Here is a 72089-nt window from a genome sequence, read left to right as displayed (position 1 = left end):
GTCGTGAAAGACGGATCTGTCCAGGATGTGATGAAACGTGATCTATCTCCTCCATTTTAAGGAGAGACGGAAGAAGTTTTGGGTGGTGTACCCAGAGGGCAGATTGGTTACTTGTTAACTGAGTCAATACGGCGACCATCGGGAAGATGTATCTACTGCCTCCAACTTATTAAAGCATCATCGCCATCCTAAGTATTTACCTCAGGGGTTCAGGAAAGAGTGCGATTGACTCCTACTGTTCTCCCCCGCTCTTAAAGGTCCCATTAAACATTAAGAAGTGACGCGCGAAAGCAGCTTAATTGACACGCTTTAAGCATTTGCTCCTTCTCGTTCTATTACAGAATAAAGCGTAAAGGGTTGTTTGTCTTGTTTATTTGTTCGTGTGTTGTTGTTGTTGTTTTCTCTTTGGTTTTATAAACGTGAAATAATTCGAAAAGGGGACATCATCTAGAAGTTGAAATCGTTAGGTTCCGGTTCCAATCATTCTCTATTTCCTTCCCCAATATCTTTACATGTATTTTGAGGCTAAATAAAAATTATATTAGATTATTTGACAATGTAATGATTAATCGATCAAAATAGAACGCACATAGCACTTAGCAGTACAACCTTGGAAATAGTTGAAGATTGGTCCACAAGAACCTACCATCTGTCATTTTCAAACGACAAAAAATTTGTTTCAACCTCAAGTTAGTAAGTTGAGGGTGCTTTTTAATGAACTTCTTATACTTTGTTTCCTAGTTATAGTTTCACCTAAATTGCATGTACACAATTTTGTATAAATAACTGTATGGTTTATATTATCCGGGATCAGATTTTAAACTGTATACCGACCCCAACAAGACTTTGATTTTAATAAAATACAGAAAATCAAACATAGCAATGAAAACATGAACAAAATAAAATTTCAAATACGGAAGTTATGAAATTTTCTTATTTTTGCTTGAGTTCACAAAACATTTTAGTCGCTGATGAAACATTCGGGTTTTTTGGGGGGGTATTTGATTATATGAAATATAAAACATTCTGATTTATGTAGAACTAATGATAAATCAAATAATAGTAGGTAACATTAGTGGTGATGCTATTTTTTTTTTCTTATTGTGTAAACTCATATGAGAAAGAAATGGTGAGTGTGTTATATCATCGGTTCTCTCACTATATAATAATAATAACGCAAATCTTGTATAGTGCATATCACATTATCATATAGAGCGTTTTAGTCATACATTAAAAACGCGTATATTGGTCTGCATCAATTGCCTGTGCAGTATCAGAGCGCATCCCTACAATAACCGAAATCCAAAGATCATCCCGTAGGCTCCTGTACAAAATTTGCTATTGAATATGAAAGCATATTCAACAGTATTGTGCGCATGCGCGAATGCGTGAAATATATAACGCGTACAACAATGAAAGCAATGTGATGCGCAGCATAAGAGCACAACGACACTCAATTACGTCATAATGAACTACACGCAAGCCGCATTTGATCTTATGAAGTGATGATGCCATTATGTGATAAGTGGATATGACTTGTTCAATCAAATTTCTCTCTCTTTTTTATTGCTAGGGGTGGGATAGATGATAATAATTATATTGGATGGCTTTATTTCATTGAATACCAGAAATAGTCCACTCGTTAGGGCCAATATTCCACTCATCTGCGATTCGTGGAATATTTGCCCAAACTCTTGGAATATTTCTGGTATTCCATTCAGAGCCATCCAATATAATATGATTATGTCATAACGTCCCTATACGCTTCCAAAGGACTTGGATATTATTACCCTGGCTTTAACCCCACAGCCTTTTACATGCAGCGCGGTGGCATTTCAAGGAATAAATTCCTGCCAGGTACCCATTCATCTCACCTGGGTTGAGTGCAGCACAATGTGGATGAATTTCTTGCTGAAGGAAATTACACCATAGCTCCTCACTTTGTATACCGTCTGTGTTATTGATATCACTGTTTTGCGATCTTAAATTTCTTAATTTCCATAAATTTTCTGTATAAATGTTATTTATTTTTCACAAATTTATAAAATTCCTCGTGTTGTTTGCTTAAGATTTGCCTTTAATGACAGGTGAGTGGGGGTTTTTTTTTGGGGGGGGTAGGAGAGGGTATGCGTGGGTGGATGTGTATTACGAGCGTCTGTGGCCTTTACTGATTGTGAACATCTTCACCATCTCTTTCTCATTCCTGTCCCCTCTTCTGTCTTTCTCTATCTCTGTGTATGTCCCTCGCCCTCTATTCAAATATTTGTCACATTCCCTCTCATTATTTGCATCTCTTTCTTTTTAATTTCATTATCCTACTCCTATTCAACCAATGATTTATTACATTCCGGACAGATACTCCATGAACAATGATCAAGGACTTCTACCTCTATCGCGTTTCCTCTTGGGAGTCAAGGATGACAGTGGATGGTAGGTACTCGGTATTGAATAAGCCAGTCAGCTCTTCAAATGCTAAGGCGAAGGGAATATTTCTAATAAATTAGACACTTTTTAAAGAAAGAATCTCAATTTACTAAAGTTGTCCCATGGGGTATGCCTTTTCATGTGCATTCGATATCTGAGTGATTTTGATATACTCAGCAAAATTGGCCTGGACGTTGTTTCTGTTGCCTTGGTGTTCAGTAAAGGACAAAAATACCTGTGGGAATTATGAAAATGAAACAGAAGGCGTAACGGGTCAACTGCTATTGGTGTTAATTTGTTAGTGATTTCGTAATTATAACAATCTATGTCGGTGGTAACTAGAAAACACATCAACAGACCTGAAGGTCTGCCTTGAATATACTAGAAGGGAATGTGATCATATAGTGACTGAAGTACACAAAGCTGTTCATGAATCAAGTTTTACATCAAAAAGTCATTAATCATAATACTGGAACAATAATTAATCAAAGATTATTTATGAGAACAAACTCGTATCAGAATGTAAAGCTTAGTTTTGTATTTTTTACCCATTAATTCCATCAAAATGGGAAAATGCGACATGTCTCAGCATCATGCACATTGTGACGGGAACCATTCTTATTGTGAGAAAATGAAACATAAAGCGTACGTATCATAATTATTCAGTTCAGAGTAATTCAAATTGTCTCTGGAGCCACTGAATTTCCTTTTGATAGCCAGCATCCTATATGATTAGTCAATAACACCGTTTTGAATCTATCAAAACCTGTAATGTTATTGTTCTGACAAATTGCAAAGGTTGTTCCATAATATTGTTTTCAGTTTCTTTTTCAAACAGCTCTATCAGTAAACGAAAAGGGAAAATTACTTAATTCCGAACGAAGACTTTGGCAAAGATGAAATTTTCTAATAGGATAGATGCAATAAGCAAGGGCATGGTCCACAATGACTCATGGAGAAACAACAGAGGATTTAAAAAGAATATGGACCTTTATCGGCAGTCATAGGAGCCTCCGTAGGATGATAAACATGCTATAATGTCCAGGAGAGTGAAAATATAATGGAAAGAACATGAAAGAGATTGTCAAACTTTCCTTGTTTGGGATTGATTATGATTTATCGAATAGACAGAGAACTCAAAGTATAAAAACAACTCCACGGGCGATGATTTGCATTTCGTCTGTGAATCATATCATTCAGAATAATGGATGCAAAGAAATAAATAATAGACAGCAAGTGATCAATCATAGTGCATGGTAAGAGCACAGATGGTCTCTTCAATCTTAAATACGGTACAAATTAAATACGATTGGAAGTGTGGACGCCGAGAAAACATTATTTGAAGACTTTGTGAGCTCTCACGGTGCTCATGATCGTGTTGGAATTAGGACTTCATGAAATCATACGTCATCATTACGTCTTATAGAATCGCAGAAAGTGATCTGAGATGGAACGGTAGAAGACCAGTGCCCCCACCCCAGTTGTGCCAGAGCGGCATCTGCCTGGAAGCGTTTAATGATTGTAAGTAGAGAATCGATCAGAGCTAAAAAAACAATCATTCCACGAGCGTGCTGAGAGCTTCACGAAAGCATCCCAAGGCAAGACGGCGACATCTTTCAATAGTCTTGCCGCTTCTACAAACTATCCAGTTATTGTTTGAATACCATCTAAACTAATAAGTTTATGGGCGCCACCAGATTGCGAACTCATAACGCGCACCTGATCCACATTCCACTTTCACTAAATACAACCAGAAAATTAACATTCTACCTTTCTCTTCCCCTCATTGATTATGAATGAGACCAATTGCTTTTTTCAATTACCAGTATTTTTTTTATCGTAAAGGTTTAAGCGACATGCGCTTTTTTAGGATCAGTTTGTATGTGGCTAAACTAATTCCATTTTGAAGAGATCTTTAACTTCGCTTTCCTTGTCAATTCCTTCGTCTGCGATTCAACAAGCTAAAAACAAATCGACAATTATATATCTATGGATCTCAAAGATAGGACTGTCGTGGAATAAAGAAATACCGGGATCAACCGAGAAAATGTATGAGATGAAAAGAGACGATAATACTCATTTTGTAATCCCCTTCCAAATCACGGCGTCATCGTCAGTTCCACCCACATGACAATGTTCCCTCAACATGGTCATGCTTTTACAATGTCACCCCTTAAAAAATGATGGTTGTCTCTCAAAAATCATGTGGCTTTTGATAAATTCTGACTGCGCTTTCAATTTGAAAAGAGAATGACTACCATACCAAGACTACAATTTAAAAGAGAACATCGCAACTTATTTAGCATCATAAAGCTGCCGGTTACGAGTATTTATACTGAACTCAATTACTTACACCATGATTGTGTTTGCACTATTAATTTTCACGCGACTGAAATATGCAGTACTAGTATTTTGAAGTCTCATTAATCGTTTCGACTTCGTGAGGTAAATTAATATTAGATCCATAATTGTGGTTTCATTTTAGTCAGGAGTAGTCTGGCTGCATGTGAATAATAGAACGTTGATTTCAAGACCTTGGTTATTGTGTTATTTGAAAACGCCCAAGTACTTATATTTGAGGCAAGTTAACCTTGGCTTGATATAAGATGAAAATTCACCTTTTCCTTTTAAACCTTTCATCATATCAAATTTTATCGAGGTGTATTTTGGATTGACGTTGTCATTGCTATAGGGATAGAGGTGATAGTAAAAAAATAATTAAATTTTGAGCAACTGATTATTATAATTTGCCAAGATAACATAAACAATGTTTGTCTTTATTATGAGTTGTACGAGAAATAGCAAGAAAAAAAACAAATAATCAAGTTATTGATCGTAAAACAATAAAAAAACAGACTCTATATTCACCAACTTACAAACGACCAAAGCCGGTTAAAATTTGACATTATTGGTTGATAATTTGATGTACGGTTGCAGAAGTCAATGATAAGTCTTTTAAGCCTGATGAACAAAATAATGTACCAAAATATATTTCGCAATATATAATTTCTGAAATTGGGTAAAATAACCATTCACCATAAAAGATGATTGGGTGTTGCCCTGTCGACTTTAATTTTTCATTCGGCCAAATTATTTCCCTGATATTTCTTTATGTTTTCTTTTTTAATCCAAGATAAAAAAAAAAATTAAAAATGGCAATGAAAGAAGACAAAACGTAACAAAATTAGATTACAAAATGTGATAACGATTAAAAAATGATTACTCATCGCACAAACCGTTTTTATTTAATACTTATATGCATACAATGGTTTTCATTCCAAACTCTTACAGACACAACATGTAACTGTGAATGATCATTAAAACATAATTTCAATTAATTTGATACCATTCATCATAATGATCATTATTATTGTCTGCTTTCACATCTGGTGAGAACTGAAACGAATTTAACATTACGCACAACATGGAAGTTCGTATACAAAACTATCCATGCCTTACCATTTCATTAGAAACAGGTTTGCAGTTGATTGTGTTCAAGGTAAAGAGGTAAGAAAAGTCCTTTTGAAGAGTATTAGTATGAGTAACTATCTAAACCTTTTTTTATTTGTGGGGGTAGATTTACTATGGTAAGACTTATACAGGTGACGATAATATAGAAGCCGGATATAAATAATTACTATTCCATTTTTTGATAAGTCAAATTTTTTCTGTTTAATGAAAAAATGATAATTTAAGAAACGCAGTACATCCTGATCTGCTTTTATAATAACACACCTGAATAACATATTCTTATTCACACTATTGTTTTTAGCAGATATGTTTTCCAACTGAATATGTCTGAAACCTCAAATTCATTCATGCTCTCATGAAGTATATTTTTCGTTTCATTAGTAGACTTAGTGGCCCGTATTCTGATAGCGGGTTTAACTTAAACTCAGATTTAAAGTTGCGGTTTAAGTATGGATAGCCAATTGTTACATAAATCACTAACAGTAGAGATATCATATTTCAGCTCATTTGGCTCTCAAATCTTTCATAATTGTGTAGGAAGTATAAATAGATGATTGTCTTCACCATCGATGAATCAGGAAAGAGCACAGTAAACATAAGAAACATGCAACTTAATAAAAAATTTGATACTTTTGTCTTCCCATACTTAAACCACAAATTTAAACCCGACTTCAGAATACGGACCACCGAGTTTGTAATATATACCTGTTGAATATAAGTTCACGACGTTTCTTTTCTATTTCTGAGTAGTATTTCAAAAGGAACCATCTATATCAAGATAAGTAAGATGACAAGAACTTTCGTAGATTGGCATATCAAGCACTTGAACAACTAGAAGACAATATAGATATTCTGTTCGTGATGTATCTGTTTGTGACGTCATAAAAGGTAAAACATGATGCGGAGTTGCTATTATATCTCCCTATGAATAAAAAATTAGATATTTAATGAAATTGATAGATTCGGTTATACTTCAAACAACCCACTTCATAATATTCAATCGCGTTCTTCCAAACGATACCAATTATGATTTCAGAAAGGAATATAATACTACCACATTTAACAAGGAGACTATAATCATGATAATGCAACATGAGCATAGAAATAGTGGCAAAGGTATTGAATTGAAGTATATGATGACCGAAATGTGAAGGGTCTGTTTCTTGTGTGGGCGTTCGTTTTGACTCAGTATTAAACTTTAAACACTTTTTTTAATCAAATGTATACATTTCGATAAAATCTTGATACAGGAAATTTACATTATTGCACACAACCTTTCATGCCCATAGTACGTATTGACTTCGGCATTTCATTTTATTTTTGAACATGTTCTTCCAATATTGGCAATCTTCATCCATTTCCGTCAATGTCAAATCGAGTTCTTTACATTTACGACAACTCACGTCCAATTATGTCATGAATGAAAATCTGACATTGTAATCAAGTTCGAGCAATATAAAGAATGGCAAAATCCAAGTAGCGTTAACGTTTGCACTGTTCCATATTCCCACGACAAAATTAATGTAAACAAAGCGGATTGTTTGTATCCATGACATGAATTTAGACAAACAATAAAGAATATATATTATGTTTTCCAGTATGATTATAGCAGGATATAAGAAATGCAACACATTCTTGCCGTTACACACTTAAAATGTTGGGCAACATACTGTCCATTGCGTTGGGTAACGTATATTGGTTTAAAAAATATGTATATTCTGGGCAATTATTATCCAATTTAGAACATTTATTACCCAATTTGTACATATTTTAACAAATAGTTGTGTGGACAGTATGTTCCCCAGTGATGGTTAAAAATTGGGCCTTTTTTGCTCAACCTTTTTAAGGGGGTATTATGAAAGTATGGTGACAAATTGGATGGTAATAATTACGTGTACTCTCCAGTGCAAAATAAATCACAAAATCATATTGATCATACTCATTTTAATTCCATTACATTAATTTTTTGTTCATTAACACTGTTCACGCATGACGATTTCCTACGCATAATAATAACCTATAAACAGCGTGTTGTTTAAATGATATGATTCTCTTTAGAAATTGAAATCTTAGCTTTGCACAAATATTTTCAATTTTGTTATTATAATATAATTCAATTTTTAAAAGTAGGCCCTATGTTAAAGAGTGCCATATGACTATTTTTGAAAACCTCGGGAAATAACAACGGGTTTTCGCCCCTTATTTGCATGAGTATTTCTGATAAAGAAAATAAAGTATTTTGTTGCAGCTTAATCATTGTGTAGCAGTCCTACACGACAAGTTGTAAATGCTTTTGAAAAGTATGGAAATCAAGTTAAATACTCCGTGAAAATGTCCTGCATTTCTGGTCGGTCGTTTGTTCGCTGTAATGGATTCGATAAAGAAATTGGTACAATGACGTCCATGCAATATTTGTTCGCATAATTTTTCGTCAGTTTCAAGTGAATCAAACACGAAATTAATAGGGAGATCCTGTACTTTCGTGATGTAATGTCTGAAATCCCGAACAAGGCGTTCACAAAATAAAACGTTCCTTTAAAATGGCGCTTGGTGGCGAAGCGTTCAAAATATTCCGCGAGCTTCATCGTTATAAGCATGCGTTTATATTTTTCTTTGGTATTGACTAACAAAATTGTGATATACAAGAAACATAAAAACTCCTGTGTGGCCAAGGTGGCGTGGTGGGATATGTTTCTTAAATATCTAGACTCTGGTATCAAGGGAGACCCGAAGGTACTCATTAGTCGTGCTTCCAACGAACTTGGTTGCTGTTGATGTGCACACCGGACTTGCTGCAGCACCTAGGTGAAACGCTTGCTTGAAGGCCAGTCTATAACGATGGCTCATCACTGTGTATATGATGGGATTGATAACACAATTGATATAGGCTAGAGAACGACTAAAGTAGAGAAGTCCGGCCTGGGCATCGCTGGACAGTGGGTACCCATCACCTCTTACACTCGATATCATATCTGCGAAGGAGATGATTTCAAAAGGTGCGAGACACACGAAGAACGCGACACCGTTGATGACAAGCATTCGTGCTATTCGATCACGCATATGGGTATCGACCTCAGCCTCCCCTTCAGAGTGTGACTGCAAACGCTCTATGGATTGATTTAGACCTCGAACAATCAATACGAACATGGTGACATTGACAATGAGCGTGGAGAAAAACGGAATCGTCTGCATGCCGTTCGCATACGCTTTCATCCATGGCTTTGTAGGTGTGCATATGCCCCACCGTGTTGGCCAGTCCACAAAGACGCCACTATCTGAATGCACCAAACATACTTGAGTTAAATTCGTATTGGATGGGATGAGTGCTGAGGAAAGGCACATAGATGTCAACCATGATCCAACGGTCAACATAGTAGTCTTCGGTTTGCATTGAACGTACCGTTGACGAGGTCTGCAGACGGCACAGTATCGATCAATCGACACCAAACTTACGAAACAAAGTGAAGCGAAGTAAGCTGTATCCATGACAAGATAAACCCACACGCATCCCCCTTGTCCGAGCGGGTTATCATCACCAAGGATCGGGGAACCGCGAAACCGCCAGATCTTCTCTCCGATACCTGATAGCAGAAAGACGATATCCGCCACTGCTAGGTTTAGAAGGTAGCAGTTGATGGAGGTCTGCATTCGAGGTACGCGGAACACTACATAAATAAAGGCTGAGTTATCAAGAACTCCTAAGGTCAGAACCAGTGGGAGAAAGGCAGTTACGTAGAACGTCTCTCCTCGACTATAGCCGTACGACTCGGCATCATCTTCCTTGGTTAGATTGAGCACCTCTGTACATTGCATCTCACCATTCGATAGATCATCAGTTGATATGCTGATTTCAAGAGGTGGAAAACTCATCTTGATAACAATAACAATGATTGTCTTTTCACCACATTCACATCAAACTGTTAAAAAGGTCACGGAAGGTGTTATCTAATCAGTGAGTAATACGTTTACCCTCCTTTTCATGTATCGATTCTAGAATTTTCACACTGAAATAGTTTCAGTGACGGACACTTTTCTTGTCTACCTTAAAATTTGATAACCGTTTGATTGTCAAGATGAAAGCTCAAATTCCATGAAATTTTCATCATCAAATCATTGACAAAGGAACGTCTATCGTCAAAAGTGGTCTTCGCAAATTTTACAATCAAATCAAAGCAGTGGAACTGATACTGCCCTTTCACGTGGACGAATGTCATTTGGCTTCTCAAAATAAAATGAAAGTTAAGGTAAGGTACATTTAGAAAATTTCTGACCTCTAATAAGATGTTTTGCACTTCAACTTCGTTGTTTCATGAGCAGCTTTGGAATGATGAATGAAAAGTCACCTCTAATGTCTAAAGTCCCGAAAGAAGAGCAGTCAGAACTCAGAGGTCATATCCAACACACATCAGATAAAAAAATGAAATCCCATTACCAAAAGCTGTCAAAAGTGGCGAGCAAAAGCAATATTCTCCACAAAGCAAACCGAGAACTCCATCCGTCTGACGGCACCCGCCACTCAATCAAACCTTAATAACTGCAAACTCAGTTCTTATGAAATACCGAGGAATACTTTCACTGCAGCTTAGATTCAATATTCCATCGCATTTAATATGCAGCACCTGCCACCATCATAGATCCCTCTGCTAGCTCAGGTTATTCGACAGTTCACCTGTCAAATGATAACATTGAAGTGAAGTCGTCTTATTTTTCACTCTTGCTTTAGTTGTCATTAACAAGGCAAATGAAATTTACGAACCTGCGAATATCTTGATATCGAATCCTGCAATTGCGATATAAAAAGTTATTCTGCTGTCGCCTGCTCGCTGTTGTTTTAGACGAAACTTAATGTTGTTCTCTCACCAATCCTTGCTAGATGCAGCGTTTATCGAAACAGCGTGCTACATTCATCTCTCGTTGGTGTCAATCCTAAACTCTACCTCGATTGACTGATGAGTCCGATGTTTCGCGCGCAGATTTATACACATTTTGTTGAGTGCTCGCGAGTGATTCTGCGCATCTCCGAGACCCTCACCGGCTGAGGGACAAATATATTCCACAGTTAATATATTGATGACAGTGATTGAATAATATACGACCTACTTAAATTCTTATCAACTCACTTCATCTGAAGTAACCTGAATTTACAGAATGTCGCTGTTCTATTTTTATAACAACTAGTAACCAGCGTATCCGCAGGGCGTTTCATAGACATTGTTTACAATCCTCTATTAGAATAGATCATATTTCATTAATACAAGGATAATGGAGATTCTTACCCAGAATTTTTTTTTTAATTGTTCTTGCTCTATCACCTATCCTTGAATTAAATATGGATTTGTGACAGTTTGCTATCATAATAAAATACAAATAATGCTATCAATCTTGATTAGTACTTGCAATCAATTCTAGACCGCTGGCTCCGAATATGCACAACAAAATAGTGATATCCGTGCAAGATAGATATTTGACGCTTCGCTTCCGTTTTGGCACTCACTGACCAGGGGCGGCGGAGCGAAGTTGAAAGTGGGGGGGGGACAGGGAAAACAGAGCACCTTTTCTTTCGAAAAGAGCACTTTCTTAAAACAAAGAAAAAATGACTCTACAAAAAAAATCTACAGTGGTGTACTGAGCCAAAAATTTTGAGGGGGCTGAGTATGTCGCATCACGTAAAATTCATAAGCTGCGAGTGACCGAAGCGAGCGAGCAAACAATTTTTACATTTTCCAAACGAAAAACCAATTTTGTGATAGATTTCCACAAAATATTAAGAAAAATGATATTACATTTTACCATTCTCTCTTTCTTTTTCCCTTTTTTCCCTTTTTTCTTGGTCGTGACAAAAAAAAATGAGAGGAAGAGCCCCTAAGCCCCCCCCCCATCTGTACGCCACTCTGCTAACTGCCCCCCACTCACATGACTCATGAATAAGGCACGTAGGATTATTCTTACAACTTTTTCCTTCATAAGTACAGTAGTAACATCTAAAAATGAGAATATTGATTTATTGTTTCAAAGGGCACTCGTTTACACATAAAACGGGTCCTTCTCACAGGTGAAAGGGACACAGAACACGTTCATGAGGGGCACTTTTCTCTGCTTAAAAGGGACACTGATTCGAGAAAGGGCACTTGCAAGACGGCAAGGGGGCACTTGCTCACACATAAAACAGTGGCACAGTAGAAGTTCGTGAGGGGCATTTTTCTTGCGTAAAAAATGATACTTCTCAGCGCTTCTAAAAGTGGGGGGCACTGTGCCCCTGTCCCTGACCACTTGTTTGTCAGCAAATTAATCTTCGTCAATTTATGGGTTTCGTAAAAGCATTGTCAGTCTATATCACAAAAAGTCACAGAGGAATATGACAGGGAAGCTTTTTACTTCAATTGATTTGTCTGAGCGTCCATTAGCTGTTACACTTGAATCATGGTAAAATGTCACAATTAAACATCAAATTGAAGGATGGCGAATATGGCAAATAATCTTATTACAAAATTTCAAAATCGGTTTAACAGTAAATGGGTTTCAAGAAAAATATTGATTGATATGTTACCTAGGCATAAAAAGAAATCTTGATTAAAATCAAATACATGATAATGGAACACATAACAATGAAATCTTATATTGCCTTTTAGATCGGTTAATTCGGTATTGAAAATAGATCTAATTATTGTTAATATTAAGCTTGTATTAACTATGTCAAAGGCAATTATAATGTACATATTATGAAATTTTGATAATTTAAAGACAAGTCTTTGTAGTTGCAACCTACTGATGATGGTTCTCATCAAAGTTTGTCTAGTAACTGGATTAGGATAATGATCGGTTTTGATACAGAGTCTACCGAGAAATCAAAAAAAATCTAATGGAGATATGAAGTTCGTTTGATTAATACCATAATATGTTTGAAAGGAGTTTGGTCAAATAAGGTGTCAAAAAAATATAATATTAAATATTGTTAATATGGTTATTGATGATTGATCAATAAGTACTTTATGGTTATATAGAACCATCTCAAAGTCGGATATGGTGGGAGCGGAACCCCAGCCCCTGAGATCTCTACCGTGCATTCGCAACGTCACATATGGCGTAATCTACGAAGCTGTACAGTTAACCAATCAAGGGTATGGTCTTATAAAGCATCAAAAAGGCTCTTCTTCTTTGTTTCGAGACTACGTGTTGGATTCTTATACAACTGTCTTCATTTTCATTTTCATTTATTTTTCGTGTATACTTCTTTGATATTCGACCATTTTTTCGTGAAATCGTCGCGACGCGTCACGTTGGTGACACTATTTCAATCAACATGAACTTGATTAACTTTAATCAGGAAAGGTGAAAGTAATTATGCGGTTATGAAATTATGGTTAGAAACACAATCTGGGGATCGTTTCATCAATATTTTCATCCGACAAGTTGTCAGATCTGACATCTTTCCATGATTTTGATTGGCAGAGAGGCACTGTTCCTATGGTAACTGTCGGATAAAATGGGACTTGTCGGATAAAACGTCCGACAAGTCCTTTCATGAAACGCCACCCTGGAATTGCTATTTGGGGTCTGACATGCACTAACGAAATATTGCATAACTCGGGGAGCGTTTAATGAAAGGACTTGTCGGACGTTATCGACGAGACTCATTTTATCCGACAGTTTCCGTAGTAACAGCTCTTGCCAGCCAATCAAATCCAAGGAAAGTTGTAACATCTGACAACTTGACGGATGAAAATGATAACGAAACGTCTAATATTTGTGCAGTCTTGCTAAAAAAGAAGTTATGAAACGAGGTACGTTTTTCGAATTGCGAATTTATTGAAACGTTAAGGAGGCGTGGAATCTTCCCCACGCCAGGTCCTTTTAAGGATCAATTTCGATATGATGAGTAGAAAACTCTTGTGTAAATTTCGTAAACACTTATATCTATCGATTGATTATGAAGCACAATATTGATTGATTTTTTTTGCATTAAATTGTGTAAAAGAGGTGACGTTTGATTTATTTACATAGCTGATTAAAAGGCATCAATAAGAAATCAAATGTTAATATGAATTTTCTCAGTGTGAAGTAAAAATTAAAATCTTTTAATAATTATTGAAATGACCAGGTATATCAATTGCTTCTCTTTCTCTCAGAAACTCTCTCTCCCTCTCTCTCTTACCATCATAACTGCTTTCTTGAATTAAGAATTTATATTACATCATGTTCAGTAATTTAAATTTTGTTATGTATTTGAAATTTAGAATATTAGGTTGATATTTCCATCACAAAGAAATAAAATTGTAGGCATTTCGGTGAAATAAGGTAAACTATACAAATACAGATATACACAACATAAGCAAAGTCACATCTCTATTGTGTTTTCACTCAATAGCATCAATGTTTAATATATCTAGACAATGTCAATTTACCAAGGTATACAAAAAATATGTGAATAATACAGGACTGTTCGAATTAAGTACTAAACATCAAAGTCATCCATAATAAACATCAATAAACATATTTAGACATGTTGTGAAGACAAAATGGACGGATGTTGTCAAGAGTTATAGAATGCTGTCAGTGGGTAGTGAGGTGAGGTATTATAAAATATCCAATATATACAAGGGCAATACCATTCACAGGAGACTATTACATAAATAATGATTACATAGATGTGTCCATATATTTATAATTCAATTTGACAAACATTAAGATTATGTTTGCATGGATAACAGTTTCCACATTCATTTCACATTACTTCATTTAATTCAGACATGCTTATTGTGTACAGACAAAACATTAAAGAATGTGCACTATTCATCTTAAGTTTGTCTTTGTTCAATTATATTTGAAACACTGTTATTCAATTTTTGTGACATATCAGAATTTACTCCTACAGTATTTCATTCAAGTTCATCAATCAATGATAATTTGCAAAAGAAAGCAAATCATGCACTTTATTATCATCACTGACTCAATAAGGATAACCGAACTCTAAACCCAGTTGGAAATCGATGATATTGAATGAAAAGGTGACAAAGATTGGTGGGAAAAGGATCAAATGAAATAACACAAGATACTCTCTATAATATTACTAAAATGGAGAAACATACAAGACAAAAACACCCTGCATGAGAAAGCAACATACATGTATCAATACAATGATAAATATTTTCCTAAATCCTTTGCCCTTTTCAATATTTGGTGAATTCTATTTTAATCAAAATGCAAGTTATAAGAAAATATTTATTTAAAAAATGGTGCAGGCTATAACCCCCCCAAAAAAAAAAAAAATAATAATAATAATAAAAGAAAGCTTTGTACTCTACAAAAGTACTAATTGCGCCACAACCAATGTTTGCAATATGAATCATATTACAGATTAAATTTAATTCAATGTAAAATGAATTCTGAACATTTCTATGAATTTTAAGTGTGTGGCACAAAAATTAGGCATTAAAAATATACACTTTCCTTGTTCATTAATCTAGTAAACAAATTGCGCAGGTTGAGCTTAGATATAAATGTCATGATCTATAATAAACTTTTATTCTCATTTCTCATAACCTATTTTTTTAGAGTCAGACTCCACGCTAAATGGTTATTTGTAAAAAATATTCATTCCATGTTTATAAATGAAGCAAATTGTATTTTCTTTGCTACACCATTGCTTGGCAATAATGCTTTCTGTATTCATCCACCCATAACCTGAAATTATTATCATTTCTGGGCAATTTAGATGAGAAGTGATGGCACATATTGAAAATATTTGGGAACGTAAGTGAAAATATAGAACACACCTACTCAGAATTTTAATATTCTGTGTCATCAAAATAATAATTCCCCAGACGGAAATACAGAAATGATGATAAGGTCATGATAAATACATGAACTTTCAGATTAATGCCTCCACCCACTCTATACTAGAGCTCCAAAAAAAAATCTTGAACTCTTAATAAAATACGTCGAGGAAATGGATAGTCTGATGTACATCAAAACTAATTATAAAAACTTATCATTTGGATATGAACATTGAGAGAGATAGATATCTTATGAATATTGTGATAGTATGGCTAGATCTGTTTGATTTCTTACAATGTCTAAAATTCCACATACATTATAATATATTATTCTTACTGCATAAATCAATATCACAACTGCTAACCTTTAAAAGTAAAAAGTAGTAATCCAGAAGTTAAAAAGTTATGGTTTTGAGATAAAAGTAGTAATTTCATATGCGCAGTGCAGTAATTACACTTTCTTTTTAAGAGGTAATATGACAGCATCCAATGTGCAGAGATGTCAACTCTACATGATGATTGTCAGGAACATTTACCCAGGATGCTAAATTACTTTTTAAAGCACTTGCCAGGTCGGGCAAGTAAATTTTCAAATAATTGAAAAATATACTTCAAGAAAATATTGTGCATGTCATGATAACTTGCCAAGAGATGAAAGCAAAGAGGCATGATTGTGCGTGAAATGAACATTATCACCAACCCTTCGAATGAGCTTGCCACTGTGCAATGTATTTAACTGTGTGTAGCAAATATGTTCAAAGACATGATAACCAAGGTCAAAAGCGTTATTTGACATAAAAATCGTAGTAATTATGACCTTTTTTTTAATAGTTGGCAGCTCTGCAATATTCTTATAAATTGGTACCACAAGAACACCTTCACTTATCCTATCAGTCTATGTAAATTAAAATCAGTCAATTCTTGATATTGTGTCCAGTTTGCCAATTTCTTCAACTGAGGAGAGGCTTCCGTTTTACAGCCAAAAGTATCAAGTGCAAGGAGTCTGATCCTGAATGTATTTGGTTGCTCAAATTAGGGACTAATGGGTTGACGTCACTTTCGTTTCTTCGATTTACGATTTAAACAGGAGAGGCAAGCTGGGTAAATGAGAAGAGGCCATGAAGATTGCAATTATCTCAATTGCAGATGGAGAAAAACACTTATTGTTGTTCAGTTGTCATGCAGAGTTCAAGTTCACAGGGATGAGTGACACATCATTTCCTTTACTACTTTTGATTATTTTCTCTCTCTTTCTTTAGCTCTTTGTTCTTTTACCTCTTCTATTTGTTCTTTACTATTCTTCTATTTGTTCTTTTCTATCTTCTATCAAACTTAAATGACATCAGTTACCAATTCAAGAAAGTGCTAAAACATCCTTGTGAGTGAAAATGTAGACATACACACAATTTTTGGAATGCATTCAAGAAATTATGAATTGATTTAAACATTGACTCAAGCATATATTATATAAATACCTAAAGCAACACTAATTGCCATGAGAAGTCAAATGCTGCCACATTTCCATTATGAACATCCATGGATGTGGTAAAGGTCTTAACGATTGAGCCTAAAGCCAAATCCATTTTTTGCCAAGCTCTCAATAACCTTCACACCCGCTTGGTGAATACCATTGACAGCTTCCCAAACAAATGATATCTCTAATTTCAAACAGCAGAATCCCTTGTTGAAAATGATTTTCAACACCTGACAGCCCTTTATACATGGGTACGCTTGGAAATATGAAGACACAACTTGCTCTGGTGACTACTGCATATACTGCGTATCCATTTTTACACCGAATGTGACTTGTCATGACATCCTTCAAACCTTTACAGCTTTGATTTGAAGATTATCATATTTCAATTTTTATCTGGCCAATGTATGTCATGTTTCATGTCTCTCATCCTGTCTTGTGTAGCCAACTCAAATCACAATATCTCTAAACAGTTACATGAAAAAAGAAATTAAGAAAGCTGCTAATTTCTCATAAGCTGGAAAGATTCATTTCATGTGGCCTATAACATTTCAAGAATGTTGCTTCATTATACTTTACTTTTTAAATTGGCTAATTTCCATATTTATGACTTGTCAGATTCCCACATTAAACACAAATCCAAACTCAAATTGGCATAATAATAATAATACCAACATACAAGTGCTGATTATCTAGTTACCAGGCAGTAGCTCCAGCTGAGTGTGATCAAGTTATATAATAATTCATGACCATGCAGTACGTAACCAAATTACATTCTAATCATGGGAAAAAAATAGCCTTATTTTTAAAAGTTGAAATAGCCTTCATAATTGCTATATAATTCAATAAAAAATGTTATTTGGAATGAATGGAATGAACAGAAGTAGAAGAAATTCCCTCAAACAGATCTGTTCTCTTGCTCCCAGCACTAGTTATTTCCTCAACATGATTCATTCCCAGAACTACAATATTTACCTCCATCAAAAATATTTCAGTCAGGCCCCACCCCATCCTCGTCTTCCATCCACCAATGTCCTTACCCCATCAACATCAATTATTAAGGCATCGCAAGGAGGGACCATTTGAAACATTTACTCGATGCTGCAAAGCAAAGTACTCTATCTGAGAGAAGGTCTGTTAATTTAACCGATGGCAACATGGTCTCGTTTGACATGCAAATACCGCAGCAGAGGAAACATCAAAGCACTTCCCTGGGCACACATTTTCATCTTGAGATTTTTTTTAAGAGGAATAGCCTGGTTTTAAGAAGCAGAAGCTCTGAGGCTTCAATCTCCTGATAAAATATTTCATTAAAAGAGGAAAAAGTTGGGTAGATTAGAAGAAAGATGATACAACACGCATTATAATAGTCAACATATTCATGATAGCATTGAGTAAATGTGGGAAAGATTAAATTTGATTTTTTTTCCAAACCCTTAGAATATCCAAGAGCTTGCAATTTTATGATTCAAGTTGGTTTCACGATGAGCAGGAGAATTAGCAAGACTGAATTTTTGAGCACATTTTAACTAGAAATAAAGGTGATCTTCAATTGACAAGTCTAATGTGTCTTATTTGTTGTGAACTTCATGTGCTTTACAAATGAGTTTTGCTTTCGATCCCAATAAATGTTCAATCTTTCCTTAAACCCAGTGAGAGGGAGGGGGGATGCAGGAAAGGAAGGATAGATGAGACATTTAAAATGTGAACATCTGTGAAGAGATGGGAAGTAAATAGAATATATTTCAAAATGATGGATAATGAAATAAAAAATACATCAAGAAATGTACAGTTGCAAACGTCAGAAAAGGAAAATGAGAAACAAAAATAGAGATATGGTGACTCTGACAGTAAAAGACGGTAGAGAGAATAAAAAAGATCAAATGGGAGAAAAAAGGGAGATGAATGATGTCCACAGGAACAGCTTTTTGACAGATAGATTCCCTTATACACAGTGCATGCAATGTTTATGAGGACTGGGCTATCGGATTGTCTCAATCGTGACGTGATAATATGTCTTGCCATAACACAACTATAAATCTGAGGTTGATCATACGAATGTGAAATATATCATCATTTAGGAAACATCACTTCCTATCCACTTCTATTCATATTTCATTTCCAATATTCTATCAATGATATACCATAAATCTTATTTCTTCCGTAATGAAAATACAACTTGAATTTTTTTTCCAACCAGTCTGGCATTCAATGACCCCTATTACAATAATTGTCATGACAGTTTTGATTATTTTTGTTGATATTATTATCATTATTGTCATCATCTTCATCATGAATAACAAATTGAATATTAATGTTGTAGCTACCATTAATATAGTATAATTACAATTAGTACAATTGTCATGGTAGTTTTTATTATTGTTATTATTGTCATCATCATCATCATGAAAAACAAATTAAATACTAATGTTCTAGCTACCATTAATATTATAATTATAATTATTACAATTGTCATGGCAGTTTTGATTATTATTATTATTGTCATCATCATCATCACCATCATCATAATCATCATTAACATTACTGATGTTAATTTTCTATCCACCATTAATGTACTACTACTATATCTTTCAAATTACTTTAGTCCTCATTACCATTTACTTTAGTACCATTACTACAGGTATTACTTTATCCCACATCCTAATAAAAATGGAAGAGCTGAAGTGTTTTGTTTAAATTGACTCCTTGATTTATGGTGTTGCTAAAAAGACAAACTAGTGTTACATCTCAAGGGTAAATCTCCTACTTAAATAATTCATGAAAAAAATCCATCTCTAATTCAGTTGACCTTTCGATTTGGATTGTTAAAGAGAGGGCCTATAAGTAGGAGTGGGCTATAAATGGGTGATTTTTTGTTTTACTGTGGCAACAGTTTTTTTGTATTCCTTTTACCTTATCTCAACATGAAATGACAATATTTTTTGTCTCGGGTCCGAGAAAAAAGTGTGCCGGGCCAAAATCCAAAATGGCCACCAAAACCCCCCAAAATCACAGTTTTGGCCACAACTTTTTTATTTGGTGGTCAATTTCTCTGGTTTTGGTGTCTATTCATATGTTTTGGGGGGCAGGCAATTTGTTTTTCCTATAATTAGTACTTTTAAACCATTATTTGTAGAGTTAAAAGGTAATTACACCTAAATTTTCCCATTTTTGTTGCCTTTTTTCAGCCAAAAAGTAGGTTTTATCATCCTGGGGTTCTGGGATATTAGATGGTACGAGGTCAACAATAGCAAGCAGCTTCATATAGCTATATTGCTTTTATTCCTCCACTTTGGGTTTTACGGATATTTGTGAAATATATCTTATCAAATAAAAGAAAATGTCATTTATCCATAGGGCTATACGGTGTACAATGCACTGTACATACTACACTGCATATATCCATGCATTGACCACCATGGCATATGACAAGGCCTGTATATAGTGTCATAGAAATGAGCTTCAAAGGTTTATAATTAGATTGTGAATTTGATTCCTTGTCAGCTGATGTACATGATGAAACCAGCAACGTAAATTACACTTAAATATCACATACATGTATATATCATATACGTACCCGGTACATCACATTTTTAGCCATATCTTCTTCATTTGGAGGCTTTTTTTTTACCTGGTTCTGGTGTCTATCTGGCATATGTTTATGTGGTCAGGTAACTACTAGTATCATGGTAACGCTGATCAATCAGCCAATCAGAATCAAGGATTGCATGCAAGTTACCATTAAGTTAAGTTAACATAATGGTAAATTTTTATGCAACGGGGCCCAGAATAGCTACATGTACAGTGTACATTACCTCTCTCCGCCCCCTAAATTAGCATATTTGACAAAACATGTCCTCAATTTCTGAGACAAAACATATCTTCAATTTCTGAGGCATCTAATTCTAAACCTGAGAGCTCATTTCTATGACACTATAGTTTATACAAGCCTTGTTATCTGTCATAGTGGCCAATGCATTTATGCAGTGCAGTAAGTATGTACAGTACATTGTATACTGTATAGCCCCAATGGATAATTGACATTTTTTATTTAATAAGATATATTTCACAAATATCCGTAAAACCCAAAGTGGAGGAATAAAAGCAATATAGCTATATGAAGCTGCTTGCTATTGTTGACCTCGTTCCATCTAATATCCCAGAACCCCAGAATGATAAAACCTACTTTTTAGCTGAAAAAAGTCTACAAAAATGGGAAAATTTAGGTATAATTACCTTTTAACTCTACAAATAATGGTTTAAAAGTACTAATTATAGGAAAAACAAATTGCCTGCCCCCCAAAACATATGAATAGACACAAAAACCAGAGAAATTGACCACAAAAATAAAAAAGTTGTGGCCAAAACTGTGATTTTAGGGGGTTTTGGCGGCCATTTTGGATTTTGGCCCGGCACACTTTTTTCTCGGACCCGAGACAAAAAATATTGTCATTTCATGTTGAGATACATTACAAGGAATAAAAAAAAACTGTTGTCATATTGAAATGACAAAAAAAGTATTTTTGACCCATGTATAGCCCACTCCTACTATAAGTGACAATTTTTTTTTTTGGGGGGGGGTCAGAATCACCCATAATAATCTGGGGAATTAGTCCAGTTAAGCACTGAGAAACTCATGAACAATTGAGCTCTAAATTTGAAGAGAGTAACACTTCACTGTAGAAACAACAAATTATCACACCATTCAATAAGGGCCAATGTTCAGTGCTTGACATTGTCTCATTCCAGTCTTCTTTTCTCATAAAAAAATCACAAAATAATGTTTACTAGCAACTGGTCCTACATGAATGATAATTTCAAAGTTCCAGAGGAAATTTGATAAAAATTTAGGTTGCCGACAACGATTGCTTACTTAACTCCAGAACATTAAAAAAAGTTGGGCACGACTGTTTATTACATGCTAATACAGCCAGATTAAAAATTTAATTGCTTGACTTGGTGCGACTTTTGATTGCCCAGGCAAGGAGAACAATAGATATATAGCATCCTACAGAAAATTTTATACATTTTAGAGAGTACATGGTTCGATTGGAACAAATGCGGAGCATCAGCCTGATTAGTGAATCTACATTTTGAATTTGTTCTGACGATCAAAACGTCTAGAAGTAAAAAGAAAAAAGAGCAGGAGACATTGAAAACAAAAATGAAAGTAACAAAAAAGGAAATTCAGCGAGTGTTCAAGTGAGGAAGCAAACATCAGTAATGAGTCTAATAACAATACCAATACTAGCTAAACCATCTACATCCTCTGGCCCTGGTCAGCCCTGGTTCTGCCAGGGTGTGGTTAGATTTCACATCACCACCATGGTTTTCTGCAGAAGAGAAATGTTCAGACCTTCATTTCACTACAATGCAGGAGTGTTTATGAGTGTAAGTGTAAAAAAAGTGTAACAAAGACATAGTAGGAGATTGGAGGGAGAAGTTAAAGAGTCCTGCATGGATACAATAGACGACCTGGAAAATCGACCTTGAAGATCTAATCTGGTCTTTAATGATTACAAGGGAACTGAAGGGAATGCCCGCCATTGGGATGCATTTATGTCTTTGTGCTGTTGAAAGTCAAATTCAACCTGAAGTTTATTCTTCAAAGAGTCCATCCAATACACCATGCCTTTGGGGTGTACTAATGCCTTCAACACCTTGTTTTATAAAGGTGAGTTTCTTATGACCAAAAAAAAATTCAAAATCTTTTCCTTCATTCTTTATTCTATGCTACAAGATACTCCATTAATCAAATTCCTACTACACTCAGCCACCTGCATAACTATCAGTTATCAAATTGCAGCCAACCCATGTCAGAACTGCAGAGACATTACTCCCACATGCCTCTGGGAATACTACTTTATATTCTTACAGTTGAAAGCATAGTCTTGCACATTCATCAATCTTTTCCAAAGAAACAAGAGAAACTGAAGCCGGGAGTTAAGAGCACATGAATTTACATTAGTTATCCCCCATGGCTTGAGGCACTATTGTTGTTAGTATGGAAGACCTCTGGTAACCTCTTACTAAGGATCAAGAGAGGCGTGAAAAAGCCATGAACTACAGACTTATTCAACAGGCAACATGGAAGCCACCTTAGGATACTAGCTTCATTTTGGATGCTATAAAAAGGTTAATACTATACCTAGGAGGAAGAAAAAGATCTGATTGAATGATTAAAACATGAAAGCGTGGAGGGATACAAAGATATGCATCTGATGAAAGCATGTTGCATCCCGAATGCATCACAATTTACATTCAAAATGGGCTATCCCTGAATGGGATTCTTTTAAGCCTCCACCTACATTGCACATATTACAAGATTCTAATTTACACAAGGGAAATGGGAAAATCTACATACCATTTATACAATTATCTTGAGAAAAAAAACAATTGGCAGGTATCAAAGTCTCAACAAACTTATTCATAGATTGAGTAACAGAATATAAGCAAGTAGATCTGGTACAAACCCTGTTATCTATAAAATTCATGTAATTCAACACTTAGAGAATAATTGTTCTAGATTGGATGAGGGGTGTTTTTAACCGGGAAAGGATAATAAATATTTTAGCGCAACAATTTGAGCAAACACAACCGGCTCCGTTCCACCTACTATAGGCAATCTTTGTCATAGGTCTATTACAGTGTACATGTTTTTGTAATAGAATGGTCATGAAAATTTACTGTATGCTTTCATACTAGGTAATCAAAATGACAATGATTAAATGAAAGTGTGAATACTGCAGAGTCATTGCAATGGAGGTGAAGCCAAAAGACAGTGATCTTACCCACATCCATATCAGAATGAGCTGGATCATTTTGAGCCTGTACCATCCCATCTAGTGCTCTCAAGGAACCCAAGAACATATCAAGAGAGTTACTGGAAAACTTCGCAAGAAGGTTGGAATTAAGTACAGAAATGATGTACCACCATAATCTGTTATTATGCTTTATAATGATATTCTTCGACCACACTTAACCCTATCCAGGCCAGGGTGCCACGGAGGCCCCCCCTCAACGATTCGTGCAATAATTTCGCAGCGCAATTTTTTTTGACAGCGCTGCTCTCTGACTTTTTACTTTCAAGTCTTGCGCAACTTTTGTTTTGAGACCAGTTTTGCATCACCCGGGTACGCGGTTCCAAAATTACGCAACATTATGTAAGTGCATGTCAGACCAAAATTGCTCAAAAACGTGATTTTGTGTACAAAGTCAATGCAAATTGTGTTGTCAACAAAAAATCATAAATGTATGATTATTTTTAGTTTTGCGAGTCTAAATGTATTTATTTTATGCTGTTCATGATCTCAGAAGAGTACCCAACAAATTTCATTAAAAAAACAATGAAAAACAAAAGGTCTAAAAAACAAAGAAATACATAAGAAATTGAAAAAAACAATATAATACATAAGAAATTGATCTAATATCGCATTTATTTCATGTACACTTGCTGAGAACACCACAAAGAGTTTTTATACCAAAAATTAGAACATTTGGAGCTTTATTTAGGAAGTTAAAGGGAAAAGTATGATTTCGCATACTAATTAGCATAATCACTTAATAGGCCCAGGCCCCCCCCCCCCCCCCCCCCCCCCCCCCCCCCCCCCCCCCGGCCATATGAACTCCCAAAATACCCCGGCCTAGATAGGGTTAAATTATGAAATGTTGGTTTATGCCAGTACCTCATACCTACATGAATAGATTATCTATTATGCAGAAGATGGCTGTAAGGGCAATCTAATTTAACACATTTGAAATACATTCTAGTCCTTTGCTTAGGATACTGAATATGCATGAAATATTTGAATTATAAAACTTTTGTAAATTACAACTTTAATTTACAAAATAAATTCATTGGACACATACCCGTTTTCTGTCTGTGATTGCTTATCTTCAGTACATAACTAAAAATGATGGGGCTAAGCAGAGAATAATAACACTTTGGTACTCCCAATGTTACATGCAGAACAAGGGACATTTTGGGAATGAAAAAAAAAATCAACTGCCAAACATGCTGATTCCTTTCAAATAGCATTGGAGATGAAAGCTTTCTATCAATTTAATGAAAATGAGTGAAGGAATGAAAACATGTAAACAATATTTTGCCTACCTCATGTCTAATCATTTAATTTGCAAGTTTATTGAATGTGTACATGTAGACTCGTGTAGACCACTGAAAAGTATCCCTAACATGTTTATTTGAATGGTTATTATTTTAAGGGTACTACTTTGATTACCAGCAATCATTAATTTGTGATCCACTTTCAAGAAAAGATATAGGTGCTTATTTGTACACTGATTACTTGCTTGGTAAAAGAATTTCAACTTTAATAACATCAACATTGCTTTCTCATGCAGAGCATTTTGTTTATGTAGAAATGAAAGCATATATTAGGTATTCTGATTACAGAATTCTTAATTAACAAATGATTACGTAAAAGGGAAATGATCCTAGTGAATTTGACTTTACTGTATCTGAAAAAGTTTACAATCGCCAATAAGTAAATATGATTTTCAGAATCTATCCTATCAAACCTTAATAGGATGTTACACACCAATATAATTTTGATCTAATCTATGAATGTTTTCTTTCAAATTGAACTGTCACAACGTCAAACTTTACAAGGCACGATACGGCAAATAAGACACCTGCAAAAATGCACAATAAAAATATATTACATCAATATCAATGACATAAAATTTGCCAGGACATAAATATTGTTCTTGAGACAGATTCGGGCAAGTCAGTAAAATCACTAAACTACGAGTTCATTAATAGCGTACATGTACATACATGACATGTAAACATATATTCACCCATGAATATAGTATGGAAAACAGTTACATCCCCAAAACTGAAGAAATATATAGAATTCCACAATGTAACATTGCTACACTGCGCAATGGTCTAGAGCTCTTAAATTTATATGGAGCATTGTTCAAATTTGATTGAATCTTCTTGGCACTCAATTATTGTTGTTTTTCTTTTGACTGTATAGAAAAATATCTTCTTAAAAAACAATATTATTGTCAGATGCATATTAATTGTAAGACATAATATCTACAAAATATGCTGTATAACGTGTTGTTTCACTTCAAAATGCAATTTACTTTGAAAAAACACGAGTCAATGACTCATCATTACAAGCTTTAGTAAGGGTTTTTCAAGATATACAGAATTGAAGAAAAATATGTAGGCTATAGATCGTCTTTCTCAATTCAAGTGGAAAAAAAATGTCACAATGTCTTTTTTTTTTGAAATATGATACCAGAGAGTTGTAATTCTTTCTAGATGCAAAAAAACAAAGAATATCAACTCAACAAGAACAATTTGGCTTGCCAGAATGTCTACTACATCATCTATTCATACATGTTCAGTAGTTCTAGCAGAAAGCATTAGACAAATATTGAGGTTAAATTCAGCTCTGGAGCAGTCTCTTTGGTACATACAGGTTGACCAATTTGTGGAAGTAATGTATAAATATCATTTTTGACAAAGTATTTAGTTGAGCGAGGACAACTGGAGGTCATGTAAACCCAAACACTTGTTGGTAATTGATGACAGTAAAAACCAGCTGATATCGCCCTCCAATGAGAGTGTGAAAGGAATAAAATACTTTCAAATACATTACATTTGCAAGATAACAATCTGGTTTACATTGACACCAGTTATACATAACCTCCAAGAGAGCCTGGAAAACTGTACAAAGGTTCATACTCACATAAGGTTGCTGATATTTAGCTTATACTGACCTTTAACTCGGTCTCTGTGTGAATGGAACATAGCGCATGTATGTATTCACAGTTGTATAAGAATACTCAATGGCAACCCAGCTTACGCCATCCTTTTAATAGTGTGAATGGGTCAATGAAGTATCCATACAAACACATAGGCACAAAAGAAGAGCTCATATGGATGTCTCCTTAACAACACGAAACTCTGACCCCCTTGTGCTCGGTCTATTACCCCTACTGATTGCCTGGCTGTACGTGGGTAGCTCCGATGGCCCAGCAGGGTGGGGCATATCAAGGGCATTCCCTGGGGTGATAGGTCTAAGGGGGGCATGTGAGGTGAAGATGTCTACCCTGGGATCCGGCTCAGATTTGGAATGATGGTGGTGGGTGTGATGATGATGCCTGTGATTATCCAGCTCGTCTCCATGGATACGAGATGATGGGGTCAGAGTAGGAGGAGATAACCTTTGCTGAGAGAGCTGGGGCAGTTGTTTGGTAATTGCCTGGAGCCGTGATACCTGTTATGCAGGCAAATGATAACAATAATTACAAATAAGCAATTGAAAAAATCACAGGGACAATCGACAATTCACCCCCAATAACCACCATACATATATATTGAATAAGAATTCCCATACAAACATCAAATATTATTCCTCTGTTAGAAAAATAAAACAAAGAAAATATGGAGAGGGAAATAACACTTCATTAACAACTGCATATTGCTTTGTTTTCTATAGACAATAATTCTTTACAAAACAATAATGGGTAAAAAGTGATTACAATGCTCTAAGAATATACACACAATTAAGTACAGAATGTGGTACTGCACATATGTTGTAAAGGGAATTTATTTAAATCCTCTCTGCAACCAGATTTTTTAATGTAGAATTTTCTCTCCCTCCACACCTGGAACAGGTGGCCATCTCGCTCCTCATTTCTTCCAAATTGTTACAAATCAAAACAGAAAACATAAAGTCACTTAACTGGCAATGAAGATTCATGGAAATTATGATAAGTGTAGGCCTACAGTCAGAGATTTTTAATTTCTAGATTGAAATCTTAAAGAGCCTTACCTTATCAGAGCTGGGTGTTTGTGAAAGTTTCCGGAGTGATTTCTGGGACTTGACATAATCAGGAGGAGGGGCGCGGTTATCCCATTCTCTGTTACCATAGATAGCTCTCTGTACCCCTATCCGATCCTGAGTGTCCGTATTCAGAAAGGACTGTAATGATACATAATGAATACATTACTTTACTACACAAAGTCAAATTGTAGGCAACATGCAAGAATGCTCCACAAGAGGTCACAAATTTCAAATCAAATTCCAATTTAATAATCAATCTGTACGGTGCATAGAGATGTCCCGAAAGTGATAAGTGCTATATTCATGTGAAATATTGTAATTAAAATGCCACTGGATAGTAACTTGATATATAACAATAAACTAGTAAGGTTCTTATATAGATCTACAAACAATTTTCATCAGGCGTGGATCCAGGGGAGGGGCAATTTGGTAGCATTCCAAGCCTTCACAACCCATCCCCACCACCAGTACAACCCTCCCTTCATTAACCAAAATCGAAATTGAAGTATTTAGTTGTTTTTTTTTTCTTGGGGGGGGGTCAGAGTGTTTGAAAGCAACCGAGTCCTTCTATGTGTACACCACATTTTTTTTTTTTTGCTAGTGAAAACTTTTGATATCCTGGATTCGCCCTCAATCATCACTATCATTAGATAGTGATAATACGCTCAATAATGTAAACAAGGGTACTATAGGGTTTTTTTTTTGTTTCTTTAAAACTAAGGAATAGCCTACAGGAATATTATATATATGATCAACCATCATCTTGAAATATGTTAATTAGCTTGAAGCCAAAATCATTCATAAAGAGGGAAAATGGAAATTCTTTTTTTTTCTTCAATAATTTTTCTAAGTGATAATTTTTCACTATATTCTAAAACATTCTAAGCTATTGAATCTGAATGGTAAAACAAAAATCAATGTTAAAAAATAGTTTCCATCACAAAAAAAAAATCCGAAGGAAGATGATGGAAGAAAATACAGTATGTTTACAAAGGGTGAAGAATTCAGCCTTACCAGTTATAGTGTGGTTGAATGGGGGCTAAAAATATGAAGTCTCTAAAAACTACAATTTAGCTTACATGGTTTACTTATCCAAACAAAGAAACACATGATGGTTATCTTGTTATGTTAGAGCACAATTAATGATCAGTCTGGATAAATCATATTGAACAATTTTTCATTATCTCTTCAATGCTTGTCTGACTATCAATTTTCTGTTTTATGTTTATTTTCTCTTTTATTCTATTTAGGCCCCATTATTACATCTTACGCTCTTCCTTTTCCCAATCATTACTGTCATTAAACAATTTTAAGACTGAAATATGTAAATTTCACTTGGTCAGAATACTACAATTCCTTAAAGATAAACTCTAATATTGGTAACAACAGAATATAAAATGTTCATAGAATTGAAAAGCTTGCAAACATAAAATAATTAAACTTTAATAAAAATAGATGATATCTGCCAGCCAGAAAAAATTACTGAGAATGCCCATCCATATATATATGTAGTGTGATCCCGCATGTTGTTTCCTGTATTAGCTACACCAGAAAAGTATGTGGTACTGAAATAAATATAATTTCAAGCAAGCCTGAATTATTTCAATTAAACTTTGTTGATCTAAATTTAGCATTCTGGCATATGAAAAACACTTTGAGATTGCTTCCAACCATTTCCTATGAAATTACATTTCTAATTTTCTATATCAGAACAGCTTTAACATTTGTCTCTGAACCAATTCAATGATATAATCAGTTTCCCTCATCATAACATGATTTTTAAGATCTTTCAGTCATAATCCTGTAAGAGCTTCCAATTTTCACTCATTATTGCCTGCAGTGTATTTCACACATGTATGATACATTTTTTTCATACCACATACATATAATCATATTTATATATTCAGTGTTTAGACCAACACAGAAACAAATACACACAATTCTTTATTGGCCCTCCAATACCTGATAATTTGGTTGGCACATTATTTTGTCGTGTCTTTGCTACTGAAACAGTCCCAACATATGCCTTAATACTTTTCCTATATTTCCTAGGGTATCTAGAACAATCTCTGTCCCCCTGAAGCATCAACGATGCCAATATCATAAATTGGCAAGGTACAACCACCTACAAAATGTATTAACCGTATCCTGATATAAAGCCATATATCTAGATTTATGGGTCAAATATGTGGAAATTTCAATAACATATGTGACATGCACTTCACAATGCCTCCAGGCGATAGATGACAGAGAAGAAGCAGAAATATGATCAGACTTATCAGGAGGTATAGGACTATCTCGTTACAGTGCTGCCAGCATTAAAGCTTGGGTAAGTACACAGGTATAAAATGTGGTAAAAGTCAACAAGGAATTGACTCAGGGCTTTGCAACTCAATCATAAAGAAGAGATCTACAAAACAACATCCCATGTACATATATGTACATGTTTATCATGCATTTTCATGCAATTAAAGATGTTACAATTATAAACAAAAATATGATGTTACCAAATTTGCATTTAGCAATTAACTAAGATATCAGGTGGGTGTTTCATAAAACTGTTCGTAAAGTTACGAAAGACTTTACGCACGACTGGAACATGTTCTTAGGTCATAACTCAATTACATAGAGATATCACAAAGCATAAGAAAGGATCACCAGTCGTGCGTAAAGTCATTCGTATCTTACGAACAGCTTTATGAAACACCACCCAGGGGCCCGTTTCATAAAGAGTTACAACTGTTGTAACTGTGGCAATATGGCAACTACCATGGCAACCTTGATTCTGATTGGCTGCTGAGCCCTGTCCTTTATGAAATGGGCCCCAGACTGTAGATCATAATGTTCAGGGTTTGGTTCCTGTCTTGGCACTATGTCCTTTGGCAAGGCATTGATCTGCATTTGCCACACTGGACCCAGGTGGGTGTTTCATAAAACTGTTCGTAAAGTTACGAAAGACTTTACGCATGACTGGAACATGTTCTTAGGTCATAACTCAATTACATAGAGATATCACAAAGCATAAGAAAGGATCACCAGTCGTGCGTAAAGTCATTCGTATCTTAAGAACAGCTTTATGAAACACCACCCAGGTGATAAAAGTGAGACAATTTGTTCTTATCTGAATATTATGAAGGCAACATACTTTGGGTGCGTGGGGTCCTTTTCAGGACAGCATATGCCCACAAAAGATACATGGTGTACTGTAAAAAACCACTATACTCTTCTTCTTTGCAATGGAAACTTACACCAACAAATATTGCTTTCAGAGTAATTACAATTTTCTAATAATGTTGAGAATAATGGTTTAAGTCATTCATAAAGTTATGCATAATTTCATTGATTGTTATAAAAAAAACCTCCCCCCCCTCCCGACCTTCACTTTCATAAATTCAAATGGGAATTTTTCCTTACTATTTGAACTTCCTTTTCCCTCTCCTACTTTTGGTATTTTTTTTGTATTATTTTTCATATAAATGAGTGGATAATATCAAATCATTATCCTTTGAAATAAATAAAATCATGATCAACATTATGTGGTTCCTGAGGTAATTTTGGAATAGAGAGCATATTTGAATTGTAGATTAAATTTTGTTAAGTCTTAGTATTGGTTTTATGTTGAAAAATAAATATCTTCTTAATTCTATTTCTTTAAAACAAAATATATACATGTAGTACAAATGCATGTATTTAATCTTCATATATTATAACTTTAAAAGTTTGAAGCTTTTGCGTTTTTTCTGGTACAAGATTTAAAAAGAAAACAATGTTCATCATGATAATCAAATCAATTTGTACTTGAAGTACAGTAGTCAAAATCAGAAAGGATAAGTATCAATTAAAAGCTGTAATTTTAAGTTCTGAAAATTAAACTTACTGAAGCTTTTTTCTTCTTCTTTCTTTTCTGCACCTCCTTCCATTGTTGATCTGTTGGGAATGTGTTTCCCTTGCTTTTCCTGCAAAAAACAGAAAACATGTACATATTGATAATTAATCAAGCATTTCACTTTTAAAATAATAACAAATATATAAGTTGAGATAGAGAAGAGTACTCAACCAGCCTAACATGTGTCTGAATCCAACTAGAAATATCACTGAAGGCGATTAATACCCTCACCCTATGTTGTCACCATGGCAACCCATTTTCCAACACACTTGGAAAGCGAATCTTGCATGTCCTTACCCAAGATGAATGTTTGTGTCAAATTTTAGGAGCAACTGTTAAAAAAAACTGGGGAAGTAGTTTTCCAGGGTTTTGGGCAATAACATGCTGTTACCATGGCAACAATTTGAAACAATTCAGATTTCCAACACATGCAAAAAATATGTCTTGCACTTCAAGACCAATGTGTGTTCCAAATTTTATGAGAATTGGTTAGAAATTGAGGAAGTAGTTCAAAACGCAAGATTTTTACCTACATGTAATTTTTGCCACAATATACCATTACCATGGCAACACAATTTCCAAAACATGCAAAAAATGTGTCTTGTACATCTTTATCCCAAGACCAATAAGTGTTCCATATTTCATGAGAATTGGTTAAAAATTGAAGAAGTTTGAACCAAAATATTTTTACCTACTTTTTGCCACTTATGTTGTTACCATGGCAACATGATTTCTGATACATACACAAACAATTTGTCTCCAACATCTTTACCTCAAAACCAATGTTTGAGTCAAATTACATGAGAATTGAAGTAGTTCAAAACGCAAGATTTTTACCTAATTTTTGCCATAATATACCGTTACCATGGCAACACCATTGCCAAAACATCCGGAAAATGTGTCTTGCACATCTTTACACCAAGACCAATGTGTGTTCTAATTTGATTGGATTAACTTCCTTAATTAACAATTGAGGAAGTAGTTTGAAGCACAAGATTTGCAACCGACCGACCAACCGCCCGACCGACCAACCGCCTGACCGACCGACAGACCGGCCGTACACCGATACCTATATACACCCCCTTCAAACTTTGTTTGGCGGGGGTATAATCAATAGAATACTATAAGTATTGAATTCACTACATTTTTAAACTGATCTTTGAAAAGCCAAGGTACATGATTTATTTAACTATACTTTGTTTTCTCCTCACGCCTTTTGCGTAAAAAAAAAACTCTTGTTATTAATGAGATGATTCAATTGCTACAATGGACTCACAAGGGTTTGAAAAAGTTGATGCATGCAAGCCCTTTAGAAAGACATTGTTTTTCATTATCAGGTCCCATGGATACAACATAAATCCATCAGTCTTCTGTAGATCACTAACAAGCATTCAAATTTCTCAGCTATTAAATAAAATAACTTACATGTACTACTTTACTTACTAAATAACTACTACTTGAAATATGTATTCTGACCCAAACATTTAAATATCAAAGTTTACTTTAATATATAACAAAGACATGTAACAAGTTCATGGGTTCAGGGAAGGTCAGTCAGTCTGCAAGTCCCCATGTTAATGAGCAAATGAGCAAGATTTATCCAAGTCCTCTCGTGGCTGAACTCATGTCCCTGCAAAATCTCGTGAATTGTGAGACTTTCTTTCTCAAAGAATTTCTCCTTGAGTAGTATTGCTTATTTTTGTACCATAGGAAAGAGAAAATGTTTTATATTGGTTATTTCTTTTGAATAAAATATTTTGATAAATAAGTGAATTTTTGACCTGAAAAGATGCCTCAAACAGAATTTTCTTCCTATGTTTTCACTTGAAATTGTGCAAAATTGTGTGTTTTGGGCACAGACATTATTTATATCATCAGAAAGCTCAAACTCTATACTTTCTTACAATGTCTTGATATGTGGCATCTTTTAGATGGGTAAGCAGCCAGCTTTTTCAATCAAGATGCAAGATGAAATTTCTGAGTAACATAAAATCCAGAGTTCTGATTGGCTGAGTAATGTTTCCAAAACAACAGACGCGGGTAATTTGAAGAGATTACCACATGGAGAGTGTGACCTTGCAGAGGCCCAGTGTGGGGAACATTAGAATTTGCGTGGGTGTGTGGTCTCTATGACCAATCAAGAGCGCAGAATTCTTGTTTTTGAGCTACTAAATGTACTTGGCCTACGAAAAGCTGGCTGCTGACCCATCTAAAATACCTCTTCTTATGAAAATTATAACATATTAAAGCTTAGATCTTCAGCTTTATCATGATCTAAAAATCATTTGGGCTCAAACATTAATTAAGTGGAAAAACAACTTTTGTTGCATGAAAATAATTATTTTCTTTCATGTTTTAGATCAAAAGTTTCACCTATATTACACAATATTTTCAAAAATCCAAACACATGACCTGAAAGAATTACTTTTCTTCCTTATAAAGATACCAAAAACTTTAAATTTTTGTCAATATTTAGAGCAGCAATGGCCGAATAAAAAGAGGTGTTTTCGTCCGCACCAAGCTCATTAACAATGCAAAAACCCTCTAGTCATGAATATCACTAGGATAAAAGAAGCTACTTTTTCAGGGCTTGCCGACTGACTGAGGTATTTTCATCTGATTCTATTATCTCTCCATTATTCAACCATAGGTGGCAGTATTTACTTATTTGTGACCAACTGACTTGCATCTACAAACAAAAATTATGAATCCAGGACTTTGTAAGATACATGGGCATGTGCACAGAAAAAAAATCCCTCTTACAAATCTTTTAAAGCGCTCAGCAATTACTAATTTTCTCCCACTCATTTTTTTTTGGAACGTACATGTAATATCTAATTACATGCACATGTACCAAGCAGAAGTATTGTTTAGTTCTTTTGATATTCATCGAATTCATCTTGCTCTTAGAACACCTTCGTGAATACAGAGCAATTTAGTAACTAATACTCACCATGTGTGTGTCTCTACAAGACTGACAGGTTTCTGTTCAAAGGGACCATCCTTTTTGAACTGGGACTGCTTGCTAGTAGGACCTGGAACCAATTCAGCGCCTGGTACTGGTGCTTCCATTACAGCATCAAATTCTAGTAACACAAAGTAAAGTTATGAAATTAAAAACAATATCAATATCCTGCTCTTGCATTGGCTTAATCGGCCGTGATCTGGCTTAACCGTGTAAGTAATTTTTTGGTGTTTTTCTGTTTTTAAGAGTTATTTATAGTTTTGAATACTGTATGCTCTTTCATCTGACAAAATTTCAAGTTCTAACTCTGACCATTTTTTGAGATTCGAAAACCACTTTTTGTAAAATTGTCTCAAAAATCAGAAAATTTAAAAGGCAGAACTACGTAAGTCGACTTACAAAAGTATTTTTTCAATTTTTGACGATAATGAAAAGGTAAAACTATGTAAGTCTACTTACATAGTTTTATTACAACAATAGTTTCGAAAGTTGAAGTTGATTAATCAGGCAGAACTATGTATCTCCCACATTTCTGCATTGTAACAGTCGGGAGAACCGCATCACATGCAGCTAGCTAGTTTACTGCATGTTGCTTAGCGCAATAAGGAACCGCCATTTAAACTTCTCACAGTCACTGTGGTGCTATGGCTTCAAATTTGAGAGCCTGGAGAGGTAAACGGAATTTGAATTTATCTTTAGAGAAAATCAAAATTTCCCAACTGAAACAAGGTAAGCTAGACTATCTAGTATACTTTATTGATCAAACACTAGATCTATGTTTAGATCATTTGTTAGAGGTCTAACACCGATCATCATTTCTAAACTTTAACGTAGGCCTATAGTAAGGGTTTATAAATTTTTATTTTATACATCTATGCATATAAATTTTGATCTAAAATTAAATCTAGACTCTAGATCTGACTGTAAGTAGAATTTTTAGTCGCGATTTCTTCCAAAGGGAAACTTCTGCTAAAAATTAGTTAGCGTCAAGACTAAGTCTGACTAGAAACACTGACCGAGACAGTACGTTAAGAATTAATTTTTAGAATTAGCGATCTAAAACATTAAAAGTTAACTTAACTTTACATAAAGTCTTCAAAATAAACGACATGATAGCGATTCAACTTAGCTATAATTTTACTGTTAGATCTAGATCTATAACATGGTAGATCTACTGATAAACTGAATCAGTGATTTTGTTGTTTCAGTCTCTTTTTCTCACAAAAAACATGCGTGCGGTAATACGATATCATTTTCAAGTCTGTGACCAAAATATTTCACAAGCGAAGGGGGGTGCGATTGGAAGCTGATATTGTAAAAAAGACAAACGAATTCTGACATTTTTTTACATGTTTATATTTTTAAGTATTTGTTTATTTTTGGTGAAAGTTTGATGAATTTTATTAGAATATTTTGTTTGATAATGAATTCATAAGTGTTTGTTAATCCCAGGGACTCCCTGGTAATACGATCCATTATACGACGTTTTGCCTGATAAAACTTTGCAATGCGCAGGACATACATAGTTTTGCCTGATAAAACTTTGCAATGCGCAAGGACATACGTAGTTTTGCCTGATAAAACTTTGCAATGCACTGGAGATACGTAGTTTTGCCTGATCAAAAGCTAGGAGTGTAGTCGACGATTTAATCAGGTAAAAGCTCGTAAGTTTAAACAAGTGGAATGCCTCTGGCGGTCTCACCTGCATCACGCGATTCAATATAGCAGCATTTGTGACTTTGAAAACTACTATAACTTGCACAAGATCTTCAGTGATACTTGGTTACTCTTATGTCCACGTTTTATGAACTAGACCAATACACTTACAGAGATATGATGGTAATTCAACAAATACCCCCAACATGGCCAAAGTTCATTGACCTTACATGACCTTTGACCTTGAACATGTGACCTAAAACTTGCACAGGATGTTCAGTGATACTTGATTACTCTTATGTCCAAGTTTCATGAGTCAGATCCATAAACTTTCAAAGTAATGATGGTAATTCAACAGATACCCCCATTATGGCCAAAGTTCATTGATCTTTGACCTTGGTCATGTGACCTGAAATGTGTACAGGATGTTCAGTGATACTTGATTACTCTTATGTCCAATTTCTATGAACTAGACCAATATACTTTCAAAGTTATGATGGTAATTCAACAAATACCCCCCATTTGGCCAAAGTTCATTTACCCTAAATGACCTTTGACCTTAATCATGTGACCTGAAACTTGCACAGGATGTTCAGTGATACTTGATTACTATTATGTCCAAGTTTCATGAATCAGATCCATAAACTTTCAAAGTTATGATGGTACAGTAATTCAACAAATATCCCCAATTCGGCCAAAGTTCATTGACCTTTGACCTTAGTCATGTGACCTGAAATGTGCACAGGATGTTCAGTGATACTTGATAACTCTTATGTCCAAGTTTTATGAACTAGACCAATATACTTTCAAAGTTATGATGGTAATTCAACAAATATCCCCAATTTGGCCAAAGTTCATTGACCCTAAATGACCTTTGACCTTAATCATGTGACCTGAAACTTGCACAGGATGTTCAGTGATACTTGATTACTATTATGTCCAAGTTTCATAAATCAGATCTATAAACTTTCAAAGTTATGATGGTAATTCAAAAGATACCCCCAATTCGGCCAAAGTTCATTGACCCTAAATGACCTTTGACCTTGGTCATGTGACGTGAAACTTGTGCAGGATGTTTGGTGATACTTGATTAACCTTATGTCCAAGTTTCATGAACTAGGTCCATATATTTTCTAAGTTATGATGACATTTCAAAAACTTAACCTTAGGTTAAGATTTTGATGTTGATTCCCCCAACATGGTCTAAGTTCATTGACCCTAATTGACCTTTGACCTTGGTCATGTGACATGAAACTCAGGCAGGATGTTCAGTAATACTTGATTAACCTTAAGGCCAAGTTTCATGAACTAGGTCCATATGGATACATTCTAAGTTATGTTGTCATTTCAAAAACTTAACCTTCGGTTAAGATTTGGTGTTGATGCCGCCGCTGCCGTCGCCGCCGGAAAAGCGGCACCTATAGTCTCACTCTGCTATGCAGGTGAGACAAAAATTGAAGAAAATTACAAGATTTAATGAGGAAATCAAATATTTTTTGCCCAATTCCTTATGTTCCACAGGACACAGGAAAACAAAAAAGTCTGATACACCATTCTCCATTTTTTCAAAGAAAGCTAAAGAAGTAATTTTGAATGTTTAAGCTCGAATATCTCAGAATCACGTAAAAGGAGATACGTAGTTCTGCCAGATCACGGCCGTAATCTATCAGAACAAGGCCTCTGAGTGCTTTACCGATATAAAGAAGCATTCTTAATGTAATGAACATTTGCCACTAAACATTCAGGTCAGATACAGAAGAAGTATTGCATGTAATTGGAAACCCTTATTTCCATGCCTTTTTCCAAATGGATGCCAACCTTATTTCTACATTTTTCTTTAAACTAGTACTCCAAACTTGAACATCTTAAATCTGAAAGTCTTTATTAGCCAACTTTAATCTTTAATAATGAATTGGACTTGTATTGCACCAAATCAAAAGTACTCAAGGTGTTAAAAAAAATTTAATGAAATTAAAATTAAGAATGACTGAACAGAATTTTTTATTTTCAGGTTTGCAAAGCAGCTTCTGCAACACTTTCTTGGCAAAAATGCTTTTTGTAGCTCAGTATTTTGTGCAAGGACAGTGCTTTATTATATGGGTGTTGAGACAACAGCATCACTGCACCTAGAAACAAAGCATCAGGAGCTAGATAAATGTGTCCTATCATATTCTTATTATCATCCTAAAAAAAAAACTACATCATGTAGTATCTTTAGTCATACACTATTAAAGAATAGTGCTGAAAATATTACCTATTGCTTGAATCTGTTGAGGAAGGTTTATCTTCCCTCGTCTTTCCCTGGGTGCAGGAGATGAATGGCGCCCTCTATCACCATACTGTGGAAGATTTGATCTATTATGGTTGGTTCTTGGAGTGTCTTCATGCTGCTGTGGGAAATCAAAAACATTTAATGTAAATTGCTTTTAGATAAAATGTCATTGCCCAGAGGTGTATAATCTTTTTGAACAAATCCCAAGCTTTTGCTTCAGTATAAGATTTCATATTTATCTACGTTCAAGGGCATCGTCAAATATTCCTTTCTGTCAATATCAAGTTATGCAGAGTAAATTTCTTGGAAATATATTCAAGAAATGTGAAATGTTACTGGATTTGGAAAAGAAGACATTTTGGCAAAAGTGATATTTGAAGTTGTGGGGGCATTGTGATCTAGTGGTTTCGATTCTCAATATTTCAATGTGAGGGACGTGGGTTCGATTCCCAGCCAGCGTGTTTTCATTCTGCAAGAAATTTATTCACATTGCGCTGCACTCATCCCAGGTGAGGAGAATGGGTACCTGGTAAGAAGAAATTCTTCCAATGCTTGAGCGCCAGAAGTCAGTACGGCTAAACCCGGGGTAATAATAATATCATCATATATGTGCCTCTAGCATTCCTCGCAGTGTAGTGCGCATTGTAAATGTGGATATTTTCATGGTTGAAACCATGAAGATCTAGCAAACATATGATGTTCCAATAAAACAGTTTTCTCTAATTAAAATAAAGGAAGTGATTTGGTCTTGCATTCTTAGAAATTCCTATGTATATTTTGTAAGCAAATAAAAAGCAATGGCAATTGCAACATATTTATTAGATTGTATAAACATGACCTGGTTCAAGGCATGCTAACTAAGCACCAAGACCACTATATCCCTGATGAATGGACTTTCAAATAAAATAAAACTACAGACCTTTTCATCTTGTTCCATCCCTGTTCTCTCATCACCTCTCTCACCAGGATCACCCGTAATGTGATAGTCCATACCCCGGTCCTGATCAACATGGCCTTCTGAGGTAACCAATGGTTTGGTCTGGTTAGGAAGCACTGTCCGAGGTGTTTCAGCCGTTATTGAAAGTGGATGCTTACCGCCCTCAATGTTGGATACCACACCCCCAAAACCCTGTGAGTCCGTTGTGTCCTTAGCACCAAATGGATTTGTATTACCAGGGATATCAGTACCCTTCTTGTCTGTCCTGTATGGTAAAGGAAGTCTACTGTGATCATTACTAACTGTCCGGGTGTCCACACACTGGTGGGATTCAGAGCCCCTATCATCAGAATGGTCATTCCCAGAAGTTCTTGAGTCTTTATGGCTAGTTTTGTTTGTGTCATGTTTACTCTGCGGGACATCCTGATTGTGAGTCTCTCTACGTGATTTCTCTGAATCCTTGTTTTGTTTCTTGTAGGCACTTTTGAGGTATTTTCCAAAGGGATTCACCCCCTCATTTTCCTGTTGTCCTGTAGTAGTTTGGTCATGTGAACTAGCATGGCTGCCATTCATGCTCCAGTGTGATATGACCCTACTTTGACCGTCATCACTGTCATCCATGTCCCATTTTTTCTTGTTCAAGGTATTCTTTGTGCTATTCAAGTATTCTGTCCTATTATTAGATGTCTCATTGTACGGTAGTGATTCATCATCAACTGAATACTGTTTTTTGTGTTGTTCATGTTTCTGAGATGTTCCATGGTGGCTACTTTCTTCTCCTTGATTCTGTTCAGACATTGCAAGAATGGCTCCTTTCTTATACTGCGAGTACTTAGCTTGTCTGCTTGACCCAGACATATCAATCATGTGTTCTTTTCGCTCTCCAAGGGTGTAACTCTTTAAGAACCCTGCCACGTTTTTCCCCGACGGTTGCAATGGAGCATGATATCCTGAGGAGTCAGTCCGTGACTCTACCTCTGCTCGGTTCTCCTTGGAACTCTTTTTGGACTTGGACTTGAGAAACTTGAGTTGCGGTGTTTGTATCTGTGAGAGGACATCTGATCTGTTTGAGGGTCTCATGTCCATGTCTGCTTCTGATTTGGTCTCTGAGATGTGGAGCTTGGACTGAAGATGTTGCTGGTATCTTCCAGTCACATCATTCCTGGACTGAGGGGATTCATTATTTTCAATGAAGCCTATTTTAGCTTTCTGCTTACTCTCTCTGAAAGAAGATAAATCAAAGTTCACATTTAAATCACATTAGTAGTGATTTCAGATTTCAGATGAGATGTGTTGCTAATATTTGGGGACAAAATTTATTCCTGTTCAATAATTATCATGTAGTGGAGAGTTAATCCAAATATTTAAATCCATGATAGTCCCCATAAACAGAGATTACCAGCATCACCACAAACTTGTGGCAACAGTCCTTATCCCCTACTCCACTAAGCATATTCAGTGCATTCTTCATCCTTAATCAAATAACCTCCTTTCCCCTTTCACCTGCTCTTTCATTTTCTTTGGTCATCCCCTCTGCACTGAAACATCCACCTCACACTCAAACTACCTTCTGAAAATATGCTCCTCATCTATTAAATTGTATAATGATGGTAAATAAACAACCCAAACACACTAATGGTTGTACTCCTAAAAAAATCAAAGCATAAACAAATTATTTCCCAAAATACATAGCATACCATTTTCAGGGAGTGACGTAATTTGGATTTCTTTGATGAAATCTAAATCTCATCTTCATAAATGAAAATATATACTCATTTTAACAAGACATGAGGAACCAAGCAAACATCAAAATAAACAACATGTAAAAAGAGTTTGAAATAGAATGTCATGAAGTGTTACCATGCCAGCCATAGCCTGGCTTTTTTTCTCAATACAACTAAAGGATCAATATCTCTATCAAAATTAAGGACAAGGACCTTTCATTTTCTCATCGGTTATTAATTAATCATGGAAATGGCCACTCTGAATTTAAAATATCCCATCACTGATTAGCTTGGTGAGATCAATCAAATCACAGGCCACACAAAGAATAAATGAAAGCAAACTGATTACAGCCTTCCCCCACTTCAACATCTCAGCAGGTGCGATATGCCTGAAAACACCTGCATATCTTGGGGTAGAGTCACCAACAGCTAAAATCAATTCGATTTTTAAATAAAAATCAATTTTGTGAGAACTTGATTGGTCAACTGCCTTATATGATTCACATCAGGGAAAAAAATTAATTAATTTTTTTCGGGGGCTCCATTTTCAATTTTTTGTAAAATTTCGGGGGCTCCATTTCTACCTTTCGGAGGCTACTTTTTGCATTTCGGGGGCTCTTTTCAAATGCTACTTTTTTGTATTTTGAGGAATACCTGTTCACTTATTCATGAATTATTACTTATTGTTTAATATTGTATGATTTTTTTAAGTTATTTTTTTCATGCTTAGAATCTTGGATGTGGGTGTGTGTGTGTTTGTGTGGGTGTGACTGTGAGTTGAACTTGGATATAAATGAATTCAATATCTAATTTCTACTCCATCTATTCCAGTACAACAACCTGTACTTGGTCATGTTATAAAAGGCCCACATACCCTAACTTTTCCTAAAGTTCTTTGAAAACGCAGATCTCCACGAAAATTGCATTTCTCTATGGGGGAGTCTAAATTTGGTGAGAATGAACTCATTAATACTAGTAACTTAAATATACATGACAAGAAATCATCAAACTTTATTGGCAGTTTTTAATAATATACCCGAAATGTAGACTCTGTCTGAAACAGAAAATCACCATCATTGAGGCCTTTACTGAGCGAATTGTCCCCCAGAGCTCTGGCAGAGAGACAGAGCTCAGACTGGCTAGCTATTACAAGCGCCAATGCGGGCGTTCGTGAGCCTCCCGCGGCCTTGTAAAATAGATGGAGCTTTGTTTGATGATTTATTGTCTGATATTTACCTCATCCCCTAGAAAAATAAGACAAATGATTTTTAAGTAATAATCAACAAATAAGGTAAGTTATTATGGATGTTAATAGGCCGTTTTGAAAAGCAAAGCTGAATGACAACTCACCAATGCGAGGTTACTAGCCTCTGGGATTTATTTCCTGTGTAATTCGAATTATTTTATCACAGAATTGTGATATCTGTAGGGGAAAATGTGCATTAGAAATTGCACATGGTGGTAGTCATAATGGACCCCTATACATGCAACCGTTTCCCGACCGTTGCGTTGATATTTTTTTCATACCATGTGTATGGAAAAACGTGGTACAGAAAAAAAGACGCAACTTCGGGATTTCAAATTGTGCTTCTCGCTATTTTCAAGGCTTGTTCATGATTTTGAGTGTGGATTTTTGATGATTTTTAAATGGTAAGCGGAGCTCGAGCATATGGCGCTCATGGGCCCTGAGTTGTATCGCTCGGCAATAATTTCGGGGGCGACATTAAGATTTTATGTCGCCCCCGAAAGCATGATTTTTGGTGATTTCATGGGCGACTTTAGGCATTTCCGGGGCGAATTCGCCCGCCGCCCCCGTGTATTTTTTTCGCTGATTCACATAAACTCTTGTAAACACCTGAATATCCTTGGGGAGAGTAACCAACAGCTAAAATCAATTCTATTTTTATATATAATTAATATAGTGAGAACTTGATTGGTCAACGGCCTTAAATAATTAATTTCAACTCTTGCACATACCTAGGTGAGAGCTCGTCTGTACCATCGCTATCATCTTCCTGTCGCCTGGTGGTGAATGCAGACTTAGGCCGGATCTCGTTCCGGAGCAACCTCTCAGTGTGAAAGGCCCTATGGTCAAGACACTGGTCTATGGTGAAGCGCTCAGATGGGTCTAATCTTAGTGTGTGCTGTACAAGGTGAAACACAAAGATTTTGTAATCAATTGGAGCATGAGAAAATGTACAATTAATGCATTTCAGAGAAAGGAGTTCATTACCAACGTTAAAAAAACAATAATAATAATAATAATAATAGACAGTTCTTGTATAGCGCATAACACATTATAAATAACGTCTCTATGCGCTTCCAAATGTTACAATACTTTATCAGTGATTGACCATACTTTATCTGTAATATACAGATAATTAAACAAGTTATGTGGTCACATGATAAAATCTTTGAAGCATGGAATACAGTGCACAAGTTAGTTGCACAAGCTGCATCTTCAAAATGAGCATTTTATCTTCATCTTTATCATTATCTTGATCATCATCATCATCATTATCATCACCAATATCACCACCAACAATTAATCGTCGTGACCAATCTCACGATAATCACCACCTTCTCCATTAAAAAAAACATCAAGCAAAATCAACCAATGAGTATACGAATCAAGAAAGTTGATAATGATGTGCTAACTGCATGAAAAAAAATTGCTAATCAATGTTCTTCATCAAATCATTTAAAACAGATCAAATTTATTTACCGCTAGGAAATCTAACATGACTCCATTGATGATGCCAGCATACTTTTTCTCGATTGGCTCTATGACTGAAATGCTAGGAAACTGGGGATATAAGAGACAGCAGGGATAAACTAGTTTCTGTTTTTAAGAAACATGTTGAATTAAAAATTTCATATGAGAGATTCATGTTAGTTTTTAAATTCATTAATACAAGTATGACTTTCCATTACTCAAGGTAATGCTTTTGAAGTAACAATAGATTATTCAAGACAAGTTACAATTACCCCAAATAAAACTCAAAATTTATAAAGATTTTGGCATGTATTCATAATTAAGTACAAGATTTTGAAACAAATCATGCCAAAAGAGGACTTTCATTCTATATTGAGATGTAAATTGACCCTAATTCTTCTGCAGTTGGTATAAAATATAAATAACAAAAGTCCTTTATTTACACCAGTAAATTTATAGGTGACTACTACAAATTTTCAAAAGATATCTAACTATCTTTCAAAAGACAAAAGTAATTCTTCTTTGGTGTACACGTTTCCATAGTTTAGCTAGAATGTTTCAATCACACTTTTCTTAAGACGGGTCCCAAGTCTCTAGAGACAAAAATCAATATGTCAGAAAAGTTGACTAAACCTGGGACCTGCAACACAAAGATTAACAAATAATTGTACTTATGATTTCACACTTTGTTGCAAACCAAGTTCATTGCAGTTAATCATAAAAACTGTTTCTACAGTTATAGAGGGACCCGGGCCACGTATAACAGATTAGCGATCAATCACTAATTTGAGAGAATACTGTCTGGTTCATTGTCAGTGAACTAAGCACATGCAATGATGGTCTTGATAGGCAATTTCATTTAGCAATCAATCGCTAACCTTTGTGCTACTGGGCCCAGGATAGATCATTTACCTTTAAGCCAGAGAACCTAGGACTATTGTTGAAGATAGCCATCTGATAGTGTGGTAGCGGACCTAGGATCTTCTGAATCATGTAGAGTTGATCTATCTCACTCTCACCAGGAAACACAGCATTACCATCACTAAGTTCACCTAAGATACAACCTATGGCCCATACATCAACCGCTTTACCATAGGCACATCTAGAATAGAAACAAAACAGTGTTGAGAGATTAGATTGCTGAACTTCTTTCCAAACACATTTTAGTATGATGCATTCCATACAACTTGAAATTAATTTGTTACCCACCTTAATGCAATAATATAGACAGATCAATGAAGATATGCAATGAAAAGATAGAAAAAGAATAGTCGAAAGATTAGATTTTAAATTGCATGCGGCAAGAATTTTTTTTCAATGATGATTTATAAAGGCATTCAAGAACCTTTAATAATCATATAGAAAAAGGAATATTTCAATGTCATCTCTGCATTGAAATTATCTTTAATTGGCCAAATTGGGCCAATTTATTTCTAACAGATCTAACAATCTCCCTATATACAGTCCCTGTGGCTATTGTTCAACATTGACATTCAGGGGCGGATCCAGCTTTTTATAAAGGGGGGGGGGTTGGGGTGGTATGCGAGGGAGCGTAGCGACCGAGTCCAAGCGAGCGGAGCGAGCGAGGGGGGAGGGTGTGGGAGGGGGGTGTCCCCCCTCCCACAGTAGGGAAAATTTTTGAAAATCTGTGTGTGAAAATGGCGTTTTCTTGCATCTAAAACACCACTCTTTTTGGTATAGAGGTCGTTGCCAAATTAAGAAATAATAATAATAATAATAATAATAATAATAATAATAATAAATGAAATAAATACATAGAAATAGAATAAAATAAAATTACAAGTTTAAAAAAAAAGATAAGATTTAAAAAAATGGTCCCCGGATTTTTTTTTTGGGGGGGTTGCAACCCCCCCAACCCCCCGAGTTGATTTGCAATCGATTTCAAATTTCTCCATCAGGCAGTAGTTTGTGAAAAGTAATGTGGCCCCCGAAGATTTTTGCCTGGACAAAATATTCATTCTGAAACTGAGTGCATTCCTGGATGGACAATAAACCAGATGAGAAGTGAAGGTTTAGAGCAAGACATTAACATCCTAGGCAGCTTCATCGCCACTTTCTCCCCCCCCCCCCCTTTTCTTTCTTGCCTCTTGATTTCATCTCTGTTCTTTTCAATTTGTCTTTATCGAACCTAATAATACCAACCACACAATGAACAATAATTAGTATCTATGTAACTATTGTTTTTATGTCAGAGTCATTGTTACTTTTTTTCCAAGCCCATGGTCACATGCATTTAATGAACTATTACACAAAGGGGCAATAATAAGATGAAATATGTCAGGTACCATAGGGGGTATTCATAAAGTGAATGTACTTCATAATGGACACAATATACCAACATTCTATGCATCTAAATGGACCTATTCTTCTTATCATGACAGCAGGGACTAAAACAATGCAGCAAAGTGTGGTTCTTAAACTGGGTCATTACTCAAAACATTTAAACAATAGTCTACTTCTCAATAATGATATCAATGATATACATGTATGTGAAGGATGATGGTGTATCATTTTGTTGATGATCATTTTGTGCTTAATACATTTTCACTATGCTGAACCAATTCAGCATAATGGTAATGGATACAAGAGCATTACTCAAAACATCTATAAAGAATAGTTTACTTCTCAATAGTACTTTACTATCAATGCTACATGTGAAGGATGATATATAATGTACTACTGTATTTTGTTAAGGTTCATTATTGATACTCACCCTAGCAACAGTTCAGGAGATCGATACCATCTTGTGGCTACATAGTCTGTATAGTTGGCTGAGCTATTCCCATCAAGGTTTCTTGCAAAACCTAATTAAAGAACAGTAAGATATGCCATGTTAACACAAATTTTATTTTAACAAATCCTTTTTTTTCATCTGTACATTTTTTAAAGTATTTAACTTTATATGAATCAGTGCATTGCAATGAGTTGGTGATAATGTAATGTGGTACCATTATATATTGAAAGGTACTAGCATACCTGAGGAAGAGGGTAGAGTGGCCCCCCCCCCCCCCACACACACACACGCAAAATTTTGATGACCTTTGACTGGAAGGTGCTTACAGAATTTTTTTTATTCTTTTAACTCTTTTTTTTTATACATGTTTTTTGTAGCTGTTAGAAAATAGTGGAGGGAAATTGCTTTTGGAAATGGTGGTGACCTTTGATCGCTTTTTTTTTTGTTGTCAGATAATTTTTGCCTCTCCTGACAATGTTTTCAAGGTATGCTTCGCTGATAGTCCTTCAGTTTTGGTTGATATTATCATGACACACAGCTATCAAACAAAACAGATCTACAGTAGATGTGAAATGATAGAGAAAAAATAAAACCTGACGATCAAAAAGCAATTGATACCATTCTGGTGATGACAGAAAGTAAAAAGGTGTGGTAGTACATTACATTTTAGACAGTCAAGCTCATGTCTACTCTAGAAAAATAGCAATGCAGAGAGTGGATAATTTCATGCCATATTTTTGCCATATATCATCTGAAATTCTAAAAATTTAGGTTATATTTTTGTCATGTCACACACATCAAATTCAAAGACATTAGGTCATGTTTTTGTCATGTCACATTAAATTCTGATGTCAACCTTGACCAGGGAAAATAACATGCCATAATGCATTCCATGTCAACTGAAAATCACAAAATTTTGAATTTTAATGTTAATAGAATCCTATTCTCTACAGTACTTGCTCATTTTGAAAAAAAATCAATCATTTTGTTATTATTGCTGATTCTATCATCATAACCACTTTAATATTTGAATAATAGGCTGAGAATCGGTATTTAGTGTAACAGCAGAAGCCAGCAGCACATTATATACCTAGCATGATATTGAGTGCAAGTGAATATTGTCCTCTAATTAAAGGGATGGTCCGGGCTGAAAATATTTATATCTTAATACATAGAGTAGAATTCACTGAGCAAAATGCCGAAAATTTCATCAAAATCGGATAAAAAATAATAAAGTTATTGAAGTTTAAAGTTTAGCAAAATTTTGTGAAAATAGTCGTCATGAATATTCATTAGGTGGGCTGATGATGTCACATCCCCACTTTCTGGTTTCTTATGTTATTACATAAAATCATATTTTTTTCATTATTTCATACTTGTGTGAATATGTTTCCCTTATAATGAAATAAGTTGCATCAATAAATATCTAATGCACTAAATCAGTTGTCAATCCAATTTCTCTAGTTCTTGGAGGAAAAATTTTGAATAAACCTAATTTCATATAATAAAATACAAAAGAACAAGTGGGGATGTGACATCATCAACCCACCTAATGAATATTCATGACGACTGTTTTCACAAAATATTGATAAACTTTAAAATTCAATAACTTTGTTATTTCTTATCCGATTTTGATGAAGTTTTCGGCATTTTGCTCAGTGAATTCTACTCTATTTATTAAGCTATAATTACTTTTAGCCCGGACCATCCCTTTAAAGATACATACATGTACATGAACCATAGAAGGCAGAAACTACAACATTGCATTTTCATTCTAAACATGTTTACATGTAAGGCCATGTCCTTACCCATACTATTCATTATCTAAAAATAAATTCATGCCTAAAGGTCAAGATGGCAGAAATATGAAACATAGGCTGATGGTGATGAAAATAATATTAAATACAAAAGCAATGCACATTAATATTATGTTATTGTACTAATTTGGTCTATTATTAACTGGAGAAATGACAAGCAAACTACATGTAGATCACTTTAACCCTTAAGTGCACACTTACACAAAGATTGTGTTCATCGACCACTGGTGTAAATCCTTGTGACACACCTACTGTTCAGGGGGAGGGGGGATAGTTTATCCCCCCCACGGATTAATGCCCATGTCATTGACAATTTACATTAAGCCCAAGGTTTTGATTGGCTGAGAGGCATTGGTCAATCATGGTTACTGTAGTAACCAGCAGTGAATGAAAAAATAGTGTTATTATACTTCACTTCTCCTCATAAAACTGAATGGGAGGGTATGTAGGCATTAAACAAATAATTATTGATGTCACTAATTGTTCAGGTGCAATAGGGTGAAAGTGGAGCTAAATTTACAATTTTTACACAAATAATTACATACAATGATTCTGAGAAAATTATATTCAGGTAAAAAAATACTTCCCTTGTCACATCTATATACATCACGTCAAATGCAATAACAAAAAAGGTCATGTCAATGAATTAAATGTTTTGTATATATGTAAATAAATTTGCTTTTTTTATAGTTTATTGGAAAATGAGAATCAAATATATCATGATGTACATGAACACAGGAGTTGGCAATGATATTTCTCAATACAAAATACGTCCTAGTACTTACCAAAATCACAAAGTTTTAGAGTGTCATTTGAGCTGATGAGTAAGTTTTCAGGCTTGATATCTGCAAAGATGAAATTACAAAAAGTGGTTTTTTCTTATCACAAGAAATATGACATTATCATTACTTGATAAGTTTTCCAAAATAAAAAGTGGGGTCCCCAAATAAAAGATTAGAAAATGTACTGGTATGTTGTTTAAAAATTGACATTGATTAATGACAATAATATTAGATATCTCAAAATACAGTAAAATATTGGTTCTTTCTCTCTTGATCCATTGATTGATCAATTGAACTATGCATTATGTTCCAGATAACGAACAACTTTTATATACTGTGTAATTTTTTTTAAATAAGAACTGATACAGTATGAAGGAGAACTGTTTCCCTTTCTACTTTAGTTTACATCTGGGCCCCGTCTTACAAAGAGTATTTTTCCTACAGGAAATTTGCACAATGTCCTTTGTACACAAAGAGAAGCACACTAAATCTTCAAGAAAACAATGAATGTATATCTTTTGTTTACAAATTTGTTTACAAATTAATGTATATCTAGAAAATATTTTGAACATACATTTAAGATGTTGAAGTTGCTGGCCTTCCATAGTTGTGGTTGACCAGATCAATCGCATCTCTTTGTAAGATGGGGGCCCTGAGCTCCAAACCATAAATTATCACCAAGAAAATAGCCAATGACCAATCAACATCATTAATGCCTACTAGGCCTGGGACTTTCAGGTATTTTTTACTTCGGGTACCCGTGGTAATTTTCGGGCGGGTACCCGGGTAACCGAAAAACATGTCGCATAGTAGCCCTTATTTACAGAACCAAAACACAACATGCAGACAATTGTCACAAGGTTTATGATTTAAAAGACATATACATGTTTCTCCTTACCTCTATGTATGACATCATTCCTATGGCACCAATGAATAGCCTTGATCAACTGATAGATGTAACTCCTATTCAAGGAGGGGGAAAAATGAGATTTAATTATTTGTACATAAATATTTAAACGGTGCGTGGATAAAGAAATCCTAGTTGGTAGCCACAATTTATTAACTGAATCATCTATCTGACATCTAAACATTTGCAGCAATTCTAATTGAGGAGGGGGATTTCACCATTCCGTTAGTTTTTTTCCTCATTTCTTTTCTTTTCTTTTTTTTACTTCCTGATAATTTATTCCATTACCACGGTAATTCCCAATTAAAATCTAAACAGAAATCACAAGAATGACCTAAACATGTAAGTAAAGTGCATTGGTCTGGATTCAAGCTTTTGTTTCAAACAAAACAAAACCCTACTCAAGACCTACCTGTTTGATAGATGATTCACAGTTGTGGGTCAGTCGATTGGAGGTGCACACCAGTTTTGATTTTTTATTTATAGTATAGTTGCATTAGCTGTGTCATTTTCCCCTGCCTCATTATTTTTTTTTTCTTTCTTTTCTTTTAATCCCAAGTATAAACTATAAACAGAACAGTGCGCTTAGAAACACCAGGAGTAAGTGCCTTATAAATGTTATGTATTATTATTAAATATCAAAACATGAAAAAAAAATACCTTGTCAGCATTCATTACCAGACATTATTTATGTAAGAGGGGCTGTAGATCTCTCTCACTAACCTGACTTTTTCTGGTGATACTCCCTTCGGATTCTCCTCTAAAAGTTCAAGCATATTCTAATAAAAGGGAAAGAAAAAGGTTAAAAAATGCATCATCATCTATACATGCATTCCCATGCCCCTAATTAGATGTAACATGTGATGTAAGTTGCTCAGTTCATATTGAAGTTCCTCAGAAGCTTGAATTACCCTAGAAATTCTACATTTGAAGGACCATACTAGAAACAACTGAACAGTGCAATACATTTTGTCATATTTTCTAATCATCACAAGTAAATGCCTGATGCAAATCATTATCATCAACTTTGCTTAACCAGACCTGTAAAATTTCTGGACTAAAAAACAACTGGTAAAAGAAGACATCAATATTTGTTTTCCAAATGAAATACCAAAGTACATTGCCAGTGAACTTGTGGGGCATTCTAACAAGTTGCCTTACAAATATGAAGATGGAAAGAATCAATTCAAAAGTGTTCTAAGTGGGGTACAAAACAATAAAGAAAATATTGCTACCACAAAAAGTGCATACAATGTGGTTATAACAGAGCCATCAAGACACTGGCTTCGTATCTGGTTGAATCTAAATGGGATCAGTGATTGATTCTTCTTAAATAATTCAGAAAGTGCAAGCTGACATCACCTGGCATCTGCTTCTAATTAGCTCATATAACAGAGATCAACTTACTTTCTCTACGTATTCAAAGACAAGATAGAGCTTCCCACGTCGTCTAAATGCTTCCCTGAACAGATCAGAATAAAAACAGTATGAGAACATATAAAAGTAAAAAGGATGCACATACCGCAGATGTCTACAAATAAGATATTTGATGTGCAATGATATTAGTGATCATCACATCATAATTCAAAACAAGTTTTTTAGTCTCAAAATTTATTCAGTGCTGAAACCCTATTACTGACGAGAAAGAAAAGGACAAACAAAACAGACAGAAAGAAAGACATGAATAGCAAATTTGATAAAAAATAAAAGTACCTAAACTAAGAATTAGGGTGAGCATGACCTCCCCCCCCCAAAAAAAAAAATGTATATTTGCCCCTCCCTTTGTCTCTGTCTACCATTCACTAAACAAGTGGAATGCCTCTGGCCGTCTCACCTGCATCACGCGATTCAATATAGCAGCAGTGCTGATTTTGAAAACTACTATAACTCGCACAAGATGTTCAGTGATACTTGGTTACTCTTATTTCCACGTTTTATGAACTAGACCAATACACTTATAGAGATATGATGGCAATTCAACAAATACCCCCAACGTGGCCAAAGTTCTTTGACCTTACATGACCTTTGACCTTGATCATGTGACCTGAAACTCGCACAGGATGTTCAGTGATACTTGATTACTATTATGTCCAAGTTTTATGAACTAGACCAACACACTTTCAAATTTATGGCTGTAATTCAACAAATACCCCAATTTGGCCAAAGTTCATTGACCCTAAATGACCTTTGACCTTGATCATGTGACCTGAAACTTGCACAGGATGTTCAGTAATACTTGATTACTATTATGTCCAAGTTTCATGAATCAGATCCACAAACTTTCAAAGTTATGATGGTAATTCAACAGATACCCCCAATTCGGCCAAAGTTCATTGACCCTAAATGACCTTTGACCTTGGTCATGTGACGTGAAACTCATGCAGGATGTTCATTGATAATTGATTAACCTTATGTATAAGTTTCATGAACTAGGTCCATATATTTTCTAAGTTATGATGACATTTCAAAAACTTAACCTTAGGTTAAGATTTTGATGTTGATTCCCCCAACATGGTCTAAGTTCATTGACCCTAAATGACCTTTGACCTTGGTCATGTGACATGAAACTCAGGCAGGATGTTCAGTAATACTTGATTAACCTTATGGCCAAGTTTCATGAACTAGGTCCATATACTTTCTAAGTTATGCTGTCATTTCAAAAACTTAACCTCAGGTTAAGATTTGGTGTTGACGCCGCCGCCGCCGTCGTCGCCGCCGCCGCCGTCGCCGCCGCCGTCGGAAAAGCGGCGCCTATAGTCTCACTCTGCTATGCAGGTGAGACAAAAAACCACAGACATACATGTGCAAATGAAATTACTGAACCAAAACTCCCTACATGTATGTGTATCTTCACGTACAAGAGGAGAACATTAACTTGCTTATATGCCATCCCTCCCATTCATTGGCCATTTATGTTTCTAATCATTAATAATTGATCATTCCCATCACAAGGTGAATCAATTTCACAATGTATGAATCCCTTTTTCAATTTATACATCCCAATCCAATAATTACTTCTTGTTTATTGCCTTGTCATAGAGATCAATTAAATGTCATAAAAAATTTCAGGGGCATCCAGCATTCGTAACTGGCATTTGGCTTTTATTGGTAATAAACTCGGCCTCCTCGATATTAATAAGCTGCCATAGTTATTGTGCTGCAGGAATAGAGGTGATATTATTAATGCCCTGTCGCATTTACCATTCATCAGTAGTTTATCTTCATAACAAGTATTGATGAACATCAGACAGTGCTTTATAGCAATTTCCTGTATGGCCACATTGCCCAAATCTATTATATTTTCAAAATTTAAAAAAATCTGAAATTATTATTAGCCTGCAAGTATCATTTGGGTGAGGTTGTTTTGTGTGTTTGTTGTTTACTACGTATACTGTAATATTTCCTTCCTTAAAGGTTTGTTTTATAATTATGATTGTAAACTTTCTTTAAGATCATGTTCATAACTTAGTAATTATCATTCTTTGATACATGAAATGTATGTACATGTAAGAGTCAACTATTTCATTTGTAATATATATAATCTAAATTACCACATAGTTGCAATAAATGAAGATCAATAGCAATTAAACAAACACTTTATCTATTAAACATTAATTTTAGCACATAAACTGAATTATTTCACAAAACAAAACTCTTTTAAAAATGTTAATACATACTGTACATGTACATGAACTAATATTGTGTTCCCCTTTGAAACAAATGTAATAGTGTTAAACCACAGAAAGCATGAGTTATTTGCTTTCTTCATTCAATGCAGTGTAAAAATTAATCATGATAAACAAAAACCAATCCAACTTGCAACTCTCACTTTAGCTTTATAGCTACTATATATTATAATGAAGCCATATTGGAGAGGGGATTTATTCCCGATATGAAACTATAAAGGAAAATATTGTTGCCTAGGTAACAAGCTAAATTTACAATGTACAGCATGCAAATGTACACTGTACAGTTTCCTCACACAATACTCTTTCTAGAGATATTGTACTCAATAAAATGATGTTCCTTATCATTATCAAACTAAAACAACTTGATATCATGATTTTACATGCATGCAGGTTGTAATCTTACATGTATGTACATGTATGTTGTGTTGTTTTTGTAGAATTTGAGGTTGTGGTAGCGGTATCTTCATGTACATGTGGTATTTGTGGTAGCCATAGTGGTATTAACATGGAAGGGTTTGGAAAAGAGATTCCATTTTGTGGTTTACCTAGACAAATACATGTACAGACCCATATGTTCATACTGTATGCTGATAAATAATCATATTAACTGCAATGGTAAACAGTCAACAACAATAAACAATAATGATAACAATAATAATAATAATCAGAATGATAATAATGATATAATAATAACTATAATACTACTACTACATATGATACTAGTATTAATACCAATACTGATACTAATAACAATAATAATAATAGTAATAACCAGGGCTCGACATTAGCAGTGGCCCGGTGGCCCAGGGCAACCAAAAATGAGAATGGGGCCACCAAAATGCTGTAAAAGCTCACTCTTAAGTGGCCCAGTTGGGCTACCAAATTTTAGATAAATTGTAATGTTTTCTATTGTTTTAGGGCCACCAAATTTGCTTTGCGGGCAACCAAAAATATGAAATTGATGATTTTGATGGGCTGATCGGGCAACCAAGAAAAAAAGTTAGTGTGGAGCCTTGGTAATAACGATATAATAATAATAATAATAAAAATAATTCTAATAACAATCACAAGGCAAAAGCGATTTTGTGTAACGCCCACATATGAAAATAAACAGAAATATCGTGATTTGAGAGGGCATACAACAGAATTGTATCGAAACTTCATTGTGAAATGACTGGGATGGAATAACACTTGTCATAAATGCCTTGCACATAAACTTTAATGTTGACCTGAAAATGACCTTTGATCTTACCATGTGACCTCCGACTGCAGCATAACATGCAGGTCGCCTAAGTCCATCTACCATCCAAGTATGGTTGAAAAGTGACTTATGGTTGCGGAGTTACATGTAGGTGTCATAAGAGAGTCTTGCATGTAAACTTTAACGTTGACCTGAAAATGACCTTTGATTTTACCATGTGACCTCCGACTGCAGCATAACATGCACGTCCCCCACAGGGGCCGCGGAAGCGGGGGGGGGCTTGAGGGCTTCAGCCCCCCCCCCCCCCACTTTCTTCCTAAACCATGTACAAAAACGTAAAAATGACCATATGATTTGTGGTTTTTTGCATGGTCAGCCCCCCCCCCCCCCCCCCCCCCACTTTGAAAACCGTTCCGCGGTGGGCGAGACAATAGAGGTAATACTGTATTTGATTTATAATTTCTATAGTGCTATCTAAGAATGGCACATAACAAGATAAAGAACATTAACAAAATATATCAAAAAACAAAACAAATGGGAATGAAATTGAAGGACCAGTGACCTGGGCCCGTAACCAAGTTTAGCAATTAATTGCTAATTTGAAAGAACAATTCTGATGAATTCCTAGTCAGCCTACTGAGAAAACACACATGCAACGCAATTAGCAATTAATCATTATCTTTGTGTTACAGGCTCCTGGATGGAGAAACCTACCTGAGTTCTACAATGTTTTCTTGTTTTAGCTGTCGTAGGAGTTTGAGTTCCCTAAGAACTGTTCTTCTTACATCTTCATTGTCTGCAAGTTAATCAAACATGTATGATATTAAATAATATCTTTACTATTAAGTCGCTAAGTTTTCAAGTTTTTTTTCGAAATTCTGTGTCCTTTGGTGTTCTAGACATCTATTCAGTGTCTTCAGAAATATGATAACTCAATTGTTGATAGTCAAAACTTTAACTTGTATACCAGTACTGTGCAAGCACTCGTGTAGATTAACTAGGCAAACACATGCTTACCACAACAAAGTACATGTTTTATCTACAATATTCCATTTCAATGCATTTTTGTTTTGATAAATTTTGATTTTGCTTTGATTTTCATTTTTTTCTTCCTATTTTGGAGGCCAGAATTTGCATTTATTTTTCTGTGAAATTTTGTAAATTTCATGATCTTCACAAATTCTGTGAATGTTTTTTTTTTGTTATCTGTTCTGTAATAAACTGGGGACTTTATCCCGGATACTTGTATATTTCTCAACCATAGGCCTACAGAAAAAGGCATGTCTGTCAATGAGAAACAGCTCCCCAAATTTTAAAAAGTCTATTAAAACTTATCTTATCCTTTTACTATATATGTAAAGTATCACTTTACTGATGTAATCTTACAATGGCTTTGAATAATGAAGCCCTGTTCAGTGTTCACAACCTCTGCTTTAGATGGATCAATTACATACAGGTGCTCATTTCACATCAGTGTCATAAAGGGTGTGTATTTTAGGCAATGAATATACATACATGTACACGTAGGGCCCCTGATCTCAATTACAGTTTGCAAATACTTTCAAATTGAGATCATCAATCACAATACAGTATATCTTTATAATTCAATCATTACACACAAAAATAAAAGCATAGAAAGTATAAGAGATTCATTTTTCATTTGACTTCAAATTAAACATTAAAATTGTACAATCATTGATCTCTGTGAATATGCCTTCTTTTGAATTTTACCGAATATTCCTAGGAACTGTAGCTCTAGAAATTACAGCTCTAGCTTTATACCAATACCATAGGCCTACACTTGTAAAAACTGCAGTAAAACTATGTAAAACGGGTACCTCTCTGATATCTAATCTTGGAGGTACATGTACTGAGACAATTTAATGCAAATAATTACATTTCATTGATAAATTATGCAAATAGCAAAGCAGAAGATAGAAATAGATAAAATGAGGATACACCTAAAGATAATGTCCGTTAAATGTATATCAAAATCTGTATAGAAATATCGTTTTGATATGCGTTGTTAAGAGTTGATAATGCAAATATTAATGGATTATTCCATTTCTCACTCAAATCTTCATTTAAAGGGGGTAATTTTGCACATTGCATTGATTTTATTTTTTTGATTGACTACTGGATTATACATTTAGGACCCTTTCTCTATGCAATTTATTATTTAAGACCCTTCCTTCAAACCCATTTCTTACAATAGAAAGCTACATACATGTAAAAGAATGTATCTTATACTATCCTTTTATATGGTCTTCCTGATGCACAAATTAACAAACTGCATTGAGTACGAAATTCAGCCGTTAGACTGATTGCTAATAGTTGTTCATGGGAGACTGTCACTCCACTGATGAGGGAGCTTCACATGCTATTGGGTCCTGGAACAAATTGATTTTAAGATCCTCTTGCAGACCTTCCAATGTTTGAAGAAATCAGCTCCAGTCTATCTTCAAATATCAGAATTTATATTCACCCTCCCGCAACTTCCGCTCAATTAACAAATCACTCTTAATACATGTAGTTCCTGCTACCAATACCCAGTCTTATATGGGCCACAGTCTCACAGTCTTTTTATATCACATCCCCTCAACTCTGGAACAATCTACCACGAAGTATATAACAAGCAGATTCAACAGAGAAATTCAAATCCATGTTAAAAACCTACTTTTTTGTTAAATAACCTTTCCCTTCGCATATGAAGCCCCTCAACTGTCTGCAGTCCACTGTGAACTATACAATTACTATAATTTTGGGCTGAAATTCCTTCTCTCTATCTATTCTTTCCTATGCTCTTAGAAGGTGGTTTCAGACCGCCTCGAAGTTCGTCAGTTCCAGGTATTTTGGTAATGTGAAAGCAAATTACGCGTAATCTCCCCGAAAGGAAATACCCGCTAAATGGTAGGTACTTGGCGAAATTACGAGAACTTTCGCGGGGATTTTTCCAAGGTCGCAGGTATTTTGGCAATGTGAAAGCAATTTACGGGAACTTTTAGCCCATGTGCGTAGTTGGGTGCGGGCGCCGTGGGTGGCTGCTGAGCTAGTGATTTTGAATCTCGCGCCTCGCTTGCTTATCAGACCATAACTGCGCATGCTCGTAACTTCGGGAATTTATCCCGAAGGGTATGTTTCAGGGCGGTGTGAATGCAGGAATAATTAATGGGTATTTTTTAGCCTAAAAAAGTTCTTGTAATTTAACGGGGCAGTTTGAAACCACCAAGAGACATGTTTTGTGATAAGCGCTATACAAATAATATAAATTATCATCATTATCCTTCAAACCAATTTCTTAGAACAGAAAGCTAGCATAAAATAATGTATCCTAGGTGTTTTTTTTTTCTTCTTAACAAGTCAATTATGTTTGAGAAGTTCTGTTTATGATATACATGTACCTAAAGGAAAAAAAAATTAAGAAAATTTCAGGAGCCAAATTGTTTTTAAATCTAGACACCTTATATGCAGATGTGTGTGTTTTTAGATTTTTCGATATACCATGTGTCTAATTTTTATCACTCAATGAATTCAATATTTTGAAAGAATAATCTTTTATGTAAATTTACTTAAATGGAATGTGGCCAGTACTGAACCACAAAGTCTGAGCATTCTGCTACAGTTGTCTTCAATTCAATTCAATTCAATTTTATTTTCCACATATTGAGTAAAAAACATGCAATATCATTACAATCGAATACATACATAGATAATAAACAATACAAGTATAAAATACAAGTATAAATAGTTACAATATATTACATAAAAAAGACATAGAAAATCAAAATGTGGAGGGGATTGACAAAGGCCATATTGATCTATCGAGGTCAATCCCCAATGAAAGAAAAAAAATGGAATACATAAATTACATATGAAAAAAAAAAAGATACTTGACCTCAAAACCCCAGACAAAGCAAAAGAAAGTAAAAATACGAATAAAGGGGAGGGAGAGGCAAATATAAAACTACCTTAAGGAGTATGAAGGTAACATTTGTATTTCCGTTTGAAAGACAGGAGTGTGGGGGAATGTTTGAGTTCATTCGATAAAGAATTCCAAAGTTTGGGTCCGACATATTGAATAGTGTTTCGTGAAAATGTGTATTTGAAATTTGGAATAAAGAGATCATTAGCTTGTCTGGTTTAGACGACCAGTAAGTGATTTATTTTGTACAAAACATTTATTAAGAAAGTTTGGCAAGAGATTATTGTAATAAGAATACATAAATATAGCAGTTTTGTCGATTATTAATTTGATCTATAGTGAGTATTTTATATTTGGCAAAAAATGGTGCTGTATGTGTACCAGGGTTAGAGTTTGTGATAATTCTTTGCACGTTTTTGAAGTATTCTTAATCTACTCAAAGAGCAATCAGAACAATTTCCCCAAACAATATTACAATAGTTAAAATGCGGTAAAATCATTGTATAATACAGATTAAGAAGGATATTCAAAGGTAATATAAGTTTAAGTCTGTTCATGACACCTAATGTTTTTGCTACTTTACAAGATGATAATTACAAGTACATGTATATTTTGTATTTTGTACCTACAAAAAGCAAACATTGTAATGATTTTGCATTAATACAAAGCTGTAGCCTGCAGGCATCCTTTGGCACCTCATATTTACAATGTTTGTAGCATGGCTATTAAACAGGCACATAATATCAAAATCAAACACCTCCTACTACCATACTATACCATGGGAAGTTGATTATTAAAATTCTTTCATATAATAAAATCGCTATCTGGATCAGACTAATTGTAGATCAGACCACCTTGGTGGCATGAGCTGATAAAATGCTAGTGTTTTTAAATCATTTGTAGCTCATGATTAAGCCAAGTCAAAGACCACTTCATATACATAGTGTATGATCTATTGGATCTAGTACAAACAGATCTGGAAAATATTTTCCTCGTGTAAATGACCCACATACCACTGGCCTATCTTGTCAAAATCAATTAAGAACATAGTGATATCATTCAGAAAAGTGTCTGTGTAAAAGAAGCTTGACTGTAATTGTGTGAATACTAACCAGTGAAATGCATCAATAAATTGTATGTGACAAGAAGATATCTCACTTTGCATAATCTGTAAACTTAATTTCAATGTTTGTTATTAGGGTTTCATATTGGACTCATCTTCTGACTATTCAATATTGACTTAAAATGAAAAATGCAATCAAGTTCATAGTAAATATGCATTGGAGGAGCAAGGAATGTCGGATGTGTGCTCTCAGTCACGCAGTTTCTTTGAAATATTATTTTAGACCATGTACCATTGCGAAGTTTGTTGCTTATGAATTTAAGCTTAATTGGGTTACCAAGTGATATTTTGTAACTTTACACTTCGCATGTTTCATACTCATAACATAAATGCAGTGTACATACATGTACATGTATGTACACTGCATTTATGTTATGTACATGTACATGTATGCTTAACAATGAATTTTGAAAAGTAAGGGGAAAAAAATGCTGCCCACTATTCTAGATTCTTTTGAAATACATTATACACACCTGTACCTGCCCAAATTTTTGCTTTTTATAATGAACTGTGGTTTGCCACCTCTATTTGTATCTTTTATAAGTTTTTATATAAGTTTTTATATAAAATACAAATAGACAGGACAAACCAGTTCATTATGAGAGAGCAAAAACTTGGGCAGGTATATATGTATTTCAAAAGAATCCAAAATATTGGGTACCATAGGTATTTTTAACCCATTGCTACAATATGCAGCAATGAAAGTGACAAAAAAAATCAATGGGTATTTAACAGATTGTGATAAAACATAGTAGGTTTAAAGATCTTCTTCAATATACCTTCACTATCCTTGAATTTCTTGATGGCCATCACTTCTTTGGATTCCTGCAGAAAAAAAAAACACGAATTATTTGGAAAAGAAATTAATAGTTGGAATTGTAAAATAGTAAATAGTAAATAATTTTCAATAGTGACTTAATACCTTATTATAACATAACGGTAGGTACATAAAAATTGAAAATACATGTACACGTAGGTCCAATTTTACAGCACATGCACTTGTATCCAGCACTACAGTGTATACTTCATAGGAAACTCAAGACTACATTGTTGCTACATGTAAAGGTACTTTTGTTTGGAAATGTGGATGTATAAAATGTAGACATACATGTGTACTTGCTTTGTTTGGTTATGCATCTATATGTAAAAATAAAACTTTGAATAACTACAGTGTACGTACATGTAGAACTAGATATAGAACTGAAAACATCCATTCACGATCATATAGTTGACTATAAAAATTATGCATAGGAGTACAGCCTACCTCTGAAAATCACTTGCAAATTTGGCTTCTTTACAGGCTAAATACATATAAAATCTTATATGCATCAATAAAAGAAGTAAAGGACTTTGACTGCATTTGATGCAACTAAAGCTCGCAGTAAACCATCATAAAATCAATTACTCTATATTGTCTGATCTTGAAATTAATTTTTTCATAAAAAGATACACATCTATTAGCATGAAAAGGTTAAATGGTTTATTAAAACAAAATACTCTACATGTACATTTGAAATTATCACATCTATAGATCTACTCTTGAACCATTATCCACAACGACAACGTACAGAGCTACATGTATAATATCTGATTTGAAAAATACCTGTACGGCTACCGAAATCTAGGTCAGACTCATTTCATATCTGGTTCTATGCAACACCCAGTGCTAGTATAGTGAATATGCACACGTTATAAATATCAACTCCATGGCAACAATGAACACATCTCGCCTAATCCCCAGTGACCCTTACACTAATTTGGGAAAATTGAAATTAATGCACTTTGGAAATAGACACAAGATGTGTGTACCTCTATGCATGGGTTATCCCATTGTGACCCTATCTTATTCATTTTGGTTCACAAATGAGCAAAGCTTTATAAATTGGTAGATAAGTAGATTTCTGGATACGAATTATCAAGCATGAAGAGACAGCATTTATAATTGAACTCTTCAGAGAGACATACTTATGCAAACAATGGGCTGTTAAATCACTTTATTTGCCAAGAGAAGATAACCATAGCTAGCAACCTACTACAGTGTTGTGGCTAGGCAACTTCATTTATCTTTTAAGAATTTCACAGTGGGCATATACATACTGTACACATGTAAGTATCGTTTGCGATATTTTGCACCTTACATAAAAATGTATAACATTTAGGTGTAAACTGCAAGCAATTGAGATTTTAAATAAAATACACCCGTAAACAAGATCAAAAGTCACTGGATTTCAAAGAAGAACAGTGTACATCACTACTTCACTGTTCCATTGCACTTTGGTTTGAATTTTCATCCTGGATGTAGTTTAGGAAACTTAAGGTACATGTATATATGTGCCATATAGAATTTCTTTTTTTTTACACTGAGGCAGTCTTCCCTTTAATTTGATTATAGTGTTCTTGGAATATAAAAAGGATATTCATGAAAGTATTTGAGAGTACTATAAATTTTACTGTACACAAGTACATGTATATTGTACACTTGTATTATTTGCATCAACGTGATAAACTAAAAAATACAATATTTTAGCACAATTTGACAAACAGATTTACATTACCACACAGCATGAAGTTTTGTAATTATTCAGCATATTCATGACTTACTATTTTCAGAATGCTGATTCTGATTTCATATAAACCAAATTTACATTTTGGCAACATAGGCATGAGAAATTGGTAGAAATAAAAGACATGAATTTTAATACCACCCAGAACCAGGCATGGATATTATTTTTTTAACATGACTGCTGATACTGCAGCGTATACAGGAAAATAAAGGAGTCTAGAATTTAATTAATTCTCAGCATTTTCCAAGCAATTCTTGATTATTTTTATCCTTACTTTATTACAAAGTCAGACAGTTGACTTTAGTTCAGATTGTATTTTCAATCGACTCTATGCCTTGATGGTCTTATGTAATCCAAACTCATTCAGTAAAAGTGCCAAACTGGTAAATAGAACTCTAATAATAGTAACCACAGTCCACTCTAAGTTTTGTATCTAACTTGCTCCCTTTGTATACACATGGGATGCATCCATGCATGTTTGTCAATTGTAGTCTGACCGTTGGGTAAAGCAGTTTATTCCTTCATCCCTTCCTGAATTATTTCCACATTCAATAATCAGGCAGCATAAAGATTTCTGTTGTTAATCCATCCCTGCACCCAAAATATTCTTATGCTGACTTTTAAAGGTCAAGTCCACCTCATTAAAATGTTGATTTAAATCAAAAGAGAAAAATCAGACAAGCGTAATGCTGAAAATTTCATCAAAATCGGATGTAAAATATTAAAGAAAGTTTATGTGACATTTTGAAGTTTCGCTTATTTTCACAAAATAGTTAAATATGCACAATTTAGTCACATGCAAATAAGAGAATCAATGATGTCCCTCACTCACTATTTCTTTTGTTTTTATTGTTTGAATTATACAATATTTCAATTTTTACAGATTTGACAATAAGGACCAACTCGACTGAACCATTAATAATAAACAATGGTAATTCCATATGTTCAGTGAGAAATAAAACTTTGCTTCACAGGACAATGAGAAAATTAGAATATTTCATATTTCTTATAATAAAATAAAAAGAAAAAGTGAGTGAGTGATGTCATCAGTTCCCTCATTTGCATACCAACCGGGATGTGCATATAACTATTATGTGAAATTAAGCAAAACTTTAAAATGTCATTTATAACTTTCTTATTTTACATCTGATTTTGATGAAATTTGCAGTGTTATGCTCGTTGGATTTTTCTCTTTTTATTCAAATCAACCCTTTGTTGGGATGGACTTGTCCTTTAAATTTGAATCATCTTGCAAAGTTCAATCACATTTTGCAAAGATGTAAATTTGAAATCATAGCATCCAAAAGGGAACCAAATCTAGCCATCTTGTCTCATCATAAATATAAGGCACATTCTATTATCATAGTTCAACAGCATGTCTTGCAGATTTGTGAGAGATGGTGAAAAAGAAGGAATGACAGCAGTTGTCTCCACATAATGTCAGCATATTAAAGTTGCATTGCAAATTCCCATCAACATCACATCTCAATGTTGTACAAGGGTATATTTGGAGAACTTTATTTAAATTGTATACATTGGGAGTTCATAGTGTTAACTTAATATATATCTCTGAATTATCTGAATAAATTCATACTGGATGTATCTTTCCTCAGATTTTTTAGGTATTTTTCAAATGTTTGTAACAAAAATTTGCTCTCCATGACTTTGAGGGAAGTATGTGGGTTTTATAAATCACCATTCATGATTTCTGAGCATTTTCTAGGCACTACATCAAAAGATCACTGGGTTATCCCTCCTTCCCAATGAAATTAAAAGGATGGGGGAAAAACTAAAGTATATAAAATCTTATAGCCTTTTGAAATAATCTAAATTTCTTTTAAGTTTTATTCTTTGAGCAAGGGCAAATCCATTTTATAAGCCAATCATCTAATCAAGACTCATCAATGCTATTGCTACATATAGCACAATAATCAATAATACAATTTATCAAGTGTGCACCATGTACATTATGTAAAAGAATTTCCCAATATAGTATCCTCGCTGTGAAGGAAAGTTTGGAGAGGCAAATTCTGATACAAACAAGATTTCCATTCAAAACTATAAAAGGTAAACAGAATAATTCTTACCTTATGTCTGCATTTCATTACTACACCATAAGCTCCTGTAATAAAGAAAAACATTTAAAAAATAAGTTACATGTATGAATCAACATTAAAAAACAAGCAAGTTTATCCTGGTCTCCATCTTTCCCATTGAATATTAGTGGGAAAAACAACAAATGCCTACACATTATAGGCACATGACATCTTTACCCTATTCAATGATAGTGATACAAATTACACTTTATAAGCCCCCCCCCCCCCAAAAAAAAAAAATAAAATGAATAGATAAATAAATAAATAAATAGGGGCCTATATAAATAAATAAATAAATAAATAAAACAAAAAATAAATTAATTAATTAATTGATAAATAAATAAATAAATGAATGAATGAATAAATAAATAAATAACAAGAAACTCCAGAACTTGATGGGGGCCGGCTACTGGCTACATCATTAAAAGCCGTTTGAACGAATCTTCAGGTATTCCAAAGATATTTTTCAATTAATCTTTCAAAAGGTGATTTGTTTTGATCCAAAGTATTACTAACTAGTAAGGGATGATAATATTTCTACATGGACAAAACTTTCACATCTTCGTAATGACTTCCCCTCAGTTATTCCTCTGAATCTAAATCAATTATTCTCATAGCTCAGACATGCCATACAAATGAATGGGTTTGACTTCCCACCTAGTAAACCACAATGATCACTTAATCCTCTAAACTCATTGAGAAGAGCAGCAACCCATGGACACTCTGTGCCAATCAATAGGTGCAGTATTGCACCCATGGTTTCTAAAGACCATCTCCTTTAATCTCATTCAGTGTACAGTTTGCTTTGTGCACACCTTTCATGTAGAACAATGACATGAGCGAGATGGGGTTCTGCAGCTATGGCCTTGAGATTTTGGGATATATCAATATGTTCAGTATTAAAACCAATTTGATCTGGCAGATATTGTAGATGCGCGTATCACCTACATGTACTCCCCTGGGACAGTACCCGGGGGGGGGGGGCCACTTACATTGACGAATGGATACCATGCGCGACCAAGAAAACACGTAAAAAGGATGTCTTTTTCAAGATAGGGCACGTTACGTACGTAACGTGATAAGGGTGTCAAAAACACAAAAATAATGAAAAAAGGGTATCTATTTCGCTAGGAAAGCTACGTGTTTAGGGTCACATTTGCGGGGATGATAAAACAAAATTAAAATGTTGTATAAAGCATGTCCTTTTTGCCCCAATACTACGTGTTTAGAGTCCCGATTTGCGCGAGGTGAGGAAGATGGGGCCGTAGGTACTAAACCAAATGGTGTGTAAATTAGGTAAAACCGACGACCGACGGACCCATGACACAACAATAAAATATCGCTGTATACTTGTTTAGGGGTTCATTTCAGGGAATATTTGCCAAGAGTATAGTTTTGTTTCCAATACTTGTTAAGGGTAGAGTTTGAGACGCCAATACTTGTTAAGGGGTGCATTTTCAGAACATGGAAAATACGTGTTTAGGGTGCTTTTCGAGACCCCGTGGTCGCGCATGGTATCCACTCGTCAATGGAAGTGGCCCCCCCGGGGGACAGTATCAAAATATAAGTAAGTTACCATGTTATATTACGTCCTCATTCTATGAAAGAAAAATATAACTTGAAGTGAAACTTTTGAACATTTTAGCCATTTCATAGCCTGTTGGAGTGAATGGAAGATTTTATAGTTAGTCATCACTGTGACATCACCAATTGAGCCAATTTGAAAACTCCATCCATGGGTATAGTGACTACCAATTTTCACAAATTTGAAAGAAAAAAAATCATAACTTTTTAATATCATTTGTCCGATATCATTCAATGTTTCACCTAATTATTTTTCTGATTTTGTTCTTTTTCCTCTAAAGAACTTTTTTTTTTAATAGCAGCTGGTTATGATAAAAAAAACATGGCCCAGAAGTGCATAAATTGTTTTGTATTTGGATGATTAAAGCCTGTCTAAAGCTTTGGTAAAGGGTCCATATTGTGAACTATAATTGAGTATCATCTTACAAAGCAATCAAGTGTAGAGGGCTAGAGGCCATTCGATCTTCTTCCAACTGCCACTTCTCTGTGAAATTTCAAATATTCAAATCTCAGATATCTAGCACCCTGTCTCAGATATTTTTTTTTCTATTTAAAATGGGTATTTGAGCACCTATCATATAATTTAGTGATTAGATATCTGAAAGCTACACTAAAACAAATATATATCCTAAGAGTCTTAGCCTATACCATGCTTTATAATAGGTTTTCATAGAGAAAAATAAAAACACACATATTTCATTTTGATTGGGCTAGGATGGGGCACCCAATCAAATTAGATTTTTATGTAAAATTGCAAAGTTTATCTTGCAAAATAAATTGTTTTCAATCCTCCACATCATAGGAATACACATTTAACCTTAACCCTAAACTGACCGGGGGGGGTTGAATCAACCCCCCCTCAACATTTTCTGCGATCACTTCGCCGCGCGAAATTTTTTTACCGCGCCACTCACAGAGTTTATACTTTCAAGTATCGCGCATCTTTTGAGACCAAATTTGCGACGCCCGGGTACGCGGTTCCGAAATTACGCAACATTTCGTAAGTGCATGTCAGACCAAAAATTGTTCCAAAACGTGATTTTGTGTACAAAGTCAATGCAAATTGAGTTTTCTCATCTTATTCATAAAGATACGATTATTTTTGCTTTAAACAGCTGAAATCAATTGATTTTAGCATAATTATGCTTCAAAAAGGTTGTGCAATAAATCTGGTGAAAAAAACAAAGAAAAACAAAAGGTTGAAAAACATAGAAATACATAAGAAATTCATAAAACAATAAAATACATAAGAAATTGATTTTCAAACCAAAGTTTTTTTCAATTGTGATTGTTAAGAATGCTACAAAGAATATTTTTACCAAAAATTAGCATTCTAGGAGCTTTATTTAGTGAATTAGAGCAAAAAGTATAATTTATGCATAAATTAGCATAATTAATTCATATAAAATAAAATCTCATTATTTTTGAAAATTTTACCATACAGCCCTGTAGATTACATCGCACTCTACCAGCGTGCAAATTTTTGCGGCGCTAGCGCGATCGGCGGCCGAGATCTCAGGGGGGGGTTGAATCAACCCCCCCCCCCCCCGGCCACAGAACAGCCAAAAAAGCCCGGTCTAGTTAGGGTTAAAGAAAATAACACACAGTCAGCAAAAAAGCACTTTAAAGGGGAATTAAACTTTTGGAACAAGTAGGTTTGTGTCGAAACAGAAAAATAAAAGAATAAGAACAGAAAAATCGGACAAATAATGAGAAAGTTATGAGCATTTGAATATTGCAATCACTAATGCCATGGAGATCCTTCCATTGGCAATGTGACAAGGATATGTGATGTCACATGTGAACAACTTTTCCTTTGATGGACTATGAAATACCCCCAAAATGTCTCTTTTTGTGTTTTCTTATGGTGATACGAACTCTTCGTCGATGATGTATTCTTTGAAAATCTGTATTACTTGCCCTCCTATAGAAAGAACACTTGATCTACTGATAGATGTGATAAAAGAGGCAGTTTAAGTGAAATATATACCAAAGTAATGGGGAGAGTTGTTCACAAGTGACATCGCACATCTTTGTCGCATTGCCAATGTGAGGATCTCCATAGCATTAGTGATCGCAATATTCAAATGCTCATAACTTTCTCATTATTTGTCTGATTTTTCTCATACTTTTGTTGATCTGTTTCTTTGATTTTTCTGTTTTCACACAAGCTATCTTGTTCCAAAAGTTTCATTCTCCTTTAAGCAGTAGAAATGAGAAATTTGCTCAATAGTCACTTCACTAGTATTTGGTGCAAATGTACTTTAGCAGTTTGGGGCATATTGTACAAAAGTCTCTGAATATCTTGGAGATAATCTCCATGTTTCTTCTTCGCTTATTCTTCTTCTTTGGGTATACTGCATCAAGCCCCACAGTGGGAGCCAACCGGGCAGGGAGTGCGCAGATGTTGATGGCACCATGATGGCACGGAGAGAGAAGATGCTGTTTAGTCTTTGATTTGCTTTATATTATAAATTTGTCATACGTTTCACTTGTTTGGGAGGAAGCACCTCTAATAATAATAAATAATATCAATAATCTTGATACTAAACACCATTTATTTTTTATTGGATCATCCTACAAACTATTGTAGACATTCACCACGATAAAAAGTTTATCGTAAAATATAGCAGCAAAGTAATAACAAATATTGGTGAAGATTTTATGAAAATCCATTAAAGATTTTTTTAAATACATAAATTCGAATTTTTTAATTTTTTTTATTTGTGCCATCAGACCATGTGAGCAGCTTCTCCATATCAAGTAGGGCCTAGTAAAACAAACAATAAAATATAACTTTCTCAAAAATTGAAAGTGGTTCTTACTGTACCATCAGTAACAGACAAATCATTTCATACGGTCCGCTCCAAAAAGTAGTCATCATGGTTCATTAAATACAAAATTTATGCATACTGGTACATGACATACAACATGTATGAGACAGCTGCTCGTTTATGAAGACACAAATAAAAAACTTAAAATTCTGATAAATTTCTTAATCGTTGATGAATTTTCCTCAATCCCTGTTCCAATATTCTTTAATGATTTTTTCTGGTATTTTACAACAAAGTTTTTGTCAGGGTGAACTTCCCCTTTAACAAAAAATGAAATAATCAGAAATTGCCTATTAAAACATATGGTAGGGGGTCCTAAAGCTACGCACCACTCCAATGCGCATGCAATTTCAATTGCAAAATGCGCACTCTGTGTGTGGAGCTAGTGACTGCAGTGTGACGAACGATTCCTATTCAGTTTTTTCTACAGAGGCTGCAATAAATCGCTAAATACAGAGAAAACCAGCAACTGTTTGGAATTTTGGAGTTATATTCTTTTTGATTTCATATTTTTCTATAAGAATATGAACATTATTTAGAAGTCTAGATACAGGAAATACATTTTCTTTGCATGATAAATTGAGTGCGTAGCTTTAGGACCCCTTCTATATCGGGCGGCGAAATCAAGGTGTTCGGAAAACACGGCGGGATTTTCGTATTAATAGTGAGCTTTGTGATATTTTCTTTTTGGTTACGAATCTTTACAATATTTAACACAAATTTGTAAAAGATGATTTGTTAGAATATTAAAATTGGCATAGTTTTTATCGTTTGTAAACAAAGTGCGTAGCTTTAGGTTCCCCCATCACACATTAGAAGAGTCTAACATCATACTTAGATCTAGGCCTATAGCTTTAATGTTAGTCTAGACTATAGATTTCAGTGCTAGTGGAGAAGACAACAACAAAAATTTATTCACCTTCCCCAACGATTCCCAGCACCTCATACTTATTCATCTTTCTGGTCTATAACTGGAGCCCTGGAGCTGGATGGCGAGTGTTTCCTTGAATGAGCATCTAAAATTTGGCGTTGTGCAACAGCCCACAGGAGCCTGAACTTCAATGTCTAACGTTTTCTAAAACTTTGAAGAAAAGTCACAGAGCTAAAATTGTAGAAATCAGAATTGGTATGGTAGACCGGTCCTAGGCCTAGCAAACAAGATAATTGCACAGTTGGTTGCCATTCCACCTTAAATTTTCCAAAAAACAATTTGTTAACTTCAATGTCAAAGAGAATCAGCAGTGCAACTGAGTCAAAACAGAAAGCTTTTTAACTTTTATTAACGTTGCAAACAAAATTAATTCATTTGGCATGTTTTCTTTGGTGCAATCCAATGCAATGGCCAATGGCAATGCGATATCCGGATCCACAAGTTAAAAATTTAGGAAAATGATCATTCTAAAATCTTCTTGGATTTCATTACTTTTCATCTTGAGTTTTCATTTACAAGAATAAAATAATAATTTTAACTTCGTAGTCCTAATAAATATTATTAGGCCTTTTTTAGACTTAATAATACTTAATAGGGTATGGAAAACGAACCAGCGCGGGTTTCTCTGCCTCCACCAATTTGCTGTGATTTCCACCCCGTTGCTTCTGGCTGACACTCAGATGCAACGACCGGTCCAGGCAGGGAAGGCAGATTTTCGATTCAAATCATTCAAAAATGCTGCCGGTTTCGCTCTGTAAACTTTCCGTGATTCAATCCATCTTCAAAATGAAATCCGTATGATCCCCATTTTACAAGAATCCTTAAATGTCCATTTCGTAAATCATTCACAACCTGATCTGATGCCGATGGTCGGCAGCCGCGTATTCGTACCGAATCACCGATCGCGTCGATCGTCGTCGTCCGATCGAAAATACGAAGCGTATGCGCTTGCCATGCCAACAAATTATACATTGATCCGCCTCAAGATGGCGTGTTTAACATTCGTGTTTTGGACATTATTTATTATCAAAAATTGTTTTTGAGCAAAATTTGATGGATCATTCTACGATTTCTATAACATGGGTCAAGTAACTCGGTGAGTTAATCTTTTGACCCCTGAATGAATGGAAGTACCGGTACCATACGCTGCCCAATTAAAAGAGAGACCCATGTGTACCCCCCCACCCCAATTTTCATGCAGATCTCAGGGAACAATAGAGATCCACCTCTATGCAGGGGATATTGAAACCGGGGGCCCGGGAGGGGGGCAGACTTTAGCCCCTACTTTTTTTCAGTAATCATGTGGACTGGTGCCGTGGCCGAGTGGAAAGGCGCCTGAAAGCAGGGTTCAATCCCGGCCACTGTACTTACACCAATGAGCAAGCCATAATTGAAAGTGCATTCACATAAATGAAAAATGCTACAAGTTTATGCATTCTTGGTAACTAGTAATGCTAAGAATTTCCCCCACCATATCAAAATAATCTTGTACCACCCTTGCATGCATAATTATTATACTGTATGTTAAATTATTTGGATAAATACACGAGGCACATTAAACAATTTTGCACACACAAAAATTGCTCCTATCCGGTTAATGTTTGGAATTTATTTTTCTGTCTTACATTAATGGTGCCTTTCTAAAAAACCAAACCCAATAGTTGACGTTCTCACATAACTTACTTGATAATTGACACGCATTAAATTTTGAAAAGATAAGATCCTCTTCTTGTATTAGATCTAATCAATAAAGTGCTTGC

General features: G+C 34.8%; 2 protein-coding genes across 8 annotated transcripts; both read right to left on the bottom strand.

Annotated features, from left to right (window-relative positions):
- Positions 1–5633: 5633 nt before the first annotated feature.
- On the bottom strand, positions 5634–10837 carry LOC129260036 (somatostatin receptor type 5-like). Its single transcript, XM_054898133.2, has one exon. The coding sequence runs from the start codon at positions 9763–9765 to the stop codon at positions 8599–8601; it is 1167 nt and encodes a 388-aa protein (XP_054754108.1). The 5' UTR covers positions 9766–10837; the 3' UTR covers positions 5634–8598.
- A 15195-nt stretch (positions 10838–26032) lies between these two features.
- LOC129261019 (cyclin-dependent kinase-like 5) lies at positions 26033–71278 on the bottom strand. Of its 7 annotated transcripts, XR_010296646.1 has the most exons (20): positions 70941–71278; positions 70318–70479; positions 64972–65006; positions 61100–61145; positions 55990–56071; positions 51793–51847; positions 51109–51164; positions 50377–50441; positions 49482–49541; positions 46859–46949; positions 45037–45226; positions 44134–44214; positions 43386–43552; positions 39667–40906; positions 38730–38865; positions 34808–34940; positions 31846–31924; positions 27957–28106; positions 26838–27398; positions 26033–26665 (listed from the first exon to the last, which is right to left on the bottom strand). XR_010296646.1 is itself a non-coding variant. In XM_054899049.2 (19 exons), the coding sequence occupies exons 2-19, from the start codon at positions 70352–70354 to the stop codon at positions 27054–27056; spliced, it is 3048 nt and encodes a 1015-aa protein (XP_054755024.2). In that variant the 5' UTR covers positions 70355–70479; positions 70941–71278; the 3' UTR covers positions 26033–27053. The 7 variants fall into 7 exon arrangements, 6 of the variants coding, with proteins under 6 accessions (XP_054755024.2, XP_063970220.1, XP_063970218.1 ...); XM_054899049.2 differs by having other exon boundaries at positions 26033–27398; XM_064114150.1 differs by having other exon boundaries at positions 26033–27398; positions 38730–38862.
- Between the last annotated feature and the right edge of the window lie 811 nt (positions 71279–72089).

This window comes from Lytechinus pictus, unplaced genomic scaffold, assembly GCF_037042905.1.
Source record: "Lytechinus pictus isolate F3 Inbred unplaced genomic scaffold, Lp3.0 scaffold_19, whole genome shotgun sequence".
NCBI lineage: Eukaryota > Metazoa > Echinodermata > Echinoidea > Temnopleuroida > Toxopneustidae > Lytechinus > Lytechinus pictus.
Note: the sequence above shows the minus strand (reverse complement) of the source record. Positions and strands in the feature narration are given on the sequence as shown.

Bases quoted from the DNA above. Each gene is read 5' to 3' on its own strand.
- LOC129260036 (XM_054898133.2), bottom strand. From the start codon at position 9,765: ATGAGTTTTCCACCTCTTGAAATCAGCATATCAACTGATGATCTATCG.
- LOC129261019 (XM_054899049.2), bottom strand. From the start codon at position 70,354: ATGAATAAGTATGAGGTGCTGGGAATCGTTGGGGAAG. The intron at 40,907-43,385 runs GTATGTGCAAGA...ATCTTCTTTCAG, and splicing joins ACAGACGAGCTCTCACCTAG to AGAGAGTAAGCAGAAAGCTA. The intron at 31,925-34,807 runs GTGAGTATTAGT...TGTTTTTTGCAG, and splicing joins CTTGTAGAGACACACACATG to GAAAAGCAAGGGAAACACAT.